The following is a 72,089-nucleotide window of genomic DNA, read 5'->3' on the forward strand; positions in this document are numbered from 1 at the left end:
TAAATTATCTGCCCCTAATAGTCGTCACTAAACCCGGTTCTGTTTTGTAAACATTTAGAGTGAACCACAGCTCACCAGACCATGTAGGGGTGGGGCTGGTAGGGAGCGCATTTACATCTTGTTTTTTTCTAACGTCTCCCAGAAGAGAATTATATATATATATATATATATATATATATATATATATATATATATATATATATATATATGTTTATAGTAAAATATCACTTCCGGTAATTGGAAATCAATCTAACGTTACACAAGTTATCAATATTTGTACCCTATTCATATAAGCACATACCCATCTTTTCCCCACAACCTAATGTAATGCTTTATGCAAATTGAAGTGGCTGTAATCCATCGCTACTACATCGAATGAAATGAGTAATAATTTAGTGTTGGGAAGCAATATCCCTTATTAGCGTCCCAATAATTGCTTAACGCTGGATGCGTATAGGCAAAACGTAATCAACAGTTATAGCATAGATGATAATTTACCAAATATCTGTAATATGTGTCATAAATATTGATTATATCTTGCCTAGCCAAGCGTTATATTTACTATCGATTGGTCAAACATTGGTTATTTTGACGTTGATATCTTTGTGGTGTCATTTTTAAATAGGGATTTTGTGGTGGATTTTAAAATTATTAAGACTAATTCTAACAACTAGCAATTAATGCTGAAAAGAAATGAACTTTTTAACAAAATGATCAAGTTATCAAAAATGTGAAAAAAATTGCCTTGTTTAAACCGATTGTGTAGCCAAGTGCTGCCAAATGTTGCGTTGATTCATCCCGAAGTTATGTCTCAAGGTCACATATGACTAAAACGTTATCTCTTCTTGGCTCGGTAGACCGATGTGCTTAACATAGGGGTAAGCTTTTCAAACAACAACCTTCAAAATATAGCCATTAAACTGTGAGAGGGTCTGCTATCATTAGCATCAGTGTTAACGTGTGGGTAGTATCGTTAACATCAGTGGTAACTGAGACAGTACATGGTGTTCACTGAGAGTACATGGTGTTCTCTGGTCACTGAGACAGTACATGGTGTTCTCTGGTCACTGAAACAGTACATGGTTTTCTCTGGTCACTGAGACAGTACATGGTGTTCTCTGGTCACTGAGACAGTACATGGTGTTCTCTAGTCTTTGAGACAGTACATGGTGTTCTCTGGTCACTGAGACAGTACATGGTGTTCTTTGGTCACTGAGACAGTACATGGTGTTCTCTGGTCACTGAGACAGTACATGGTGTTCTCTGGTCACTGAGACAGTACATGGTGTTCTATGGTCACTGAGACAGTACATGGTGTTCTCTGGTCACTGAGACAGTACATGGTGTTCACTGGCCACTGAGACAGTACATGATGTTCTATTCTCACTGAGACTTGCAGCTAGTGGTAAATGTAGCCCTACTTGTTTTATTGCTACAGCTAGTGGTAAAGGCAGACCAAAAAGTTCCACATGGTACATGTTGTGTGGGAGTTGCTTATATCGTTTCATTGTTGTTCAAAATATATCCTGCATACTAATGTTAAGTTCTAAAAGCCGACTCTTATCTGATTCATCCTTATAATTGTAAATTCTCATCCGTGAAGATACGCAGGATTCTAAACGAAAAACGTGCCTGTAGCCCATGCTGTTTCATTACTACATAAAGTGGTAAATGTAGCCCAAATTGTTTTATTGCTACAGAAAGTGGTAAATGTAGTCTATGCTGTTTAGATACTACATAAAGTGGTAAATGTAGCCCAAATCGTTCCACTTCTAAATAAATTGGTAAATGTCGTCTATGCTGTTTCATTACTACATAAAGTGGTAATGTAGCACAACTTGTTTCATCTAATATATAACGTTCAATTATTTTTAAAAAAAAATACTTTTATTTTCTATTAAAAAAATTACAACATATTTACAGTAACAAAATTTTCATACAAGTGATAGGTGAATAATAATAAATCAGTTAGATTAATCATAGTTAAATAAATAGTTAAATTTGGTATATACAACAACCAATGGAAAAACCCAGAGGGGGAATAAAAATAAAGTGTTGAATACAACGAATAACCATAAATTACAAAGCAGTAAGAAAAATGGTTTACTATACAACCAAAGTTCAAAAGATGTCAGATTACATCGGTGGAGTTTTCCTTTTAGAGGTCAAAATTTTGTTAGACGTGTTCTTATGAGAGAGTTCAAGTAAGGTCATTCATGTTATTAAAGGTAGCAAAAAAAAGGGGGGGAGGGTAGGTTATGAAGGGTGAGTATGGGGTCATGGGGTTATTTGTATGTTGTGGAGCAGTGTACCGTAAATGTAAGATGATAGTAAAAGTGTAGGATTGGACGCTGTACAATATTTGTCTATAGTCTGTGCAAATAAACAATACACAAAAATAACATCAATTGATAAGAGCTTTTTTTTCTTATTAATGTACATCTTCAATGCTTTGCATTTTAGTAGAGTGATACATATACAAACCACTGATGTATACAGTACAGGGTTAATTAACATAAAATAGAGTGGGTACAAAAGGGGTGTTGTCCTGAGGGATGGGGGTAAGGGGGTGGGGTCATGGGATAATTTTATATTTTTATAGATCAGGTCGCCGTACATGTGAGATAATCGTAAACGTGTAAAGTCATGTCTTTACAATGCTTGTTTATGTGAGCGGGTGAATGGGTGATTTATATCGTATTATTTTTGTGTGCGAATTTTTGCGTGAATGTTCTACAGCGGCTACGGTGTTTCCCCTTCCGGCCAGTCACAGGGTATTTAAAGCCGAGTGAACGCCAGCATTAGTCCTTTTTCACCTTATAACCAGAATATAGTTCTGGTCAGTTTCTTTGTGGGCACTTGGCGCACCTTGTGCGTGAAGGTATTAGTTTTTTTTTAATATTTTATTTGTATATGTGCGATTTCAAGGAAAGTGACTGCCCATGTTTCTGGTTTTCTTTCTTTTTCGTCTAAAACAAGATAGTGGGCATTGACAGGTCTGTTACACACGTAGTGTATTCTTTTTGTTGGTTTAAAATGTATTTTGGTATTTTCTAAACCTCTGGCGTGTGTTTTGGACCAAGTGGTTTAGGTCGATATGTTTACTAAACTGGTCTGAATGCGTGTGTGCATTTCACTGGTTTGTCATTTTACTTGATTATTTTAAAGTGTTGTTATTGTGGGTTCCCCCACGATGATTAAGTTGGGCTTAGTTACTAGTAATTTTGTTGTGGTTTTCTTAGACAGTACTTAGTATATTTTAGTTTGCCTCAAGTTTAAGGTTTGATTTAATTTTGGGGAATTTTGGGGCATTAAACCTAGTGTTTTGAACGGACACAAATCTTGAAAATTCATAAAAAATATGTTTGAAGATATGCATTTAAAATTTTTAGCTGAGTGCCCCAAAATATGGAAGAAGATTATGAATTGATTGTTTATAGGGCTTAAAATGTAATATTTTATGAATGGTGGAAAACCTACGAAGGGGTTAATTTTTCAAGATGGTCGCCGTTGTCATGGTTACCAAGATTTTTTCACCAATTTATTTTAGTGGAAATGCATATGCGGATGTATCTTAATAAAGCTGTAAAGAAATAACTGTTTTCCAACGAGTATTAAAAACGTTTTTTACCGGAGCCTTCCCCTTAAGGTTAGGGTTAAACCACAGTGAGTTTTACAACGGTTGCACTGATCGGACAGTTATTAGTTAAGGCTAGGGCTAGGGAAGGGTAGATAGTGTAGTCATACCCCCGGCAAGGTTTACATTTATAAGCTGTGTAATTAAACAATACACAAAATTTAACAACAATAGGGACATGGGGGTTGTAGGGGTTTGGTCGTGAGGGCGAGAACATCTGAGGGGGAGGGATTGGTGAGACAATTTGAGGCGGTGGTGCGTTTCTAAGGTGTTGTGGTGTTTTGTTTGACTTGTGTGTGTGTGTGTGTTTATGTAATTTGTTCGTCGTGTCGTCTTTTAAAAATTGGATTCAACGTCTGTGCGTGATGTGTCTGTTGTCGAAGTGGGTTCTGAGTCTGTTTGTCCAAATAGTTTGTCTATAGATCGCCACGATCTCTACTTTCTGCTCTAGTTCTCTTCTGCCTTTGTGTTTGGGCAGTTTGTTTAGTGTTATCTCTTCTGTCTTTGTGTTTAGGCAGTTTGTTTAGTGTTATCTCTTCTACCTTTGTGTTTGGGCAGTTTGTTTAGTGTTATCTCTTCTGTCTTTGTTTTTGGGCAGTTTGTTTAGTGTTATCTCTTCTGTCTTTGTGTTTGGGCAGTTAGTTTAGTGTTATCTCTTCTGTCTTTGTGTTTAAGCAGTTTGTTTAGTGTTATCTCTTCTGCCTTTGTGTTTGGGCAGTTTGTTTAGTGTTATCTCTTCTGTCTTTGTGTTTGAGCAGTTTGTTTAGTGTTATCGCCACGTCTACGTCAAAGGTCTCGTTTCTGGTCACTATTTGGGCTCTAGGGTCTTTTTTATTGTCTGAATGGCGGGGCAGTCTAGATAGATGTGGGATTCTGATTCTAAATAGTTTTGTCTGCATAATGTGCATTTCCTTTGTGGGTGGTGTCCTATGGGTGGCGAGTTGTAGATTTGTAGATAAGTCTATAGGCAATTTTCTTTGGCTTTGGGTGTGATTGTTTGTAGGTTGAGGTTTCTAAAGGTGTCTGTAGTGTCTATTAGTGCCTAAGTTTTACACCATTTTATTCTATCGTGTATTACCAAGTACAAACAACTGCCACTCTTGTTGATGTGTGTTGTGTTAAAATAAAGATTGACAGAACATAAACTCAAAATCAAATAAAATCATCTTAACAAAAACATACAAAAACAAAAACAGAACAATTATAAGTCATCAAAACTAAAATGAAACATCATCACGAACAGTTCTGGAAGCTTTATAATCAATGTTTAATTTGAACTTTTATTGATTGACACCAAGTCATATTTCATAGGTCAAACACATATTCCTACCTATCTACTTCACACAAGAACTTATAATTTCTGGTCGGTTCAAAAAACACATCATTCATTTGGTAGCCGAAATCTGAATGAATGGTTAGGTAATCTTCACGACCTTGGTAGTTGTCCGGTCCTCCACCATACCAGTCAAAAAATGTGACAGGTTGCTTACTGGTCTGAAACACCCAATAGCCCTCCATGTTCACGTCATTTCCAGATAGCAGCAGACCTTCGGTTTTTGCACTCCTGGCCAGGGTCTGCACAAACCTGAATTCAGCTTCGTTGTTGATTTCTGCCAGGTACCAGCCACAAGACGAACATACTTTTTCAGCTTGTTCCGCGTCTTTGTAGTAGAAGGAGGATTGATAATACCGGTGTTGGTTGTAATCAATAGGGGGGTCAAATATTTCACAGACATCATAAGCAACTGTGGAAAAATAATACAAATTATAGTAAAAACTATTACAACGAAAAATGAAGAAAAAAAAGAAGAAAAAACGGTAATGTTTTAACAGACTTAAACAAGTTAATTAAAAAGTCTAGTGACAATTTTAGCGCAAATTCATTATGTACGCGTCATCACGTTCAATAGATGCGTCATCACGTTCCATGGTTGCGCCATCACGTTCAGTAGGCGCGCAATGGTTTTTAGTCATATAACTCTATTGTTTTTTAAAAAATGTGAAAAAATGATTAGGCCTAGCGAAACAAATCCTTGTAATTGTAACTCCAGTATCACTCTCATATAAATTATAAATAAATTAATAGGGTACAAAAATAACGTTTGAATTAATAAGTAAATAAGTATAAAAAAATCCTTTCGAACTTCAGCGCTTTGCGCTAAAAACCTACAAGACGCTCAGTTTAAATTAAAACTAGGCCTACAAGACGCTCATTTTAAAATATATTTAAAAAAATTTTGTGACCGAACGAAAGGATATTTTTGAAAACTTTCTTCGGCAATATTGGTTTAAATTATGGCAGAAATCGATTGGTAAATGTTTCAATTCGCTAAGTGGTCTGGTTGCCGAGATGTGGAGCAAAAACTGCATTTGCTCGAGGTTTTTTGGCTTTTCCGGGAAATCCAGGAAGGAATTCCGGGGAATTTTTTCATCCACGGAACTTGCTTAACATATTTGCTTTTGGAACTAGTCCTCGATATTGCTTCGTTGAGGAGGAGATACGACTCAAAGCTGCGGACACACATCCATCCATCCAGAAATGACGGGTTAATAAACGCAATTCTCCAGAATGGAAATTGCGCTAAAAATTACGCCGGAGAAGGTCCTAAAACATTACGACATTTGGAACTTACCAACACCGGAGAAGACGTGAAGCAACAAAGCGATGAACAGCAACATGTTGGTAGAATCTCTTCAGGAACAGCCGAGAGGGTATATCCTATAGGCTGTGTGGGCCGAGTTTTATAGTATTGTCGTACAAATATGAGTTTTTATCGTGAGTTTTTTATGTTTCTGTGGTTCTGAAAATATTTTTTCTTATATAAAAATAGTAGCCGAAGTCAATGGCGTTGCCTATATGGAGTTATTAATATATGGGTGAAAAATGAAATATAAATGTTTTAGTTGGAGCCATCTAGACAAGACTAATTACATATAAAGTAAAAGATATAAATGGGATGACGGTTTTTCAGTTCTATACAAGGGCCAAAATAGTCCGTAACGCGTTTTCACCTATTATCAGTAGCGTAGCCAGGATCGTCTCATGGGGGGGGGGGGGGGGGTGGTTCAGTATATAACCCGTGGACAAACTTTCGATTTTTACCCCCCCCCCCCTTTAAACTTTTGATTTGCAACCCCCCTCAAACTTTATATATATACCGAGGGGTCTATGGGGGGGGGGTTATGGCCCCCTAAAGTCCTGTCTACGCCACTGCCTATTATATCGAGTTTTGCAAACCACTGTTGAAGGATTAAGCAAATACATGCGGGTACGGAAAATGTTCTTAAATTGCCCGCAGAAGATCAAAGTGATCTTAAAATTAAACTTTTTGTATAATACTGTTAAGCTACTATGCAAACACGAATTTTTTTTTATTATTGAAAAAAATTAATTGTTACGTGTAAAAGATTCTACGCGTGTTGAGATTTTGATAAACAAGTACGGGTTATTGTTAGGTGTATCCTAATGGCTGTGTTTGACATGTTGCTATATTTAACGCATTTTGCAGTTGCTTTCAAAATTAAATTAATTTAGAGACACTCACAAGCATACATTAATTCAGGGACCCCATAAGCATAAATTAATCAAGGACTCCCAAATATACATTAATTAAAAACCCAAAAAGCATACATTAATTCAAGACCCTATAAGCATATATCACATCTGAGACCCTACAAGGATACATTAATAAAGAGATCGTACAAGCATACATTAATTCAGGGACCCCCCAAACATACATTAATTCAGAACCCTCCAAGCATATATCAATTCAGGGACCCTACAAGCATACATTAATTCCGAATCCTAAAAGCATACATTAATTAAGGGATTGTACAAACATACATTCGTCAGGTACCCCCAAACATACATTAATTCAAAACCCTACAAGAATACATTAATTTAGGGACACTATAAGCATCCATTAATTCAGGGACCCTACAAGCACATAATACCATAACAACCACCATCGCTGTATTCTACTTTTAGGCCTACAACAATGACGTAATTAATCGTTTTCGCTTTTATGTAGCCTACACTCATAGGTTGATGTCGTGTTTACACAAGATTTAAAATAATGCTTTTGCTTGTGTTTAGTTCTTGTCAACATAGAATTTGAAAGCGATACACTTATTTGTAAAGGCAGCTTTTGTGTCATTTTATTACTTTTATTATCAAAACGAAAGTCCTAAAATAAGGGTTTGTATGCTGGCAACATTGGATCGAGTAATTCTCGATTTTGTGTTTCCTTCGGTCTGAATAATGAGCAATGCTTCTGTCAGTATAAGCGTATACAAGAGAGAGTAACCCATTCACACTATTCTCTAATATGGAGATAGGGTAAAAGTGATAAAATTGGGAGCGAGAGAGTAGCAGTAAGAAATTCTACATTCAACTCTGCACACCGTACTAAAATAAACGCGGACGGCGGAAAAAATGGTCAATATTGCTACGCAGAGTAGCCAGCCCTGACGCTAAGTGGCGACACGTACATACACACACACACACACAAGTCAAACAGAACACCACAACACCTTAGAAACGCACCAACGCCTCAAATTGTCTCACCAATCCCCCCCTCAGATGTTCTCACCCTCACGACCAAACCCCTACAACCCCCATGTCCCTATTGGTGTCAAATTTTGTGTATTGTTTAATTACACAGCTTATAAATGTAAGCCTTGCCGTGGGAAGGAATGACTACACTATCTACCGTTCCCTAGAGTACAGCGCAATATGCTGGTATTTTTCAGTCTTATACATTTTATTATATAATCACAAAATGCGAGTACAATCACTTGAAAAGCTATCCAGTAAATTGTACACCGCAATATGATGGCATTTTCAGATATTACGCAATTTATTTGATTTAAAATACACACACGATCTCTTAAACATACTACTTAATAAATATCAGCACACATGTTTGTTTACAAATAGATCTAGAAATACAGTTAAAGTTCTTGTAGGATGTACTCCAGGTGGACTCGTTTCCTACATCTCAGATGTCTATGGAGGCTCAGCATCATATAGACAATTAGTCGAGAGAAGTAGAATTATTGATCTGTGTGAATCAGGGGACTCTATAATGGCAGACAAAGGTTTCAATGTTCAGGATTTATTTGCTAGGAAAGATGTAACTTTAAATATTCCAAGATTCTTTAAAAAAAAAAAGGCTTCACCCACTAACTGTTATTCGAGATAGGTTCTTTTCAAGCAAAAGGGTTCATGTTGAAAGGATTATTGGCATGGCAAATGTTTACAAAATTTGTAAATAGCCTTTAAATTCAACAGAAAGTAGACTAGCTACTCAAATACTTAAGGTATGGTTTTTTTATGTAACTTCAGGAAGAATATTGTACTTTCCAATGCTTAAACTTAAATTTGTATTTTGTAAAGAACTGCTGTATTATATTAATGAACTACGGTCTCTAATTGCTAGTTTTTATGATTGCATCTGAAATTGTTAGGCGAAAATAGCCTGCATTCCAAATTTCAGATCTCTAGAGCAATCAGAAGTGGGCTAATTTTCGATGTCAATTTTAACAACAAACATCCAAACAACCAAACAAACAAACAAATAAACGCGAAGCTGAGTTAAGAAAAACGTGTTAAAAAAACAGGGGATGGGAACTCGGGATATAGACAGGAATTTTAATCCATTTTAAATACTTAAACTTTTTAAATAGAATAAAATCTCGCAGAAAAAAGAATTGCACACCAGTGAACGCCAAATAAAATGTGTATAATAGTGCGCAATATTATTATTACTTTATAAATTTATATGCGTTTTATGAGAAATTTGAAACAGCGTAAATTACTACTTCCGGTCAACGGAAATTACTCAAAATAAGATAGAAGGTAGAGAATTAGATTTTTTACTTACATGTGAAATTTTATTTATCTATCTGAAACAGTACTCAAGTTATAGGCTTTTGAAAAATTCAACATAAAAGAAGTACCACTTCTGGTTATCGGAAATCGCTCAAAAGTTGATACGGATCTACGATTTTGATAAAATACTTATATATGAAATTTAATCAACCTCGGTGTAACGGTACTCAAGTTATCATGTTGACAGACAGATACACAGAAATACGGACACAATTCCAAAACAATGTTTTTCGACTCAGGTATGTGTAAAATGTCGAAATTTGTAAAAATCTCGATTTCGATTTTTTGCACGATTACAAAACTTCTTCTTTACTCCGTAGACGAGATAGTAAAAAGAGGAGAACGCTTTTAATAATTACTTAATCCAAAACGATGATGGCTGACATAATTTATTTCACTTCCTTCAGCCAACAGAGCATAAATATAAATTTCTCCACAACCAGCACTTCTACTTCTAAAAACGACTATACATCCTAAACCTCACCACAACTTCAACCACATACATAAACAAAAATAAAAACATAAACCATACATTAGCATCGAGACGGAAAATGACGCTCTACATTGTAGGTCTTGATGTTGTCTTCTTGTGATGAAACAGATTGCAGATAGTGACGTAACACAACATGATTGAACATAAAAATGTACATCGATAATACAACAGAAAAAGAATATCAAGAAAAATTATAAAAACAAAAGCATGATCAGCTTAAAATGTTTAATCTACCATAGTGACAAGCTATTTCTCTAGGTCAGACAAATATTCAGACCAATTGCTCAGACACATTTTTCACACATGAACTTGTAACCACCACGGTTTTGATCAAACATGTCATTCATCCTGAAGCTGTAATCGCGGTGGAGTGTTAAGTAATCATTTCCACCATTCCAGTTGTCCGGGTTACTTCCCCACCAGTCAAAAAACTTGACCGGCTCTTTGCTGAACTGGTAGATCCACGTACCCTTAAGTGCTTGGTCAGTTCCAGAAATCAGCAGGCCTGGAGGGTTATCTTACTTGACCAGGTCCTGGACAAACTTGTATTCGGCTGCGTCGTTGACCTCCACCAAATACATGCCATACGACAAACACACCTTTTCAGCATGTTCGGGATCCAGGTATTGAAACTTGGAGAGATAATATTTGTGTCCGTTGTAGGTTTCAGGGGGAGAAAACAGGTCACCGATTGGTGTTGGGTATCCATAGTTACAACTTGTAACTGTAGAGAAATAGTAAAATTATGGTTAATAATTTTAAGATTTTTCCGGGATTTTATTCGTAAATCATTAATAAAACAGATGGTCTGTCTACTATAGTGCAAAACTTGTAATTCGTAAACTTTACGACATATGGAACATATCAAAGCCGGAGAAGACCCTAAAACATTACATTTATAACTTGCCAAAGCCTTAGAAGGCCCTAAAACGTTACATTTATAACTTACCAAAGCCGTAGAAGACCCTAAAACATTACATTTATAACTTACCAAAGCTGTAGAAGGCCCTAAAACATTATATTTATAACTTACCAAAGCCGGAGAAGGTCCTAAAACATTACATTTATAACTTGCCAAAGCCTTAGAAGGCTCTAAAATATTACGACATTTATAACTTACCAACGCCGGAGAAGGTCCTAAAACATTACGACATATGGAATTTACCAAAGCCGTAGAAGGCTCTAAAACATTACGACATATGGAATTTACCAAAGCCGGAGAAGGTCCTTAAACATTACGACATATAGAATTTACCAAAGCCGTAGAAGGTCCTAAAACATTACGACATTTATAACTTACCAAACCAGGAGAATGCCCTAAAACATTACGACATCTGGAACTTACTAAAGATGGAAAAGGCCCTAAAACATTACGACATGTGGAACTTACCAAAGCCGGAGAAGACGTGAAGCAACAGAGCGATGAACAGCAACATGTTGGTCGAATCTCTTCAGGAACAGCCGAGAGGGTGTATCCTAATGGCTGTAAGGGCCGTTTTTTATAGTAATGTAGCAAATTAGCTATGAATTATGCGTACAATTAACATGTGCACCCGGTGTTTATCACTTAGACTATCAATTGTGATAAACAAAATCCAAAAGGGAATGTACCAGACTAGTCTGATCAGAACAATTTTAACCATAGACAATTTAACATACGTGGCAAGCAACATTTTATCATTAGAGAGTAAACTATTTGAAATCACTTTTAACAACGCTAATATTACATATGTTTAAAGTAAAATATCACTTCAGGTAACTGGAAATCAATCAAACGTTACACAAGTTATCGATATTCGTACCCTATTTATATAAGCCCTTACCCATCTTTTCCCCACAACCCAATGCTTTATGCAAATGGAAGTGGCTGCAATTCATCGCTACTACATCAAAAGGAATGAGTAATAATTTAGTGTAGGGAAGCAAGTCCCTTATTAGCGTCCCAATAATTGCTTAACGCTGGATACGTATAGGCCAAACGTTATCAACAGTTATAGCATAGAGGATAATTTACCAAATATCTGTAATATGTTTCATAAATATTGATTATATCTTACCTAACCAAGCGTTATATTTACTACATATTGGTCAAACATTGGTTATTTTGACGTTGATATCTTTGTGGTGTTATTTTTAAATAGGGATTTTGTGGTAGATTTTAAAATTATTAAGACTAATTCTAACAACCAGCAAATAATGCTGAAAAGAAATGAAATTTTTAACAAAATGATCAAGTTATCAAAAATTTAAAACATTGCCTTGTTTGAACCGATTGTGTAGTCAGGTGCTACCAAATGTTGCGTTGACTCATCCCGAAGTTATGTCTCAAGGTCACATATGACTAACACGTTATCTCTTCTTGGCTCGGTAGACCGATGAGCTTAGCATAGGGGTAAGCTTTTCACACAACAACCTTCAAAACATAGCCATTAAACTGTGAGATGGTCTGCTATCTTTAGCATCAGAGTTAACGTGTGGGTAGTATCGTTAACATCAGTGGTAACTGAGACAGTACATGGTGTTCTCTGGTCACTGAGACAGTACATGGTGTTCTCTGGTCACTGAGACAGTACCTGGTGTTCTCTGGTCACTGAGACATGGTGTTCTCTGGTCACCGAGACAGTACATGGTGTTCTCTGGTCACTGAGACAGTACATGGTGTTCTCTGGTCACTGAGACAGTACATGGTGTTCTCTGGTCACTGAGACAGTACATGGTGTTCTATTCTCACTGAGACTTGCAGCTAGTGGTAAATGTAGCCCTACTTTTTTTATTGCTACAGCTAGTGGTAAAGGCAGACCAAAACGTTCCACATGGTACATGTTGTGTGGGAGTTGCTTATACCGTTTCATTGTTGTTCAAAATATATCCTGCATACTAATGTTAAGTTCTAAAAGGCGACTCTTATCTGATTCATCCTTACAATTGTAATTTCTCAACCGTGAAGATACGCGGGATTCTAAATGAAATACGTGCTTCACAAGGGATTCACTGTAATATTTTTGCTTAGCGAAAAACATGTAGCGTTTTCGTATATGTGATTTGAAGAATATGATATACAATCAGAAACCTTCGTATAAGATCAAATACTTATATACGAAATTTCACCCACCCAACTGAAATGCTTCTCATGTTATACAGAAAAAGAGTAAAATACCACTTCCGGTAACTGGAAGTCAATCAAAAGTCACTCAAGTTATCGGATATTTGTGCTACTTTTCTATAAGCCCACACTCATCTCCTCCAGACAAACCAAACCGTCAAATTTCTTTTTTTTTTAAATTGCAGGCTCGATTTTTCGCGAGTTTCTAAGGCCCCTCTCAAATCTCTACAGAACAACAAATCACAAAATAATTAAGTATTTAAATTATCTTGTTTAAAAACATTATTTTAAAAACATTTAAAATAATTAAAACACAGACCAGTTCTAACCAACAATTAATTTTTTAGTGAAATACTGAAAAGACATTAAAGTTTCAACAAAATATTTATGTCATCTCTAGACTACTAAAACTTAGGTTTGTTTACATGTTTGAATATTTATTTGTTTTTTGTTTGTCTGATTGACTACTGGAGAAAATCTGATCTATGTGTAAGGCTGTAAAATAGTATGCAGGTAGAGAACAAGTTTTGTTTTCAGACAGACTGTTAATCACAAATTTATTTTAAGATGTTAATTAATTTATTGATTTATTAATTGGTAGATTAACCACATTAAATTTAATTTTTTTCAAATAATGGCTTTACCTTGACTGAATAGTGACGTCACATGTTTTGTTTACTTTTTAGTACAATAAAAATGGCGACTTCTATCATAGACTTTGTGGTCCATTCAAAAGTTTAACGCGTTCTAAAGCTAATTTTCTGTCGGCCATAACTTTAACATCAGCGTTCAACTGTGGATATTATCTTTAACATCAGTGTTAAAATGTGGATAGTATTTTTAACATCAGTCTTAAATTGAGGATAGTATCTTTAACATCAGTGTTAAATTGTGGATAGTATCTTTAATATCATTGTTAAAATGTTGATAGTATCTTTAACATCAGTGTTAAAATGTAGATATCATCTATAACATCAGTGTTAAATTGTGGATAGTATCTTTAACATCAGTGTTAAACTGTGGGTAGTATCTCTAAAATAGTGGCATTTTTATGCTTGTAATATTCTATGATAGAACTATTAATGAATTTTTTTTATTGTTTTAGTTTTGGTAGGTTTCAAGATAAATGTTCTTAAGCTTTTAATATTAACAAAATATACTTTTTAAATTTAATATTTCAGATTAACGAAAAACACAACTTCTCCGTTAAATATTTTGTACAATATACTGCAAAATGATTATTGTTTGTCAAGTACTACAGTGTCCAAATGCTATTTTATCTTTACAGCAATAATATAGTTTACAATTAACTTGAATGTGTAAGTGAAAACATTTTGGAATTCGTTGATCAAGCCTTTATACTAAATACTTTAAGAAACCGCTTCTTGGCCATTCTGTTAGATTTTATATGGTTAAAGTATTTTCCTTGGCCATCATGTTAATTTTGTTCGATTAAACCTTTTTCTCTTGGCCAAGCAATCTGTTACCTATACGGTAGACTGATTTTTAAAGTGTTTCAGTTTTAGTTTAGACACAATGAGAAACCAGCGGTTGCACACGTTAATTGTATGAATAATTCATACTTAATATGCTACAACGCTATAAAACCCAGCCCTCACAGCCTTTAGGATACACCCTCTCGGCTGTTCCTGAAGAGATTCGACCAACATGTTGCTGTTCACCGCTCTGTTGCTTCGCACCATCTCCGGCTTCGGTAAGTTCCACATGTCGAAATGTTTAAGGGCTTTCTCCAGCTTTGGTAAGTTTCACATGTCGTAATGTTTTAGCGCCTTCTCCGTACTACTACTAGATCACGGAGTCAATTATATCAGCCCTTAATTACTCCAAAGTAAAATTTTGCTTTTAATTTTTCAAAATTAAAATACATTTTTGTAATTACAAATTATATTTTAATGTGTCCTTATACGCCTCTATGTTTCTTGTATTATTTTATATGCTATTCAATATGTGATCCCCTACTTTTACAGTTTCTGGTTGTGACTATGGATACTCAACTCCAATCGGTGATCTGTTTGACCCCCCTGCAACTTACAACGGACACACGTATTACCTCTCCAAGTCTTTCTACTTAAACGCTGACCAAGCTCAAAGTGTTTGTTTGTCCTACGGCATGTTCTTGGTGGAGGTCAACGACGCAGGCGAATACAAGTTTGTCCAGGACCTTGCCAGAAAAGCTAACCCTGAAGGTCTGCTGATTTCTGGAACTGACATGGCCCAGGAAGGTAAATGGACCTTCCAGTTCAGTAAGGAACCAGTCAAGTTTTTCGACTGGTATAAAGGAAACCCTGACAACTATGGCGGTGGAGAAGATTATCTAACCCTGTATCGGCCCTACAACTACCAAATGAATGATGTCTTTTATGGTAATCGCGGTGGTTATAAGTTCTTGTGTGAAAAATGTGGTTGATCAAAACACATGTTGGTCAAAGGACGTGATGGATCAAGATAGATGAAATAAAACATGTTATCCATCATAGGCTCTGATTAATAAATGATTTTAAAACATATCTCCGATTTTTATTTGACGTTTTTTTTTTAAATTTAAAATGTTTACGTTGACGATTTTTAAAATAGTTTTCTTAATGTTTATGATGAAGAGTTTTAAAGTTTTATTGAACACGTGTTACTGTAGATAAAATATTCTTGAGACACAATCTTAAAAATAAACGTTACTCTACTGTCTAATCGGTATAGTAAGTATGGTTAGTAACGGTTTGGCTGAAAATATCGGCAGTTTTTTTTTGTCAATTAAAATTATAGGAATTAAAACACTATATAGTGAAATATGTAGGGATTTCTCTCATCGGCTTTTTTAAGGAGTCGAAAAATTACTATCATGAAAATTGTGATTGAGATTTACTTTCTCGGTGACCATTAAGTCTTGATACATTAATCCTCGCTATATTAAGTCTCGCTGTATCTTTTCTCGCCATATTAACCCTTTATATACGGAATTAAGTTACGAATGAATTTTTTTTAAACAATTTGTTATTAAGTTGCTTTTGACACACTTATTTGGCACAATTTATTTTATAAATTTTTAATGGTCCAAATATATATTGGTACTTATAAGTACCGTCAACAATGTAGGACATTTTTCCAAAAAAATAAAAAGTGTATAAAACATGAATAAACTGTAAAATTTATTAACTAATAACATCGCAATAATTATAAAATCATATTTGCAGTTTTCAAACATAAACACAAGACAAAAGTATATTTTTAGTATGATTATTGACTGGATTTTCTATGAATACTCTAAGTAGAACTATTTGGTAATGAATTGAAAGGGAACAATTTTTGTATTTTACTACTATTTGTCGTACTACTACTATCCCGCACTATTATACGCGCATTATCATGATCATTTGGTGCGCAATAGTTTTTAATCATGCAACTATATTGTAAAGAAAAAAAATAAACCGGGAGTGATCTCCCCTAAACTTTCTCGAATATTCTTATATGAAACAACAGGGGATGGCAACTCGGGATATAGACATGATTTTTAATCCATTTTAAATACTAAGACTTAAACTTTTTAAAATTGAATAAAATCTCGTAGAAAAAAAGAATTGCACACCAAGTGAACGCCAAATAAAATGTGCACAATAGTGAGGAATATTATTAGTACCTTATAAATTCGCATGCGTTTTTTTCGAGAAATCGGAAATAGCGCAAATCACTACTTCCAGTCGACGGAAATACTCAAAATTTGATAGAAGGCAGAGAATTAGATTTTTAATTTACATGTGAAATTTCATTCCTCTATCTGAAATAGTACTCAAGTTATAGGCTTTTGAATAGTTGAAAGTAGAAAAAGTTCCACTTCCGGTTATCGGAAATCGATCAAACGTTGATACGGATCTACGATTTCGAAAAAAATACTTATATATAAAATTTCATCAACATAGCTGTAACGGTACTCAAGTTATCGTGTTTACACACACACACAGACACACGGACAGAATTGGATAATCCAGTTTTTCCAACTCCATTACGCATAAAACGCCAAAATGTTGATAAATCTGGATTTATAATTTTTGCCCGGTCAAAATAAGCCCTCTATATCCCGGATGTGATGAAGGACTGAGGAGTAAAACGGTGAAAACTGTCAAAATTTCATGTGATTTTTTTGCACTATTTCAAGACTTTCTCTATACTCTGTATACGAGAAAGTAATTAAAGTACTGAAAACAAAATGCATAAAAAAGTTTTAATAACAAGCATTTATGTAATTTTCGGATATAAACCACGAGAAGCGGCCATTTCGCACAATGGCAAGTCAATGCAAGCATTGGTATATATATATATATATATATATATATATATATATATATATATATATATATATATATATATATATATATATATATATATATATATATATATATATATATATATATATGCTAAAACTCAAGTTTGTTTACATGTTTGAATATTTATGTTTTTTTTTTGTTTGTCTGATTGACTACTGCGCTATGTGCAGAGCTGTAAAATAGTATGTAGGTAGAGAACATTTTTTTTTCGTGACGTCACATGATGTGTTTACTTTTTAGTACAATTTAATGGCGACTTCAATGCAAGATTTAATTGCCGATTCAGATGTTTAACTCGTTCTTAAACTAATTTTCTGTCGGCTATAGTTTTAATGTTACGTCCGTTTGCTGTTTTTATTACGTTCCAACATTTATATAAATTTTCAACTGTCTTTTTCATTTAGTTTTACAATAAATTTCTCTAGCTCTACAATCTGTCCAAGAAAGTTATTTATAGATCTAGATCTAGAATCTAGGTCAAACCAAAGATTTATTAGTTAAAAATACAATCCAAAAAAAAAAAAAAAAACTAGACTTAAGCAAACCAGTCGTAGATCTAGAATATAGATAATTCTTTCTAAATTTAGATAATAATGAGTTTCTATATACTAAACTATTTTAGACCTTTATTATTTTATATAAATCTTTGTTTGTTTTGCTATGGAATATGTTAATTTGGAAATGCTGAATCTAGGTCCTATTTGCGTAACTTAAGATTCATACGCGGATTCTATACCGCTAATTTTGCAAAAATAGACTTAAATAGACGTAAATTCTAGATCTAGCTCGATGTAAACTATTTCAGGCCTTAATATTTTACTCCATATAAATCTTTGTTTGTTTAGCTATGGAATAGGCTAATTTGGGATAATATTAAATTTGAAATGCACGATCTTGGGCCTATTTGCATAACTAAAGTTTCATACAAGGATTCTATACCGCTAAATTTGCTTAAAATTTATTTATAGATCTAAATTTCAGGTGGCCTAGAAAGTTATTTATAGATCTAGACCTAGAATCTAGGTCAAACCAAAGATTAATTATATACAAACCAAAGATTAATTAGATAAAAATACAATCCATTTTATAATCATAATACATTTTTTAGTCCTTAAATACCTGATATAAATCTTTGTGATTTATCTATCTAGATCTGGATCTATCTAGCTAGAATAGGTCTAATGATTAGATCTAGATCTAGCAAGAGTCACGCAAAAACTAGACTTAAGAGACTTAAGCAAACAGTCGTAGAATCTAGATATAGATAATTCTATCTAGATCTAGATAATTTCAGACCTTCGTTAATTTATATAAATCTTTGTTTGTTTAGCTATGTAATTGGCTAATATAAGATAAAATTTAATTTAAAAGTTATTACTACTAGACTTAGATCTAGATCTATGCGCGTAAATCAAGTTGCATAAGGAGACTCAAAGTATTAAACTATACTATAAAAACAAGAAATGACGTCACGAGTTAAATAGCTAAGTTGTTAGTGTAATCGGCTTTCATGCGGGTAGCACGGGTTCTAGACACGTCAATGTTAATTTTTTTTTCACTTTTTTTTTTTTGAGATGTGAATGATAAAGTTGCCTATCTGAACCTTGGCGGGATACCGGGCAGGTGAAGCAGAGTTGATCTGTTTCTTTGTCCTAAGCATATGAAGGGTAAGAGACATGCTCGGCTGGAATAGTTTTTTTAAACGATAAAAACATGTTGTCTGAGAATTGGCGGGACACTGGGCAGGTGAAGTAGAGTTGAGTAGGTCACCTGTGACGTCAGTATATGAAGGGATAGTCCGAAATCGGTGTTTTCGGTGTTTTTAAAAGATAAAAACATCTTTTTGAATGTGGGGTCTAGTTTTTTGTGACGATAAGTGACAGACGTGATTTTTTTTATGGATGACCCCTGAAACCCACAGTTATCCAAGGGATGACGGGTAGTCTAGTATATATATATATATATATATATATATATATATATATATATATATATATATATATATATATATATATATATATATATAACAGGCATACTGCCTAGCTTCGCTTAGGTTTTCAAAGGCATTTGAGAATTTGAATACTTAATTATTTAGTGATTGCTGATGTGAGGAGTGCTTAAACTTAAACATTAATGCTAATTTCATAGAAATTGTTGTTGTTGTTTGTTGTTTATAGTCCGTTAGTCCGTTAAGACTATATATATATATATATTATATGGATATATGCGTGCAAGTCCAAGCGCTTTGCCGCTGGTGTAGAAGAAAGTCTAATGAAATATATTAGGACTGTTTCATCGATGCGTAACCTATCGTATATTCTTATACGCGCGCGTGACTTTGTTTTCTAAAACTGAGTTATTTAAGTGTATGTAATGCCTGAGCTTGGATCAGATTCATCAAGGCATGTGTATTCACGTGTAACAGTGCGGTAGAGCACACTTCGGCGACCGGACAGATGCTAGAGACGTAGTGCGGTGCTCACAGAGCCCCCGATTACACTACCGCAGGGGCCGGCCATTGTGCCTACTATATTAAAACTCATAAACAGCATTTGCGAGACGATATTGTATAAAGCACAAAAAAGAATATGGATAATTCCTAGCAATAGCCCGTACTTGTTTACCCAAATCTCAACCCGCGTAGAATCTTTTTGTTCACGGAACAATTTACGTTTTTGAACAAACAAAAATTGCGTGTTGCGTAGAAGCTTAACAGTATCATACACACAGTTTAATTTTAGAATCAACTTGATCTTCTGCGGGCCATTTAACAACAGAGATGTTCCGTACCCGCATGTATTTGCTTAAAGGGTTGGAGTCTTATTTTAGAGTAAAATAAGTGGCATAAGCGGAGCAGTGGCAGATTCAGAAGGTGCTATATATGTGAGCGGCTGGAGTGTATTTTTATTATTTGTAACTTAGAAGGCGAATGTATCGTTTCGTTTCATGTCGTAAATGGTTCGTCGTTTTTAGTTGTGTAGTCCCGTATTATGGCGCCGCTGTCTCACTGTTTATGTCCCTGGTTATAGCTAGTTTATATATATTTCGTTTATATTGTTGTCATTGTTTATATTAAGTGTCTTTTTATAATATTCTGTTGCATGTTTCGTCGTGTTTGGTTTGTTATCCGTGAATTAGGGACTATTTGTTTACGTGTAGTGTGTGAGGTGTGTGGAAGTCGGTTTCCGGCTTGTTCAACTCTGTCTTTGTGTGGAAAGCAGCGGTGAAGAGAGCAGGCAGTCTCTCTGGTCATCGAGTGAAAAGAATAGCAAATTCGCACCATCCAGCCATATTTATTTTGTGTTTGTGTTCGTCATAGTCCTGGACGAAGTCCGAAATTGGGTGTTTTGTTTGATGTAAAAAGTTTGTTTCGTTTGGTTCTGTTTTGTGTCAGTTTTATCTATTTCTTTTTTTATAACATTTTGGTTCCATGCAATAAATTTTATTAACTGTAAAAGTTTTTGTTTTATTTTAGTAGCTTATTATTTAGACTAAGGTTAGGGTTTAACCACCGTGGGTTCTACCACGGTTGCACTGACCGGACAGATTAGTTAGTTAAGCCTAGAAGGGTAGATTTTAGGTGTGCTACCAATTTGCAAGCCCTGCTATGGGGGGGGGATACCTAAAATCTACCCCTAAAATTAGCCTGGAGTAGCCGGCGGTATCACTTTGACCGGCCTTGGGGAGGGTGGTTGAGCCCGGGGAGGCACATATCTCCTGATCTGGGTGCTGGCCACCCGGCGGGTGCCAGAAGGGCCATCTTTCTTTTTAATGGCGTAACACCCGCCGGTGATCGGAGGTACTTCGACCACGACGTAAACTGTCGGGTCGTCCAGGTCTGCCATTTTGCGTCTGCCTAGTGGGGGTTGTCTCAGAAGGACCAGATCGCCTATGGCCAGTTCAGCTACAGGTGCCTTTTTGACCTGCTTGTCCTTCTTGCTCGACTCTGTCTGGGGGCATCCCCCAGCACCACCACCCGGTGCCTTAATTAAGGATGGGTTAGGTGGAACCATTGCCTCTAGTTCCTCAGATTGGTCCACCTTTATACTGGTTATGCTGGCGCGTAGGCAGGATGTTGGGCCTGATACCACTGACGGATCTGGGTGAAAAGGTTGGTCTAATGGCTGTACCACCTTGTCGTCCTTCATTCCGGGGTCTCGTTTCGTCGCCTGAATGGTTGGTACACTCTTGGCAGACACCAGAGTCCTTTCGCGGGGGCGGAGGACCTTGTCCCCTCGCCATACCTTCGGTGTCACCCCTGGGGGCTTGATCAGGTGGGCCAATGTGGTCAGGTCCTGGAGAACGTTCATGCCCAACAAACAGGGTGGAGCTGATGAGCCCCCCACTGGATCCTTTATCACAAGGAACCCCTTGTCGCGTATTTCTTCCTTGTTGATCTCCAGGTCAGTAATAAAATAGCCATTGTATGGGATGGCCAACCCATTTGCTGCCCTCAAGGACAGGGGTGTGTCTGTTCTTAGGATAATGTTCTTGAGGCTCCTGTTACAAAATGTTTCAGTGACCGTGCTGACTTGTGAACCACTGTCTATAACGGCAGTCACCGGTACACCTTGTAAATACACAGTCAGGGTGGGGCACTGTCCAGCCAGCTTGTGAATGGTGGAGCTTGGGCTCTGCCCACCAGCAGTAGTAAGACTCTGAATCACTGCGGCCTCCTGCTTCTTTGAGTTTCGACAATTGCGGGCGAGGTGACCTTGCTGGTTACAATTGTAACACATTCTTGTTTCCGCCTCTGGACGTCGGCGGGGTACCCTTCGGCTAGATGACACTTGAGGGTTCTGTGCCAACTGAGTCAACAGAGCCGATAGCTGCTCTGCGAGCTTGTCCACCCTGTCTTCCAGCTTAGACCTGGGCAGGGTGGGTTCTTCCTTGGGGCGGGCATGTAGAGCTGCCACATAGGCAGGTTCTGTCCCTGGGTCCTCGTCTCCAGACCATCGAATGGCCGCATCCCGTATAGCCAGGAAGGGGATCTTAGGGTCCCTGAAAACTAGTTCTTGCAACTGACGTCTGACTGAGGACTGGCTCAGCTTTTCCATAAACTGGTCCCTTAGGAACTCAGCATTCGTCTGAGGGACCTGCAGGGTGCCCTGTCTGGCAACAAGGGCCTTGAAGGCCCTGTGCAGGCGGTGCGAGTAGGCCCTCACCGACTCGTGTTGGCCCTGCACAACCATTTGGAGTTGCGCCATCAGCTGGGAGACGCTCCTCTTCTCCCCATAGACTTCTCGGAGGAGCCTGATGGAGGCCTCTGGGTCACATTGCAGGTCATCTCCCCTGCAGCTCAGTTCTTCTCTCACAGCTTCCCCCAGGTACTGCCAGAGAAGGTCCTTCCTCTCTTCCACTGAGACGTCTCTTCTGGCCCTCCAGAGAGACTGGACCTCGTCAATGAATCGTTCCACCTCATAGCCGTGGCTGTCCCCATGAAACTTCCGGATGAGGATCTCCCTGGGTGGAACGATGCTGATGGTTTGTGCCACCTCCGCCATCTCGTCCGAATTGGGTGTTAAGACTACAAACAATTCCTACGCTAAACAAAAACTAAACACAGATGGTTCCAACAAGGGCCTATCAAAACAAAAAAATTTAACTATGCTACACCTAGCCCTAGCAAAAAAACAAAAATTTAACTAGACTAAAGCACTGACCCCACTCGTGCTACCAATTTGCAAGCCCTGCTAGGGGGGGATACCTAAAATCTACCCTTCTAGGCTTAACTAACTAATCTGTCCGGTCAGTGCAACCGTGGTAGAACCCACGGTGGTTAAACCCTAACCTTAGTCTAAATAATAAGCTACTAAAATAAAACAAAAACTTTTACAGTTAATAAAATTTATTGCATGGAACCAAAATGTTATAAAAAAAGAAATAGATAAAACTGACACAAAACAGAACCAAACGAAACAAACTTTTTACATCAAACAAAACACCCAATTTCGGACTTCGTCCAGGACTATGACGAACACAAACACAAAATAAATATGGCTGGATGGTGCGAATTTGCTATTCTTTTCACTCGATGACCAGAGAGACTGCCTGCTCTCTTCACCGCTGCTTTCCACACAAAGACAGAGTTGAACAAGCCGGAAACCGACTTCCACACACCTCACACACTACACGTAAACAAATAGTCCCTAATTCAGGGATAACAAACCAAACACGACGAAACATGCAACAGAATATTATAAAAAGACACTTAATATAAACAATGACAACAATATAAACGAAATATATATAAACTAGCTATAACCAGGGACATAAACAGTGAGACAGCGGCGCCATAATACGGGACTACACAACTAAAAACGACGAACCATTTACGACATGAAACGAAACGATACATTCGCCTTCTAAGTTACAAATAATAAAAATACACTCCAGCCGCTCACATATAGAGATATACATATACACATACGCTAACTCGTATACACATGCTTGGGTTTTTTTATCGTGTGTATACTGGATGATATCTTTGATTAGGTGATATATATATATATATATATGATCTCAGGACAAATGATCTCAGTACAAATGATTTCAAGGACATATGATCTCACGGACAAAAGATACCTGGACAAAATATACCATGACAAATAATAACATGGAAAAATGATCTCAGACAAAATATCTCAGACAAAATATCTCACAGCAAAATTGTAATAGTGGATGATTTGAGTGGATATATATATATATATATATATATATATATATATATATATATATATATATATATATATATATATATATATATATATATATATATATGGTTCCATGACAAATGATCTCAGGACAAATGATATCAGACAAAATATCTCAGACAAAATATCTCACGGACAAATGATCTCAGGACAAATGATCTCAGGACAAATGATCTCAAGGACAAATGATCTCAAGGACAAAAGATACCAGGACAAAATATATCAGGACAAATGATATCATGGACAATTGATCTCAGACAAAATATCTCAGACAAAATATCTCACAGCAAAATGTTGATAGTATGTACAGTGATTTTAGTTCATTTGAACTTTTTTTTAAATTGACTGTCAATATGGTTTTGTTTAATTTCTTTACGCATCATAATTGTGAATAAAATGAATTAGTTAAACTTAACAAACCATCAAAAGATTTATTTAACTTAACCTTTTAATGGCCTTTGATTTGAAAAAATAAAAATTAAAACAAATTTTCTCCTTTAGCCTGAAAGGTATGATAAATGATAATGTATAAAACAAAGTAACGGTAGCTATACAACAATAATGTTTAAAACATGCGAAATATCTTTCAAAAATGTTAATGGGTCTCTAGGTTCGTAACGTAAAATTATTGTTTTTATTGCATGATCAACACAAACATAACGTTTACGTTTCTTTGCTGACAGTACATCGTTATGATCACACCTCTCCAATACTATGTGATCATGTATTGTGTGAACTCTTGCTCGACATGTTCTAACTTCACATTTACATATCCCTGTCGTTAAAATAAGCATTAGTCACCTGATCACTAAGGTGTGACCGACGCATAACTATTGAATTTAGCTATTAGTTGTATTGTTCATGGAGGGCGGATGTCTGTCCCTTAAAAAATGTCTCTACCATCAAAGCGGGCGGCCACCTTGATACGAAGGTGTTTCTCTATTGTTATTTCATCCTCTTTGATCTAGTTTCGTCCACCTGACATGGTTGGATTGTCTCATGTTTGGCAAGCCCACATTCGCTGTCTATCGAACAATTTCTTTAATCTTCTATAATAATAATCCAAATTTTAAAATGCAATATAAAATTTTAAAAGTGCAATATGATAAATTTATACGGCAAACATTTCTTACAATTATCATATGGGCCTATAAACAATATTAAACATATTAAACAAACATACGACAGTTAATAAAAATTGTTCAGATCAACTAAAGTCACCAAATACACTATTAAAATTTAGGTGTGAGATATTTTGTCTGAGATATTTTGTCTGAGATCAATTGTCCGTGGTATCATTTGTCCTGATATATTTTGTCCTGGTATCTTTTGTCCGTGAGATCATTTGTCCTTGAGATCATTTGTCCTGGTATCTTTTGTCCTGAGATCATTTGTCCGTGAGATATTTTGTCTGAGATATTTTGTCTGAGATCATTTGTCCTGGGATCATTTGTCCTGTCACCATATATATATATATGTATATATGTATTTTCTTAAGCGTATGTGTAGGCATATATGTTTGCACAAACTTTTACAACACCTTTAATTTCTCATTATCACACTTTGCTACATCAAATATGCCACGTTTATAACAACGCCATTACATCCCCGCATACTTTTTCAATATGCTTTGTGGAGTATTTAGGTGCTTATCTTTAGGATGAGACTCCAATTCTATTTGCACATACATGAGGGCATCAATGAATCATTTCAGTTCTTTTATTGCCAGCGGGAGATACAAATAAAATTTTTCCACACTGAAACGTATTTGTCTAGAAGGTCAAATATACGTTAAAAAACAAGATATCATACAGGTGGAGATTTGTACAAACAACAATAAAAAGGATTATCGCTAAGAATACAATCAGATGCTTAATCTTTTGGTTTTAAACAAATTACTGTCAGGATAATCCTTCAAAAGTTGTTTGCGAAGCGCGATAAAATAGGTGCAAAGGCGTTACGGACTATTTCGGCCCTCGTTTAGATTTGTAAAAATGTCATCCCAATTATATCTTTTACTTTCTATGTAATGTATAGTCTTGTCTAGATGGCTCCAGCTAAGACATTTATGTTTAATTTTGTTATTATTTTGTAATCGTTTCACGCCCCGTTTTAATAACTCGACAGTGGCTTTGCCATTGGTTTCGCCTACTATCTGAATCACAGAAACACCACATATATTTGTACAAAAATACTTTTAAATTGTATGTAATTTTTAGTCTTGTTTAGATGGCTTAAACAAAGACATTTATATTTGATGTTCTAATCATTTTTCGCCCCATTCGCCTTGTTATAATTCCATATAGGATACGCCATTGACTTTGACTACTATTTGTGCAAAACATTGCCAGGAATTCCAAAACTGAAAATCTTCTGCTGTCTGGGTCTGACGCGATTAAGGACGGCAATTGGGTCTTCCCAGACAATAAACCGGTCAAGTTTTATGAATGGGGGAGTGGTGAACCGAACAACTATGGAGGTACAGAAAAGCGCATAGCTATTCATCGGCCTAGCGGCTATAAAGTGAATGACATTTTGTCTCCACCAAGTACAATTTTCAACTTTCTTTGTGAAAGGGAGATTGACTCTGATGATCCGCTTGACCAGGTTAAATAAAATTGTAACTTGGGGTCAATCAACAGAGTTCTAAATTAAACATTGATTTCAAAGCTTTCTGAACATTGTTTGATGTGTTATTATTAGTCTCAATGAACAATTTTTGTTGTGTGTTTGTATGTTTTTGTAATGTTTTTTTGTGTTGATATTTTGTGTCAGTGTGTTTATTGTTGCTTTGGTGATTATTATACAAACTTTTATTTATTTCAAGAGAAAAAATGGCAAACAAGATTTGAAGCACCTATAGCAAACCCGTTATTTTTCAAACTTGAAATTTTGTGAGAGGGTGATAGCATGGTGGCTTAGTATTAGATTCCGGAGATAACATGCATTATCTTCATACCAATATGCTAACGAAAAACCGCAACCAGGACCTAGAACTAATTCTTTTTAAACGAACGTTTCAATTGTTTGAAAGGTTTAAAAAAATAACTTGAATTATTTTTGAAAATTGTCGCGGTAACTGCCTCCTCCTTTCCCGCATTTTTGTTTTCGGTTTTGCATTTGCGTTTATTTTTATGTTTGTATTTGTATTTGCGAGATTGTTTGGTTCTGATTGTGGTTTTTGTGTGGTTAGGGTTAATAAATTTAATTGGAAAAGTAATATATTTCCTTAACCCGGGCAATGTTTTACGGCCTGCTTCGGTAAGTTCCACATGTCGTAAAACATTACGACATGTGTCATACAGTGTCATACAGACTATGTGAGGAAACCAACTCTTGTGTTATGTTCATGTCTTCATCCACACCTCTAATAAACACAAGAAGTTCAGAGGTGGAACAGCTGTCCAGCGACTGACTGATCCATTGTAATTGAAAAATTGCGAAACTTGCTAGCATTTTTCGATATTTGAGTCTTATTGTTTTCATCCAAAGTCTGCAACACTTTTTGTAACGGTAATTGCAACCAACGCTACAATTTTCAAATTGTTTTAAATTTTCTGGACAAAGTTCCTCAGCCACCTCCAGCAAACATTTTTTTCTGTGGACAAAACGATCTCAGCGGGCCGGATGAAAGAACCTCGTGGGCCGCATCCGGCCGCATCCGGCCCGCGGGCCGTAGACTGGAGACCCCTGATGTAGAACAAGGAGGCAAACTACAAAAAAAAAAACTACAGAGGATACAGAAAAAGGATAATGTCAGACATTGCACTTAAACTTCCTTGTGCCAGTTGGAATGCTAGATATGGATGTTGGCAAAATAAGGGTAGGAAAAGCGTAAGAAAGATAGTCAAATGAAACAGACGAAGAAGGCGACGAACTGGACGTCAAGGTGGTCCCAACCCGACTACTCCGACCAGAGGCAACGCCTTTGGTGCCAAAAGTGGTCGCCCGGGAAGTGCAGGAACAGGTGGGTGTCAGACCAGTCCCACACCTGTCCATGTGATTGTCAGGTCAGCCCCACACCTGGACCCTGTGATTGTCAGGTCAGCCCGACGTCTGACCAGGTGATTGTCAGGTCAGCCCCACACCTGGACCATGTGATTGTCAGGCCAGCCCCACACCTGGACCCTGTGATTGTCAGGCCAGCCCCACACCTGCACCAGGTGATTGTCAGGCCAGCCCCACACCTGGCCAGGTGATTGTCAGGCCAGCCCCACACCTGGACCTTCGACATCAGAATCAACTACACCAATCACACCTAGCAAAGAACCGCCTAAAACGACATCAATACCATCTGCACCTATCACACCTACCAAAGAACCTTCTATAACTTTAGCAGTTCCAAAGGCACCAATTGCACCTACAAAAGAACCTCCTAAAACGATTTCTGTTCCAACTAAGAATCCTACAGATCTAAAAAGGAAAAAGGACAGCCCCACAGAGGTAAAGCCAAAAACGAAGAGTAAAAAAAAACGGAAAATTGGTACAAGGGGAAGCAACAATTGCACAAGAATTCACGAAACAAAAACATGATAGTCGAACCTGCCTTTTCTGCCCTAAGTACCAAACAAGAATGGAAGCTAGAGAGCATGAAAATGCCGAACACGTTAAGTTCAAACAGTGCAAAACCTGTAAGGATACAATTGTGCACAATAACATAGCAAGACACTGTCAGGAAATACATAATGAAATTTTAACAAGTTGTTGCTTTTGTGATGTAATCCTGCCACCAGTAAGCGCTATTAAGCATCTGGGAGCACTCCATTTTGATGTCTTGACTCAGGAGCAGAAAGAAGATATAAGAAGCATGTCACACTATTTTGAAGAGTAGTTTCTTTAAAATATAGAACTCTGTTAACTCTATAGACGTTTTGTATTAGAAATGTAACAACATGTATTATATGTATATACTTTTATGCAAACCTACTCTTGCTGCCAACCCTTGGGAAGGTAAAGCAGCAAGAGAGGAACAATATTAAAACGGGAAAAAAAATTAAAGCAAATATATATATATATATATATATATATATATATATATATATATATATATATATATATATATATATATATATATATATATAATTTGATATAAATTATCAAAATGTAGTCAATAAATGATATTTATATATTTAGAAGAAGCTTAGCATATGTTTTACACAGAGTTTCTTCCAGGCATCTCTTCGGGGGTGGGGGGGAGGGGCAAACCCCCCCGAAATTTTTTTACCGCCCCCCCCCCCCCGAACGAAATGAAATTTATATAATTTATATAGAAAATATATACTTTTAACAGTGTCCGCCCCCCCCCCCCCCCGAAGAAAGTCTACCGCCCCCCCCCCTAAATTTCAAGTGCCCCCCCCCCCGGAGAAAAAAGTCTGGAAGAAACACTGGTTTTACATAATGCAATATATTAGTACTGTTTGTCAATGCGTAACCTCTCGTATATTCTTATACGCGTGACTTTGTTTTCTAAACCTGAGTTATTTAAGTGTATGTAATGCCTGCGCTTGGATCAGATTCATCAAGGCACGTGTACTCACCGTAATACTTTCGGTAGAGCAAACTTTGGCGACCTGACAGATGTTAGTTTATATGATTTTAGTTTATATATATATATATAAGGGTATATGAAGGCATATATGTGTGCACAAAGTTTTACAACACGTTTAAATTCTTATTTTTACACTTTTCTACAACAAATATGCCACGTATTACTCCTTAACAACGCCATTACATCGCCACATACTCTTTCAATATGCTCTGTAGGGTATCTGCTTATCTCTAGGATGAGAATCCAATTCTATCTTCAAATACATGAGGGAATCAATGAGTTATTTCAGTTCTTAAACTGTCAGCGGCAGATCGATGCAGCGATCCTAAAATTGAACTTTTTTGAATTTTAAAGCTTACATACTGAAACTTTCGGGTTGAGAAGCTCGAATGTCCTTTAAAAACAAGATATCATACGGGTGGAGATTTGTTACAAAAAACGGTAAAACGGATTATAGCTAGGAATACCATCAGATTCATAATCCTTTGGTTTTAAAGAAATTACTGTCAGGATAATCCTTTAAAAGTTATTTGCGAAACTCGATAAAATAGGTGCAAAGGCGTTACGGACTATTTCTTCACTCGTTTAGATTTGTAAAACTGTCATCCTATTTATATCTTTTACTTTCTATATAATTTATAGTCTTGTCTAGATTGCTCCAACTAAGACATTTATATTTAATTTTGTAATCATTTTTCGCACCCTTCATGTTTTTAATAACTTCGCCTTTGACTTCGCCTATTATTTTTATATACATATTTTTAAAAAAAAACGTTTTCTGAATCACAGAAAGACTACACATATTTGTACAACAATACTTTAAAACCCGGGCCACACAGACATTAGGATACACCCTCTCGGCTGTTCCTGAAGAGATTCGACCAACATGTTGCTGTTCATCGCTCTGTTGCTTCACGTCTTCTCCGGCTTTGGTAAGTTCTACATGTCGTAATGTGATAGGGCCTTCTCCGGCCAGTCGCGTAGCGAGGGGGGGCGGGGGGGGGGGGGAACATATGTCCCCGGTCGTCGTCCTTAGGGGACGCCAAAATGGGTTGGAAAAATAAATTGAAAGGTTGAGGGAGGTGCAAATCGAAAGTGAGGGGGGGGGGGTGCAAATGGAAATCTCGAGGAGGGGGGGTGCAAATCGAAAACTTTGTCCCCGGGCGCCGGGAAGGGTCGCTACGCCTCTGTCTCCGGATATGGTAAGTTCCACATGTCGTAATGCTTTAGTCATTCTTCTGGCTTTGGTAAGTTCCCGAACGGGACAAATGTCACAAAGCCACATGCAAGTGTCCGTTCGGGAAACTACCTTAGGACACCCGGCGTTCTTGCAAGTATCGGGAAAACGCCCTGTTCCTCTGGTATCACTTAGGTTTACAACAGAATTTCACTTTCTCCCCCATAGGCAAAACAAGCATCACAGTATACGGAGGTTTTTCTGTTCTGAGACAACTTAAGGTCTTGCGTGCATGTTTCATTATTGGAGGGGTTGGATGGGGGGATCACTCTCGTACACAGTCGCTCAAGCAATGGTCACCAAAAATAGACTTGGAAAAAAATGAAGAATCGGCTAATGCATGTTGCCAGCAGCCAGAAACAGACATTTGTTTCCTCCCCTTGATTGTAGTGCACCATCTGGAAATGGGGAAGGTGGGGGGGGGGGGGGGGGGCTCGAGTAGGCGACATCCTACAGTAAAGAGTTACTTTACTCGTGACTTTCCGTTAGAAAGCTCGAGTTTTACCCCTAGAATAAACCGTCGACAGACATTGACGGTATTTCTCTGAACATACTTGTTCGATATTTTAATCAATTTTAATTTCTTTAAAGTCTATAAATTGGAAATGATGGTATAATTCTAAATTTTGCAAACGAATACGACTGAGTACTTTTAGTCATGTGACATTTTAACAGTGTTTTCTATAATATCTATATTCTTACACAGCTGCTATTAGTGATTCCGGAGAGCCATCTCTGTGTTCAATGTTGGAATATATGGGGCCTCACAATGAAAGCAAGTATTTTCTCTCCAAGTTTTACTACATAAACGCACAACAAGCTCTAAATATATGTTCAATATGCGGCATGTACCTAGTAGAGGTCAATGACGAAAGTGATTTCAAGTTTGTGCAAGACATTGCCAGGAATTCCAAAACTGAATATCTTCTGCTTTCTGGATCTGACGCGATTACGGAAAACAATTGGGTCTTCCCAAACAATGAATCGGTCAAGTATAAAGCTTGGTCAAGCGAAAATCCAGACAACCATCTAGGTGTTGAAGATTATCTATCCATTGCTAAGGTGTTCGGCTATAGAATGAATGACATGCCAGATCCACCAAATAATAATTACAAGTTCCTTTGTGAAAGAGGTATTAACTCTGATGATCCGCTTGACCAGGTTAAATAAAATTGTAACTTGGGGTCAATCAACAGAGTTTTAAATTAAACATTGATTTCAAAGCTTTCAGATTGTTTTTTTTTGTATATTATTATTAGTCCCGTTGAACTTTTTATTTATTTTAAGCCTTTTTAGTAGCTTTAAACTTCTTTATATCATTGGAGAAAACTTGCGAAATGCACAAATCTTGTAAGAAAGTTTCCTTTACTGAGCCAACGTATTTCAGTATGCAGAATAAGATCATGTTCTTTATCTTCAGTACCTTCTAACAGGGCCTTGAAAAGTCGGGTTGGTATTGCAAAGGAGCTGCTCGAATAGAATTGATTATTTTTGTAACTATTTTCATGACGTGTTCAAATGGCAAAATTTTACAACACAGAGCTTCCTGGTGAATAACACAATGGTAGGACATGAAGTTTGAAATTGAATCATCCTTCATGCAGAGGGCTATAAATCCTTTGTTTTTACCCATCATTACTGGCGCCCCATCAGTGGTTATTGCAGACAGCTTGTGCAAAGGCATATTTATTGACTTGGCGTATGTTTTAATGTATTATAAATATCCTCACCCATTGTCTGTCTTTTCATAGGTAATATTTGTAACATATCCTCTTTTACTGTGAAGTTATTAAACACCATTCTCACCATAACTGCTAACTGTGCGGTGTCTAATATATCTGTTGACTCATCAAATTGTAGCGAGAACTAATCACATATTTCAAAGTCAGTTTTTAACTGAGTTTGTATGTCTGTTGAATTTGCATGTATTTTTCTTGTGACTGTGTTATTTGACAACTGTAAGTCTTGTATTGCTGAGACAATCTCACGTTTGTCAGAAAATCCATCAATCAAACAATCGGCACCAGTCAAAAATAGTTCCTTAAACAACTCACCATCAATGAAAGGTTTCTTCTTTTTTGCGAGCATGTGAGATATTTTGAAAGAAGCAATAGTGGCCTTTTTAGAATTTTCCACATGTCTAGTAAAAACAGTCTGTTGTGCTGTTAGACTTAATTTTAGATTACAATTGTTTTTCTTTCTTACTTCAGATTTAAGAGGATAATTCACATTAAAAGTGCCATGATTTGTCTGAAAGTGTCGTTCACCGTTACTTTTTTTTCAGCACTGCAATGCTACTACCACACAACAAACAAACGCATTTATTTTTCAAATTAACGAAACAATATGATTCCTCCCAGTCAGTGTTAAAAGTTCCTATGTAACTGTCGCGACCCGAACAGGGCAGCAATCACAATGACAACGACGCGGTTCCAGGCGGGGAATGCTTTTTGCACATCACTCCATGTACACGCGGAAAACCCGAAGTGAGCCGATGATCGCCGAAGCAATCAGAGTCATGTGCCTTGTGATTTGGCGCCTTCGGCGTTTATCGGATCAGTTCGTTCCATTCGTTCACTTCGGAAACTGTAGCTAGGACACTGTGTCATGAATTTTTCAGGACGTGCCAGTGTACACCGTGCAGGAGGATACAGGAAAAGGGCAATGGCGGACATTGCATAGAACCTCCCTTGTGCAAATTGGAATGCCAGTGAAGGGGGAGAAGACAAGAAAAGGCAATGTCGGAAATTGCACTGAAACTTCATTGTGCCAGCTGGAATTCTGGCAAAATATTGATAGGAACAACGGAGGAAAGATAGGTCAAATGAACCAGACGGAGAAGGCGACTGGACGTCAAGGTGGTCCCAACCTGACTACTCCTTTCGTGCCAGAAGTGGTCGCCTGGCAAGTGCAGCAACAGGTGATTTTCAGGCCAGCCCTATACCTGGACCAGGTGATTGTCAGGCCAGTCCCACACCTGGACCCTGTGATTGTCAGGCCAGCCCCACATCTGGACGAGATGGATGCGGAGGACGACGCATCAGACGCGGATGACTCATTCATGAACCCAGAACCACCAGAGCAGCTGCGGAGGTCAACCCGTCTGCTACGACCAGTGGAGCGACTCAACCTGGCGCATCAAGTGGTGACCAGTGCCAACACAAGAGCTTCTACCATTTTATATGGAGAAATATTTGAGTGTTCAGAACTATAATGTATGTACTACTGTACTGTAATTGTTAAAGTACTACTATTTATGATTATTGTGAGTTGTAAATGTAAATGTTTAAGTATACCCATTTTACATTTATTTGTGAGGAGGGCTATAGGCCTATAACATATACCATGGGTTACCAGTCAGAAGGTATGATTTGTAATTTATTTGGTTGCGGCTCATGTGGGACCGCAAATGTTGATGTATTTTTTGTGCTCTTCTGTGAGCAATGTCTCCGTGTTCCCATGTCATGTGACCTCTGGGACCCTGGGTAGTTGTACCTGTATCCGCGACATTCAAACCCCAGACTGCTGATGGCCAGGACCATTAAGTTGTTTAACTTGGTTATGTAGACCTAATGAAATATTTATGTTTTATTATCAGACTAGTGCCGCATGTTGCGGACTAGTTAGTATATATATTTATAGTACTTGTTGACTGTATTGAATACTGGCCGAAAACATTCTATTGTATGACACCCGTATATTTAAGCTATAGCCCACATGTGGTGGTGTATTCAGAAATGAAACCTATTGTTTGTTTACATTTGTTTTAGGGTTATATACTGTACATTACTGTACAACTAATGTAAATGGATTTGCCGTATACGGATTTGCCGTATATGCAGTAAAGTCAGGATCTATCAACAAAAGCGTCATTGATCGTTTGTGTATTATCTCTTAGGGTAATCCCTTAAAAACACTACACCTAAGTGGGTGACATCACACCACATCCCCGCTGAGCCGGTGTTACACTACGATTTATTTTTTAATTTGTTGCGTAAATTTCAATGAAGCTGAGGATAAATATTAGGTTTTTAAAATGTCCAGGTCCTCTTGGACAGAGCTAGACCAGCCCTGCTTAGATGTTTTATAGATATACATTCAATGAACGTGTGCGACTGTTGTTTGTCTGGTTTGGTATCAAACAAAAACAAACACTTGAAAATTATTTCAAACAAAAGTTTAACACGCTGAGCAAGATAAAAGTTTCAAGTTGATAAAACTTCACAAACATTCCAAAATAAAAGTTTCAACCTTAAAAATCTTCACAAACATTCGAAAATAATAACCTCACTATTAGGGCAAAATATTTTAACAATGGAAAATTTCTCATTAAGGCTCAGAGAAATATTTTAGATTTAGAAAGTAACATTACTTGATTCCTCCCACTTAGAGTACGAAAAGTCTTCTTCACTTCACTTCAGAACTTTATTCATCACACTAGACGACACGTCTTGTCTCCAGTTACATTCTAAGTTACCTTGATACTCACTTGGCACACACACACTAAGAGACTGAACATTCAAGGGACATTACTACGATATATAATATACAACGGATGTAACAATAACTAACAAGACATAACGTAACATAATGCACTTGAGAGCCTTGTCTACAAAATATTTTAAATATAAAAAATTCAAAAGCTTTCACACACATTTTTAAAATATAAATTATTTAAAATAATTTTACACAAAATACCTTAAATAATAAACACTTTGAAGACTGTCAAACATAACAATATAGAGACTCAGCAGTCTGCAAAAATGCTTAAACCAATATAATATTAAACCTTTTTAACCTGGTTAAAACAAATTTCCTAGAAAACTCATTTAGTCTCGGCCGTATTTTTCAACGTTCACCAAATTTTAAAATTGGGAAAAAAATTACTGTAGTATTTTAACATTATTTTCAGCCTTTTTAAGGCTTTGTACACAAGACATTTTAAATTAAACAGGAAAAAAGTTGACTCATGTCATGTAAACCTCATTCAGGACTATTCTCATCAGCTCACCAAAGTTGGCGTTTGGATGAACGGTGTCTAACCACATCCGACTATTATTTTTTATATACTGTAAATAGAGAACAATCGAACCGCGAGCTGTCGGGATGCCAACCTTCTATTCGCACAAACTTCCCCAGGAGTATTCTCAACAATTTCCCAAAGTTTCATTACGGTCGGATGAAAGATGTAGTAATGATTGAAAGACAAACAGAAAAACATAATATATTGCTTTATTATTTATGGTATATATATATATATATATATATATATATATATATATATATATATATATATATATATATATATATATATATATTCAAATATATTTTTAAAATAAAATTAAAATATTAAGCTGATGGACAAAATTGACAGCCCCACATTGGCGCCGAAAGAAACTCTTACAAACATCATTTACGTGACCTTATCTTGTGTCAGTGGCGTAGCGAGGTCGGGTGTCACGTTGCCACCCCCCAGTAAGAAATATATATATATGTATATATATATATATATATATATATATATATATATATATATATATATATATATATATATATATATATATATATATATATATATATATAAAATTCCATGTACATTTGTATGTGTATATGTATTCAAATATTTTTCTCCTAGCTGTATTTAATTTTTACCTCTCCCCCACCCCATACACCGATTTTCATAGGTTATTACGATTCTTAACCAAACCGTTTTTCTCAGGCATATATATTGCAACGTTGAGTTGATGTAATTCCCTCCCCCCTCCCCCGTCACGCCCCCCACCCCCCCCCCCCCCCTGGATTGCTTTAAACTGTGCTCAGACAATACTAACGATATGTATCTATATTCGGTTATAAATTCAGCTGGATGTTGCACGTTTTCTTTATCATTAGCAGGTTTAGCTCATGGGGTCACCCCCTCCACTTGTCCATTTTGCTCTTAAAAGACTATTTAATTCACTCTAATTGATCATTTAATTAAGCGGAATTATCATTCTTCTGTATATATTTTGCTATTTTTTTGCCTTGGTGTCACCCTCCCCATATATAGTGTCACCCGGTGCGGTCCGCCCCCCCCCCAACCAGAGTTTCTTCCAGGTATCTCTTCGGGGGGGGGGGGGGGGGTCGAAGCCCCCCCGAATCCTTTTAACCGGCCCCCCCCCCGAACGAAATGAAATTTATTTAACTTATATAGAAAATAAATACTTTTAACAGTGTCCGCCCCGTCCCCCCCCCCCCAAAGAAAGTCGCCCCCCCCCCCCCGAAAATTTCAAGTGCCCCCCCCCCCCCCCCCCCGCGGAGAAAATAGTCTGGAAGAAACACTGCCACTAACTCTTGCTACGCCTCTGTCTTGTGTAAAACATAAAAAAGATATAATCCGTACTTGTTTATCCTAATCTCAAACGGGTAGAATCTTTTTGTATACACAAAAATATAGTTTTTAAACAACAAAAAATTACATGTTTGCGTAGAAGCTTAACAGTAGCATACAAAAAGTTTAATTTTAGATTCATCTTGATCTTCTACGGGCCATTTAACAACATGGATGTTCCGTACCCGCATGTATTTGCTTAAAGGATTGAAGTCTTATTCTAGAGATAATCACAGCCTTGACAATGTACTGAACATAGTTCACTTGTATGAGGGTGAAGCGACGGCGACGGCATAAGCGAAGCAATAGCAGATTAGAAGGTGCTATATAGAGATATACATATACACACACTCTTACTCGTATACGTATGCTTGGTTTTTTTTATCGCTTGTATACTGGATGATATCTTTGATTAGGTTATGAATATATATATATATATATATATATATATATATATATATATATATATATATATATATATATATATATATATATATATATATATATATATATACTTTTACAAAACCTCTAAAATCTCATTCTCACACTTTGCTACATCAAATATGCCACGTATCACTACTTAACAACGCCATTACATCACCGCATACTTTTTCAATATGCTCTGTGGAGTATTTAGGTGCTTATCTCTAGGATGAGACTCCAATTCTATTTGCAAATACACGAGGGCATCAATGAGTCATTTCAGTTCTTAAATTGCCAGTGGCAGATCGATGAAGCGACCCTAAAATTGAATTTGTCTGAAATTTTAAAGCTTCCGCACTGGAACTTACAGGTTAAGAAGCTCGAATGTCCGTTAAAAACAATATATCATATGGGTGGGGATTTGTAAAGAAAACAATAAAACAGATTATCGCTAGCAATACCATCAGATTCATAAACTTTTTGTTTTAAACAAATTACTGTCAGGATAATCCTTCAATAGGGGTTTGCGAAATCCGATAAAATTGGTGCAAAGGCGTAACGGATCATTTCGGCCCTTGTATAGAGCTGTAAAACTGTCATCCAATTTTTTATCTTTTATATTATTTATTTGTATTTTATAGTCTTGTCTAGATGGTTCCAACTAAGACATTCATATTTAATCTTGTTATCATTTTGAAATAATTTTTCGCCCCATTCACTTTTTAATAACTCCATATCGGCTACGCCATTGTCTGCGACTTTTATTTTTATATTAAAAAAAAATTTTTTTTGGAATCACAGAAACACACATGACCCCCGCACCACATAAATTTGTACAACAATACTATAAAACTTGGCTCATGTAGCTATTAGGATACATCCTCTCGGCTGTTCCTGAAGAGATTCGACCAACATGTTGCTGTTCATCGCTCTGTTGCTTCACGTCTTCTCCGGCGTTGGTAAGATCTACATGTTTTAATGTATTAGTGCCTTGTCCGGCATTCCTAAGTTCCCAAACTGGACAAATTTCCCAACGCCACAAGCAAGTGTCCGTTCAGGAAACTACCTTGGGACACCCGGCGTTCTTGCAAGTATCGGGAAAACCTCCTGTTCCTCTGCTAGACACGTAGGTTTACAACAGACTTTCACTTCCCCCCTCCCAATAGGCAAAGCAAGCATCACAGTATAGTTCTGTTCTTAGACAACCTAAGGTCTTGAGTGCATGTTTCATTATTGGAGGGGTTGAATGTGGGGGGAGTATGTAATTATCTTAAGCACGTTGCCAGCAGCCAGAAACAGACATTTGTTTCCTTCCCTCGGTTGTAGTACACAGCTTGGAAATGGGGAGGGTTAGAGAAGGCCACAACCTACAGTACAGAGCCCGATTACTTTACTCGTAACTGCCCGTTAGAAAGCGCGAGTTTTACTCCTAAGTAAACACCGGCCACCGACATCAGAAAAATGGCATTTTTCTGAACATGCTTGTTTAATATTTTAATCTCTTTTCATTTCTTTCAAGTCTATACATTTTTCAAGCGACAACGAATGTTAATTTTTCGTCATGTGTCATTTTAACAGTGATTTCTATAATGTCTATATTCTTCCACAGCTTCTAGTAATGATTCTGGAGAGCCATCTATCTGTTCAATTTTGAATTATTCGGGAGCTCACAATGGAAGCAAGTATTTTCTCTCCAACTTTTACTACATGTACATACAACAAGCTCTAGATGTATGTTCATCATGCGGCATGTACCTGGTAGAGGTCAATGACGAAAGTGAGTTCAGGTTTGTGCAAAAAATTGCCAGGGATTCCAAAACCGAAAGTCTTCTGCTTTCTGGTTCTGACAAGATTAAAGAAGGGAAATGGGTCTTCCCAAACAATGAACCGGTCAATTTTAAAGAGTGGACAAACGGTGCCCCAGACGACGCTGGCACTGTAGAAGATTATTTAGCCATTAATCGGCCTAACGGCTATAGAATGAATGACGTGAAAGATGAACCAGCTTATATTTACAGGTTCCTTTGTGAAAGAGCGATTAACTCTGAAGATGTGCTTGACCAGGTTAAATAAAATTGTAACTTTTTGTCAATCAACAGAGATTTAAATTAAACATTGATTTTAAAGTTTTCTGGACGTTTTTTTATGTTATTATTAGTCCCGATGAACTTTTTTGTTGTGTGTTTGTCTTGTTTTTGTATTTTTTGTGTGTTAATTTTTTTTGCTTTGATGTTTGTTGATATTTTGTCAGTGTGTTTGTTGTTGCTTTGCTGGTGAGTTTACAAAACTTTTTTATTTCAAGTCTTTTTATAAGCTTTATGTTATTAAAGAAAGATTGCAAACAAGATTTGAAGCACCAATACCAAACCGATTATTTTTCAAACTTGAAAATGAGTGAGTGCGTGATGGCGTGGTGGCTTAGTATTAGCTTCCGGAGACTACATGCATCATTTTCATACCAATATGAAAACAATATGCAATCCAGAATTAGCTGATAGCAAAGACCGTGCTGATATTTAAACCGCAGCTCCCAAAGAAGTTAGATTTGAATCCGGTCTTAGTAAACTACTTGAAAACATTAGAGCGTAGAACAGTTTCATTTCCTTTCTTCATTATTCATTACATAAAACACATTTCAAAATCCTGATTCTAATTTCAACTCTAGACCTATATATTACCTTAGTCCTAATCAAAAGACAAAGACGAAAAACCCAGGAAATCACCTCACCCTAAAATTAACCCAAAACCAAAAACAACACTACACATTCATTTAAGCCTAACCCTGATCCTAACAATAGTCCTAGCCCTAGCCTTTACCCTAGCCCTAGTCCTAGTCCTAGCGCTAGTCCTAGCCCTTGCCCTATACATATATATATATATATATATATATATATATATATATATATATATATATATATATATATATATTACAGATAGATTTTGTATTTAAACAAAAAGCTTTTTAATTAATCGTGGGATCTTACATTTTAGAAGACACTACTTTCTTGTAGGTTAAGAAAATTTAAATGACTAGTTATGTTTGCAGCAGAGGCCAATTTCTATACTTTTCATCAGACACTGGGGTCGGCGTGGTCGAGTCGGTAAAGCTCATGGTTGCTAAACCGAAAAGTCTCGAGTTCGAACCCCCGGGTAGATGCGGCTCGTTAGCTGGGGACAGCCACTCTTCTAGGAGAGACAACTCCAAAATTAAACAACTGCTGCCTTGTAATTTGTTCTTGGTTGGACAAAGGCTATGGAAGCAAATCCAAAAAGGAAAAGCAGGCTGAAATCGGAGTCAATGGCCTCAATGGCGCATAACCAGTTGACACGTAACGCTTAATTGTGTTGGAGGCGTGGTCGAGTCGGCAAAAAGCTCATGGTTGATAAATTCGAACAAAGTCTCGAGTTAAAACACACTGGCAGATAAATCTCGATCACCTTCAACACTAATAATTAAGAACGAAGAAGAAGATCAGACATTAATGGCAGTGGCTTGCGTTATTTTACAGGAAGTAACCTATTTCCTTTCGTAACTTAAATACTCTGCTCAGAACTTTCTCACAACTTAGTCATCTTACTGGTAAATCTTGCGCTTCTGTGTTTGTAACTTTCAACATGTCTCTTAACTATATACCAGGGTTGGAACTACAGGACGGCCTGAGGTGTTCTAAAAACCATTTTTTCTTTATGTCGCATTTCATATAGAATGCTATACAACCACAAGCTGAGTAATACTCACAATAAAACCGCAGCAGGAATTCATAAAACTCCATCTTACCGTAGACTAAATCTTACATTAGTCAGGGCGTCCAGGCCTATGCGCGCATTAGCCGGCCAATGTACAAAAAAGTCCTTTCAGGTAAAAGTTCTTTGTACATTACCCACGAGAAGCGGCCAACTCGCACAAAGGCCAGTCAATGCACGCATGGATCGCACTTCGGGCTTTATTTGTAACACACACACACACACACACACACACACACACACACATATATATATATATATATATATATATATATATATATATATATATATATATATATATATATATATAATACTAAAACTCAAGTTTGTTTGCATGTTTGAATATTTTTTTTTTTTTTTTTTTTTTTTTTTTGTTTGTCTGATTGAATACTGGAGAGAATCGGCGCTAGGTCGAGAGCTGTAAAATAGTATGTAGGTAGAGAACAAATTTTCTTTTCAGACAGACTGTTAATCACAAATTTATTTAAAGACGTTAATTAATTTATTAATTTATTCAATGTCTGATGTGGCAAATATGCTCTAGCGAGTCATACCGCACATAAATAGTTATAGCCGCAGCTACAGAATGACCTGTTTAGTCTAGGGTTTGTCTCGTTGGACAAGAGGTCCCTTAATAATTAGTGTTGTGCGTTTATTAATGTTGTGTTATTATTATTGACGGACTGCCGATATTGGGTGCAGTGCAAAGGTTTAAAATTATAACTAAGTAATTAACTCAGTTTCACAATCATTTAACTTTTAATACATGAATTATTGGCATAGGAATAATGATACAACTTAGAGTAGCCTGGAATGGGCGACTGGTCTTCAGGGCGGCGTGGTCAAACTTGCTCACACAGACCTCTGTACTGTATAAGTTGTTTTAGCCCCAAGCTGGCCGGCTGTAAAATACATGTGACAAACTTCCTAACATCTGTGTGATATACACATTCATTCAGACGCATACAAGTTTACAATTGTTACAAAGATAATACATTTACATAAGGCCTACAATAAACATTACTAGAAAATATGCTTTTCATTCATACATTGTTTTATACTCATTCCATACTTATTAATTAATATTATAACAGTACAGCTAATAAAAGTAAGAGTAAATTACCTTCCAATGAGGCCACACAATCCTCTACACACGTTGCCAAACGTACGTTTAATTTCTCCGAGGAGAACAAGTGCCGTAGCACCAAAATAAGTATGATATGTTATGTTGGCTAGTGCCTTAGCACCAAAAACAAACGTGTACCTCCGAAGAGGGGAGAAGGTAGAGTGACCGGACTGTAGCGTCCCTACCCTACAGGTCACATGACTCAGGCCCCGCCCCCATGACCGCCCGGTCAGCCTTACGATACCGCTGGACTCAGGTCCAGGTGTGTACCGTTACCTGTGGGGTAGCAAGAAGGGGGGAGAGGTGGAGACACCATGATAGATATTTATAATCTATCATAACATCTGAGATAATTTGTCCTGAGATCATTTGTCATGGAACCGTTTCTAAGCATATGAAGGGATAGCGTGGTCAGAGACATGCTCGGCTGGAATCGTTTTCTTAAACGATAAAAACATGTTGTCTGAGACTTGGTGGGACACTGGGCAGGTGAAGTAGAGTTGAGTAGGTCACCTGTGACGTCAGTATATGAAGGTCCGATGTTTTCGGTGTTTTTAAAAGATAAAAAAACATCTTTTTGAATGTGGGGTCTTTTTTTGTGAAGATAAGTGACAGACGTTATGTTTTATATGGATGACCCCCGAAACCCACAGTTATCCAAGGGATGACGGGTAGTCTAGTATACTACTAAAACTCTAGTTTACATGTTTAATAACTCATTTTTTTTTTTTTTTTGTTTGTCTGATTTGTTATTGGGGAGAATCTTCATTATGTGTAGAGCTGTAAAAATAGGATTTTAGGTGGAGAACATTGTCCTTTCTTAAACACACTGTTAATTACAAACTAATTTAAAGACGTTTTTTTTAAATTATTGATATATTCATTGGTAGATTAACCACATTAATTATAAAAGTTTAGAACAATAATTTTACTAATAGTAAATAAGATTTATTTTCTTAATACAACAACGTTTTCAATAATTTTTTCTTAGGGCCTAGATGTGAATTATAAAGTTGCCTATAGAACTTGGCGGGATATATATATATATATTATATTCCATATACACTTGTATGTGTATTCGTATTTTTCTTCTAGATGTATTTAATTTTTACTCCAACCCCCCCCCCCCCCACCACATACACGGATTTTCATAGGTTATTACGATTCTCAACCAAACCGTTTTTCTCAGGCATATATATTGCAACGTTGAGTTGATGTAACTCCCCCCCCCCCCGGGTCACCCCTCTCCCCGGTTATTGCTTTAAACTGTGCTCAGTTAATACTAACGATTTGTATCTATATTCGGTTATAAATTCAGCTGGATGTTGCACGTTTTCTTTATAATTAGCATGTTTAGGTCATGGTGTCACCCACCTCCACTTGTCCACTTTTAAAAGACTATTTAATTCACTCTAAGTAATCATTTAATTAAGTGATATCATTTTTCAGTATATATTTCGCTATGTTTTTTTTGTCACCCGGTGCGGTTCGCACCCCCTCCCCCCCCAATCTCTTGCTACGCCTCTGTCTTGTGTAAAACATAAGATTATAATAGATATTATAATATATATAACCCGTACTTGTTTATCCTAATCTCAAACGGGTAGAAGCTTTAAAGTATCAAACAAAAAGTTTAATTTTAGCTTCTGCGGGCAATTTAATAACAGAGATGTTCCGTACCCGCATGTATTTGCTTAAAGGATTGAAGTCTTATTCTAGAGATAATCGCAGCTTTGACAATGTACTGAACATAGTTCACTTGTATGAGGGTGAAGCGATGGCGACGGCATAAGCGAAGCAATAGCAGATTAGAAGGTGCTATATAGAAATATCAAATTACATACACTCTTACTCGTATAAGCACGCTTGTTTATTTATCGTTTGTATACTGGATATCTTTGATTAGGTTATATATATATATATATATATATATATATATATATATATATATATATATATATATATATATATATATATATATACTTGTAATCGCAGTGAGAACTAGTTGCTTATCGAAGCTAAAACTAAAAAGTAAAATTGTGGTCATTATCTAGGTTTGCATATTATTCAAACGCTTTTTATGCATTTTTACGTTTAAATAAGCTTTATTTGCCTGTAATACACATTCAGTGTTGGTCATCACATTCACGTAGTGTATGACTCAGATTACATAATACAATATGCCTTTGTACTAGTTTATGTGTTGATACCATATTGTCACTTCGTGCTGTATATTCTTGAATCGAAAATAAATAGTCAATAATCGTGTATATCGTAATCATTTTGAAATATATACGCTTCTGTTTACTATATTGAATATATTCTATTATATTAAAACTTATTAATTTATGGAAATTAATATATATATATATATATATATATATATATATATATATATATATATATATATATATATATGTATATATATATATATATATATATATATATATATATATATATATATATATATACATATATATATATATATATACATATATATATAATCCGTATTTTCCTAAGTATATGTATAGGCATATATGCGTGCACAAGCTTTTACACCTTTAAATTCTCATTTTCACACTTTGCTACATAAAATATGCCACGAATCACTCCTTAACAACGCTATTACATCAACGCATACTTTTTCAATATACTCAGTGGAGTATTTAGGTGCTTATCTCTAGGATGAGACTCCAATTCTATTTGCAAATACATGAGGGAATCAATGAGTCATTTCAGTTCTTAAACTGTCAGTGACATATCAATGCAGCGATCCTAAAATTGAATTTGTATGAAATTTTAAAGCTTACATACCGAAACTTTCTGGTTAAGAAGCTCGAATGTCCGTTAAAAACAAAATAGCGTACGGGTGGAGATTGAAACAAACAACAATAAAACGGATTATCGACAGGAATACCATCAGATTCATATTTCATTTATATAAACATATAACTGTCTGGATAATCCTTCAATAACGGTTTTCGAAACCCGATATAATAGGTGCAAAGGCGTAACGGAACATTTCGGCCCTCGTTTAGATTTGTAAGATTGTCATCCCATTTATATCTTTTACTTTCTATGTAATTTATAGTCTTATCTAGAAGTCTTATCTTAAGACATGTATATTTAAATTTTTTATGATTTTGTAATCGTTGTACACCTCGTTTTAATAATTCCACATTGGCTTTGCCATTGGTTTCGCCTACTATCTGAATCACAGAACACCACATATATTTGTACAACAATACTTTTACATTGTGTGTAATTTTAAGTCTTGTTTAGATGGCTTAAACAAAGACATTTATATTTAATATTCTAATCATTTTCGCCCCATTCACCTTGTTATAACTCCATATAGGATACGCCATTGACTTCGACTACTATTTTTGTATCAAAATGTTTTTTTTTCGGAATAGCAGAAACAGCACGTGTCCCAGCTTACACTCATATTTGTACAACAATACTATAAAACCCGGCCCTCACAGCCTTTAGGATACATCCTCTCGGCTGTTCCTGAAGAGATTCGACCAACATGTTGCTGTTCATCGCTCTGTTGCTTCACGTCTTCTCCGGCTTTGGTAAGTTCCACTTGTCGTAATGTTTTAGGACCTTCTCCGGCTTTGGTAAGCTCCACATGTAATGTTTTAGGACCTTCTCCGGCTTTGGTAAGTTCCACATGTGGTAATGATTTAGGACCTTCTCCGGCTTTGGTAAGTTCCATATGTCGTAATGTTTTAGGACCTTCTCCGGCTTTGGTAAGTTCCACATGTTGTAATGTTTTAGGACCTTCTCCGGCTTTGGTAAGTTCCACATGTAATGTTTTAGCGCCTTCTCCGGCTTTGGTAAGTTCCCGAACGGTACAAATGTCCCAAAGCCACATGCAAGTGTCCGTTAGGGAAACTACCTTGGGACACCCGGCGTTCTTGCAAGTATCGGGAAAACCTCCTGTTCCTCTGGTAGAAACGTAGGTTTACAACAGAATTTCACTTCCCACCCCCCCCCCCCCCCCCCCCATAGGCAAAACAAGCTTCATGGGATAAAGAGGTAGTTTTTCCTGGGACAACCTAAGATCTAACGAGCATGCTTTATTGTTGGAGGGTTCGAATGGGGGGGGGGGGTCGCTCAAGCAATGGTCATCACCCTGGTAGACAGGAAAACAATAAAGAATCGGCAAAACAGACATTTTTTTCCTCCCCTTGATTGAAGTGCACCATCTGGAAATGGGGAACTGGGGGGGGGTGGGAGTTCGAGTAGGACACAACCTACAGTATAGAACCCGATTACTTTACTCGTATTAAAAAGCGCGGGTTTTACCACTAGACTACACCGCCCACGGACATCCGAAGAAAAAGTATTTTCGTCTCTTCTCATTTCTTTAGCCTATAAATTGGAAATGATGACATAATTCTAAATTTTTGAAACAAATACGAATGTTTTTTTTTCGTCCTCTGTCATTTTAAAAGTGTTTCCTATAATATCTGTGTTCTTCCACAGCTTCTAGTAGCTATTCGGAAGAACCATCTATGTGTTCAATGTTGACTTATACGGGAGCTTACAATGGACACAAGTATTTTATCTCCAACTTTTACTACATAAATGCACAACAAGCTCTCGATGTATGTTCATCATGCGGCATGTACCTGGTAGAGGTCAATGATAAATTTGAGTACAATTTTGTGGTAAACGTTTCCAAGTCTTACAAAATTTATGATCTTCTGCTTTCTGGATCTGACGCGATTAAACAGAAGACTTGGGTCTTCCCAAACAATGCACCGGTCATATTTTTCGAATGGGGGTCGGGTGACCCGAGCAACGGCGGAGGTGAAGATTATCTGGCCATTAGTAATCGTAATGGCTATAAAATGCATGACATGAGAGATCCACCAACTACAATTTGCAGATTTCTTTGTGAAAGGGCGACTAACCCTGATGATCCGCTTGACTTGGTTAAATAAAATTGTAACTTGTTGTCAATCAACAGAGTTCTAAATTAAACACTGATTTCAAAGCTTTTAGGTCGATTTTTTATGTTATTATTAGTCCGGATGAACTATTTGTTGTGTGTTTGTATGTTTTTGTAATGCTTTTCTTAATTACTTGAAAACTCACTAGGCACACTCACTAAGAGATTGAACATTTAAGGGACATTACTACGATGTATAAAATATAAGGGACATAACAATAACTAACAAGACATAAAGTAAAATAATGCACTTGAGAGCTTTGTGTACAAAATATTTAAAATATAAAACAATCAAAGGTTTTCACACACATCTTTAAAATATAAAACATTCAAAACAATTTCACTTTAAATATTTTAAATATAACACACTTTAAAGACTTCCACATCATTATATTTTGTGCATAAAAAAACCATCAATTTTTTTTATTCCAACAGTCAATAATTAAATCAACAACTTACATTAGACAATTAGCAACTTTTTATAGTAGTAAACTCCAACCAATAAAAGTATCTAAATACTTTATGACAATGGAACATTCGACATTTAGGCTCAGAGACATATTTTAGATTTAGAATGTTACATTACTTGATTCCTCCCGCTTAGATTAAGAATAGTCTTCGGTTCGTTCATAAATGACGTCACACTCGTAGGGGGGAGGAGGGTGCGTAATTTTGTAACGGAGTGTTGGTAGGGGGCACTTGGTGTGACGTCATACATTTGCATTATAAAAAAGCAATATTAGAAAACGAATTTTAGCCGATATTTCGCGTTTTAGAATACTGTTTTAATAAACTGTAATAAGGCATGTTTAAAATACTCAATGTTGGCAGAGTTTAGAGAAGATTTGGAAAAAAAATCGTATTTTAAGAAAAAGTCGAATGCGATTTTGAGGGGGGATTTTAGGCTGTGGTGAAAATATCGCTATATCTCCTGGAACAGTGCAGTTCTAGGCTACTTTGTGCTATGATTTTTTTTTTAATTTGTCGCGTGAATTTCAATTAAGCTGAGGATAATCATTAGGTTTTGATTGGGGGTGGAAATCCTCGGATTGGGGTTGTTTTTTAAATTTCCCGGACCCGTTAGACAGAGCTAGACCAGCCCTGCTTAGAGCTATTATAGAAGTACATTCAATTAAAGTGTACGACTGTTGTTTGTCTGGTTGGGAATCAAACAAACACAAACACTTGAAAATGGTTTCATACAAAAGTTTCAGAACTTTTGTCATCACACTAGACAGCCTAGACTACACGTCTTGTCTCCAGTTACATTCTAAGTTACCTTGATACTCACTTGGCACACACACACTAAGAGACTGAACATTCAAGGGACATTACTACGATATATAATATACAATGGATCTAGCAATAACTAACAAGACATAACGTAATATAATGCACTTGAGAGCCTTGTCTACAAAATATTTTAAATATAAATAATTCAAAGGCTTTCACACACACACAGCTGGAGAAGGTCCTAAAACATTACGACATGTGGAACTTACCAAATCCGGAGAAGGCTTGAAGTAACAGAGCGGTGAATAGCAACATGTTGGTCGAATCTCTTCAGGAACAGCCGAGAGGGTGTATCCTAATGGCTTTTCTCGGGGAGGGGGGAATAGAATTTTTTATTTGAGGGGGGGGGGGGGTATTGAATTTTACTAAAATTTCCAAAGGATGAGGGCGGGCACTAATAAAATTATATTTTTTCAATATAAATTATATTTCGTTCCGAAGGTAAGGGGGGGGGGGGGCGTACCGCGTTAAGTTTGCTACCCCCCTGCCTCTAACAAGGGATGCTTGGAAGTAACTCTTCTCACTGTGCACACTTTAGAGCTATCACTCGGTGGTGGTGGGACACCAACTGCATAATTTACTGGGGAGAAAAGGTTTTGATGAATATTTTTAATAAGTTAATCAATAATCGAGTGTGGGGGTGACACCATCTGTAATAATTTACTCTGAAACTAGTGCTTGTTTCCGCTTAAATTAAAAGGTGAATTAATATAATGTGTACAATAATTAACGACATTCGGCACAATGGGGAGGGGTGACACCAACTGTAACCGTATATAGAGGGCTATGTACGCCAAAATCGCATCCTTCCGGGAATCGCCAGTGTGAAATAAAAAATTTTCACTCAGAAACCTTCTCGGTAGTATTTTCATCAACTCCCCAAAGTTTTATAGCACTCGGATATACGGTGTCGAACCAAATCCGACTTTCGTTTTTTTTAGAATACCTTATATAAATAAGAATCGAACCATCCCGGGGCACTACCCTTACGAATTTTTAATTATTTTTTCGTAGGAACGTCCCTTAGAGTAGTAACGCATAAATTCCTAAAAGATAGACAAACACACACACACATACATTGCTTTATATGTATATATATATATATATATATATATATATATATATATATATATATATATATATATATATATATATATATATATATATATATATATATATATATATATATATATTCAAATAAAATTTTAAAATAAAATTAAAATATAAAACAAATGGATAAAATTGACAGCCCACATTGAGGCCGAAAGAGCAAGCCTTTGTGCTTATTGAAACTCACTAACAGCATTTGCGAGACTGTATCTATATATATATAATCCTCTTCTTGGAGACGCTAGAAAACAAGCTGTAAGCGCGCTCCCTATCACCCCACCCCTACATGGTCTGGTGAGCTTTGGTTCACGCTAAATGTTTACATTCGTGGAGCCGGGTTTAGTGACGGCTACTAGGGGCAGATAATTTAGTTTGAAACGATTTTAAACTTAGGGGAGGTAACTAAGAGGAGGCTGCTTTCACGGGGGGGAGGGGTGTAGGGTAGGGGTTGGGGGATAGGAGTGTGGGGGTAGTATCGTCCTTAACGACCTACTGATAGTGTTTTAAAGCAAATATTTTCAGTGGCAGCATTGGTACTGTCGAATTCACAAACTATGAATTACTGAAAAGTAGAAAATAAAACAACTAAAAAGCGGCATATGATATGCCGCGGATCGGCTCGTCTTGTATAAAACACAAAAAAAGATTATCGATAATTTCATAAACAATAACCCGTACTTGTTTATCCAAATCTCAACCCACGTAGAATCTTTTTGTTCACGGAACAATTTACCTTTTTGAACAACAAAAAATTACGTGTTTGCGTAGAAGCTTAACAGTATCATACAAAAAGTTCAATTTTAGAATCACTTGATCTTCTGCGGGCCATTTAAGAACAGAGATGTTCCGTACCCGCATGTATTTGCTTAAAGGATTGAAGTCTTATTCTAGAGATAATCGCAGCTTTGACAATGTACTGAACGTAGTTCACCTGTATGAGGGCGATATGGTGGGAACAGGTAAATAAGTGGCATAAGTGTCAGATTCAGAAGGCGCTATATAGAAATATATAGAGATATACAGAGATATACTTGTACACATACTCTTACTCGTATACACATGCTTTGGTTTTGTTTATCGTGTGTATACTGGATATTTTTGATAACGTGATATATATATATATATATATATATATATATATATATATATATATATATATATATATATATATATATATATATATATATGTATATATATATATATATATATATATATATATATATATATATATATATATATATATATATATATATATATATATATATATATATATATATATATATATATATATATATATATATATATATATATATATATATATATATATATATATATATATAAACTTTTACAACGCCTTTAAAAGCTCATTCTCACACTTTGCAAATATGCCACGTATTAACAAAGCCATTACATCGCCGCATACTTTTTTAACTTTCTCGTATATACGAAGTATAGAGAAAGTCTTGAAATCGTAAAAAAAATCGCGATTTTTTTTTCAAATCTAGACCTTTTACATCTCCCTGAGTCGGAAAAACATAATTTTGCAATCTTGTCCGCATGTATGTGTATGCAGGGGCTTAGCGAGGGGGGGGGGGCGGGGGTGCGGACCGCACCGGGTGACACCATTAAGGGGGTGACACCAAGGCAAAAAAAAAGCAAAATATATAGAGAAAAACTTGAGGGGGTGCAAATCGAAAGTTTGAGGGGGGGGGGTTGCAAATCGAAAACTTTAAAGTTTGTCCCCGGGAAGGGTCGCTACGCCTCTGGGGGGTGACACCATTAAGTGCCGCACCGGGTGACACCCGACCTCGCTACGCCACTGTGTGTATAAGTATGTGTGTGTGTGTGTGTCTGTGTGTGTAAGTGTGTGTAAGTGGGTGTGTATAAATACGATAACTTGAGTACTGTTACAGCTAGGTTGATGAAATTTCATATGTAAGTATTATATCAAAATCGTAGATCCATATCAACTTCTGAGCTTTTTCCGATAACCGGAAATGGAACCTTTTCTTCTCTGAATTTTTCAAAAGCCTGTAACTTGAGTACAATTTCAGATAGATTAATGAAATTTCACATGTTCACATGTTAGTGAAAGATCTAATTCTCTGCCTTCTGTCAAATTTTGAGTAATTTTCGTTGACCGGAAGTAGTAATTTTCGCTATTTCCAATTTCTCAAAAAAACCCATGTGAACTTATAAAGTTCTAATAATATTCCGCACTATTATATACATTTTATTTGGCGTTCACTTGGTTTTCAACTATTTTTTCTACGAGATTTTATTCTATTTAAAGTATTTAGTATTTAAAATGGATTTAAAATCATGTCTTTATCCCGAGTTGCCATCCCCTGTTGTTTTATATAAGAATATTCGAGATAGTTTAGGGGAGATCACTTCCTGTTTATTCAATATGCTCTAAAAAGTATCTAATCTTATCTCTAGGATGAGACTCCAATTTTATCTGCAAATACATGAGGGAATCAATGAGACATTTCAGTTCTTAAACTGTCAGCGGCAGATGGATGCAGCGATCCTAAAATTGAATTTGTGTGAAATTTTAAAGCGTCCATACTGAAACGTACTGGTTAAGAAACTGGAATGTCCGATAAAAAAAACGTGAGGGGGGGGGGAGATGTGTACAATCAACAATAAAACGGAATATCGCTAGGAATACCCATCAGATGCTTAATCTTTTTGTTTTAAACAAATAACTGTCAGGATAATCCTTCAACAGTGGTTTGCGGAACCCGATAAAAGAGGTGCAAACGCGTTACGGACTATTTCGGCCCTCGTATAGAACTGAAAAACTGTCATCCCATTTATATCTTTTACTTTGTATGTAATTGATACTCTTGTCTAGATAGCTCCAACTAAGACAATTATATTTAATTTCGTTATTAATTTGTAATCATTTTCGCCCATATAATAATAACTCCATATAGGCTACGCCATTGACTTCGACTACTATTTTTATATTTAAAAAATATTTTCGGAATCACAGAAACAGCACGTGTCCCCGATAAAAACTCATATTTGTACAACAATACTATAAAACTTGGCTCAGGTAGCTATTAGGATACATCCTCTCGGCTGTTCCTGAAGAGATTCGACCAACATGTTGCTGTTCATCGCTCTGTTGCTTCACGCCTTATCCGGCTTTGGTAAGTTCCACATGTAATGTTTTAGGACCTTCTCCGGCTTTGGTAAGTTCCAGATGTAATGTTTAGGGCATTCTCCTGGTTTGGTAAGCTATATATGTCGTATTGTTGGTCCTAGTTGGTTTGACCAGAGGAGTAGCGAGGGGGGGGGGGTGCGGACCGCACCGGGTGACAACATTTAGGGGGGGGACGACGACACCAAAACAAAAAATACCAAAATATATAGAGAAAAACTTGAGGGGGGTGCAAATCGAAAGTTTGAAAGTTTGTCCCCGGGAAGAGTCGCTACGCCTCTGGGGGGTGACACCATTAAGTGCTGCACCGGGTGACACCCGACCTCGCTACGCCACTGGGTTTGACCACAGGTGCTTTGACCATAAGGGGTTTGACCATATGGGGTTTGATCATAGGGGGTTTGACCATAGCGGGCCTTTGACCATAGGGGGTTTGACCATAGGGGGTTTGAACATAGGGGGTTTGACCATATGGCTTTGTTTAAGGAGCTTATCCGGCTTTAGTAAGTTCCCGAACAGGACAAATGTCCCAAAGCCACATGCAAGTGTCCGTTCGGGAAACTACCTTTGGGACACCCGGCGTTCTTGCAAGTATCGGGAAAACCTTTTACTTCCACCCTCCCAATAGCCAAAGCAAGCATCACAGTATACGGAGGTTGTTCTGTTCTGAGACAACTTAAGGTCTTGCGTGCATGTTTCATTATTGGAGGGGTTGGATGGGGGGATCACTCTCGTACACAGTTGCTCAAGCAATGGTTATCATAAATAGACTGGAAAAAAGGGAAGAAACTTATGGATGTTGCAAGCAGTCAGAAACAGACATTTGTTTCCTCCCCTTGATTGTAGTGCACCACATGGAAATAGGGAGGGGGGCTCGAGAAAGCCACAACCCACAGTACATAGACCGAATACTTTACTCGTGACTTCCTTTTAGAAAGCGCGAGTTTTACTCCTAGACTACACCGTCGACAGACATGAGAAAAAAAACGGTATTTCTTTTAACATGCTTGTTTGATATTTTAATCTATTTTCATTTCATAAAAGTATATAAATTGGAAATGACGGTATATGATTCTAAATTTTTCAAACGAATACGGCTGAGTATTTTTCGTCATGTGCCATTTTATCAGTGTTTTCTTTAATATCCATATTCTTCTACAGCTTATACTAGTGACTCTGGAGAGCAATCTATGTGTTCAATGTTTGAATATATGGGACATCACAATGGTAGCAAATATTTTCTCTCCGACTTTTACTACATGAATGTTGAAAAAGCTTTAAAAGCATGTTCATCAAACGGCATGTACCTGGTAGAGGTCAATGACGAAAGTGAGTTCAGGTTTGTGCAAGACATTGCCAGGAATTCCAAAACTGAACATCTTCTGCTTTCTGGATCTGACGCGATAAAGGAAAACAGTTGGGTCTTCCCAAACAACGAACCGGTCAAGTTTAAAGAGTGGAAAAGTGGTAACCCGGACAACTATGACGGTAAAGAACATTATATAATCATTAGTCAGGGTAACGAATACAAAATGAATGACATGCCAGATCCACCAACTAAATTTACCAGATTTCTTTGTGAAAGAGCGACTAACCCTGATGATGCGCTTGACCAGGTTAAATAAAATTGTAACTTGTTGTCAATAAACAGAGTTTTAAATTAAACATTGATTTCAAATCTTTTAAAAGGTCGTTTCAATGTTCGTTTTTTTGTGTTATTATTAGTCCAGATGAACTATTTTTATTTTGTTTGTATGCTGTTATGTTTTTTTTTTTTCGATTTTTTGTTATTTTGTGTATTTTTTTTTTGATAGTTTGTCAGTGTGTTTGTTGTTGCTTTGCTGGTGAGTTTACAACGATTTATTTATTGCAAGCCTTTTTGTTAGTGTAACCCTCACTCAGTGGGGATGCTTTTACCCACTGAGGTGTTGTGGTTAAGACGGGCTGACCCTGAGATTAAGTACACACCGACACCGACAGTTGTTGTCCAGTACTCGCTTTATTTACAGCATCGAGCCATGACGGCGATGCAACACAGTAGTACAAAACGAACTAGCCAAGATAAACCAAAAGATCCAAAACCAAAAGAAAAGCTGTAGCCCTAAAACAAATGTAAATAAAAAAAGTTACATTCCTGACAACACCATGTGTAGGCTACAATATACACGGGTAACAATAAAATATGTTTTGGCCAGTACACAGTACTGCCAACAAGTACCAATACGTAGTACTTCAAATAAATACTTATATTAATACTCACCCTAACTAGTGTGCACATGCAGCACTAGCAGGAATACACAAATAAGTATTTTAACAAACATAATCTATATAACTACCTTCATTAGGTCTACATCTTGGTCCACAGACAGCAGCCTTGCGTGTGCGACACGGCTAGGCATGAAACTACCCACAATCCCATATCACATGACATGGAACACAGGTAATTTCGCTCATAAAAGCATATTTTTATCCCCCTTTGGCTGGTAACCATATGTGTTACATTAGCTGTAAACCTCGTTATGCCATTTGAGAAAACTTGAAAACAAGATAGACGCAGCAATAACAAACTTGAAAATTTGTGAGTGGGTAAAAGTGAGGTGGCTTAGTATTAGCTTCCTGACACTACATGCATCATCTTTATACCAATATGAAAACAAAAAACCTCAACCAGATCCTAAACTAATTGTTTTTGAACTTATGTAACAATTGTTTGAAAGATTTAAAAAATACCGTGAATTATTTTAGTAAATTGCCGCTGTCACTGATCAATCCTCCTTCGTGTTTCGGTTTTCGTTTGCGTTTATTTTTGTGTTTGCGATTCTGTTTATGTTTGCATTTGTATTTGCGTGAGGGTTAGGGTTATGTGTATTTTCTCAAACGACAATACTTGCACATAGACATTTTATTGGAAAAAGTAATATATTTCCTTAACCTTGTCATGCCGGGTATATACTGCTTTATACAAAACGCGCTTAAATTACTAATGGGAGCTTACACTTTACAAGAAACTAATTTTATACTCAATATAAGTAACCAGAGAACACCAAAGACTGTCTCAGTCACCAGAGAACACCATGTACTGTCTCAGTGACCAGAGAACACCATGTACTGTCTCAGTGATCAGAGAACACAATGTCTCAGTGACCAGAGAACACCATGTACTGTCTCAGTGACCAGAGAACACCATGTACTGTCGCAGTGACCAGACAACACCATGTACTGTCTCAGTGACCAGAGAACACCATGTACTGTCTCAGTGACCAGAGAACACAATGTCTCAGAGACCAGAGAACACCATGTACTGTCTCAGTGACCAGAGAACACCATGTACTGTCTCAGTGACCAAAGAACACCATGTACTGTCTCAGTGACCAAAGAACACCATGTACTGTCTCAGTGACCAGAGAACACCATGTACTGCCTCAGTGACCAAAGAACACCATGTACTGTCTCAGTGACCAAAGAACACCATGTACTGTCTCAGTGACCAGAGAACACCATGTACTGTCTCAGTGACCAGAGAACACCATGTACTGTCTCAGTGACCAGAGAACACCATGTACTGTCTCAGTGACCAAAGAACACCATGTACTGTCTCAGTGACCAGAGAACACCATGTACTGTCTTAGTAACCAGAAAAAAGACTGTCTCAGGGCCTTCATCTGTTTTGGTAATTTTCAAAAGTCGTAATGTTTTAGGATCTTCTCCTTCTTGTATGTTCCACCAATAATATTTAAGAAATTATCTTGTTTTGTTAATTTCTATATTTAAGATTGAAGGGTAGGCGTCAGTTGCGGTAAATAATTTGTGTATGGCTTTGTCATTCTCTCCACAAATCTTTATTTCGGGATCTTCGTGTGGTAAATTATATATATATATATATATGTATATATATATATATATATATATATATATATATATATATATATATATATATATATATATATATATATATATGTATATATATATATATATATATATATATATATATATATATATATATATATATATATATATATATATGGTGACAGGACAAATGATCTCAGACAAAATATCTCAGACAAAATATCTCACGGATAAATTATCTCAGGACAAATTATCTCAAGGACAAATGATCTCACGGACAAAAGATACTGTGACAAAATATATCAGGACAAATGATACCATGGACAATATATATATATATATATATATATATATATATATATATATATATATATATATATATATATATATATATATATATATATATATATATATATATATTTCTTTAATCACTCTAAAAGCATTGTTTAATCAAAAACAATCATGATTGACAAGTTTTACTCAAATAACTTGAACAACCAAATTTTCAGACCAAATCTGATTTATCAGCCACTTTTTTCACACAGGAACTTATAAGTTCCGGGCTGCAGATAAGAATAATCATTCATTTTGAAGAATCTATTTAGGGTTAGATAATCTTCTCCACCCTGATAGTTGTCGGGATTCGACTCAAACCAATCAAGAAACTTGACGGGTTCCTTACTGAACTGGAAGATCCATGTACCTTCCTGGGCCTTGTCAGTTCCAGAAATCAGCAGACCGTCAGTCCTGGCTCTCCTGGCAATGTCCTGGACAAACTTGTATTCGCCTGCGTCGTTGATTTCTACCAAGTACATGCCGTAGGACAAACATACACTTTCAGCTTGGTCCACGTTTGAGTAGTAAAACTTGGAGAGATAATACTTGTTTCCCTTGTACTTTTCAGCTGATTCAAACAGATTACCGATGGGTGTTGGGTACCCATAATCACAACTGAAAACTTGAAAAGTGAGAAAAAATATGACAAAGTTATTTAAGAGGTATGAATAGAAATAGAAATAAATTTTAAGAATTTGAACTGTTTTTATTTATAAAAGTAAATTTAAACAGAGAAAATAAATGTGAGAGAAACTGTGAGTGCTGGACAGTAATTGTCCAGCGATCTAAATATAGCTCCCTACCTCTTAAACAATACGATTTGATTAGATGTAGAGAGGGAAGGAAAGAGTGCTAAGCCTGTGGTTTTTGTCAGAGAACATTACCACATGTGGAACTTGCCAAAGCCGGAGAAGGCCCTAAAACATTACGACCTTTGGAACTTACCAAAGCCAGAGAAGGCGTGAAGCAACAGAGCGATGAACAGCAGCATGTTGGTCGAATCTCTTCAGGAACAGCCGAGAGGATGTATCCTAATGGCTGTGTGGGCCTGGTTTTTATAGTAAAACTGTTAATTAAATATGCAGTTTGCGTGTCTGCAACCGATGTTTATCTGATAATTTCAAATTAAAATAAAACCAATTAAATATCGTTTATATGCAGAACATTAAAACTATTTACTTGGCCAAGGAAAATGTGTTAACCAAACAGAATTAAATAGTCTAGTTGGCCAAGCGAGCGTTTGGCTAAAACAATATTGCAAAGACTAATTGGCCACGAAAATAATTGAGAAAATAAAACTGACAGAGGTCTGTTATGCTTTATTATCCCTATAACTATTGGGCTTAATTTCTTCTGACCAGCATATTTTTATATAAGATTACAACGTGTGATCTTAGATCATTGAACAGACATAGTAGCCAATCAATAAAGTTAAACAAACAGAATTTTAAAATGTGTATGGTCGTAAAATACAGTTACTAGATTATAATAAACCGGTAGTGATCTCCCCTAAACTTTCTCGAATATTCTTATATAAAACAACAAGGGGATGGTAACTGGGGATATAGTTATGATTTTTAATCCATTTTAAATACTAAAACTTTTAAAAATAGAATAGAATCTCAGTAAAAAACAATTGCGCACCAAGCGAACGCCTAATAAAGGTGTGTATAATAGTGCGCAATATTATTAGTACTTTTAAAATTTACATTAGTTTTTTGAGAAATCGGAAGTAGCGTAAATTACTACTTCCTGTCAACGGAAATTACTCAAAATTTAACAGAAAGTAGAGAATTAGATCTTTTACTTACATGTGAAATTTCATTTATCTATCTGAAATAGTACTCAAGTTATAGGCTTTTAAAAAATTCAAAGTAGGAAAAGTACCACTTCCGGTTATCGGAAATCGCTCAAAAGTTGATACGGATCTACGATTTTGATAAAATACTTATATATGAAATTTCATCAACCTAGCTGTAACGGTACTCAAGTTATCGTGTTTACACACGGACAGACAGACAGACAGACAGACACACACACACACAGACATACGGACAAGATTGCAAAATTATGTTTTTCCGTATCAGTGAGGTGTAAAACGTCGAGATTTGTAAAAATCTCGATTTTTTTTTTTTGCACGATTACAATACTTTCTCTATACTACGTATATACGAGAAAGTAAAAAGTTTTAATTTGAAAGAAAGCGTTTGGGGAGGCCAAGTGTTATTGAGAGATGGGGAATATTTTCTTATCTTGTGTTGATGTACTTAGCACAGTGATCAAACCCAAAATGGTGTATCAATTCGCCCATTCTTCTCACCACCTCCCCCCCTCCCCCGCCGTCAATACACCAACCTCTAAATCCGTTAGTCTGGTTTGAACGATTAACCTGAAGACTAGAACTTACTGAACCATGCAGAGATAACGCATGGGTAAAGCGGCATTTCGATATATCTCTACCAGATGACTGCACACAAATGAAACATTTGCTGACATGTGCTTGAAAAAGAGACACATGGTGTTCACTGATTACTGAGATAGAATTTTGTGTTCTCTGGTTACTTATACTGGGCTATTGAAAAAACCTCTGTGATGTAGTTTCATGTACTGTAAACTATTGACAAAATTTACCTTAATTATCAGTATAAAATTAATTTATTTTAAAATGTAAGAGGTTTTTGTTTAAAAAATAAAAAATAAAAGCTTTTTTGCATACAATAAATATCCCCTATTCTATTCACCGGCCGTGATAAACTAAGCTTATACTTCACTCTATGCGATTGTCTTATTTACACTTTACATTTTTCCAAGAAGTTCCATCTTGTCATCAATCAGTCCATTTAAATCTTTTTCCGGGTGTGTTTTGACGATGTTATTTGTCATGTTCCTTTTTCTCGTATAAGATGAACATCTGCCGGGGCTCTAAATATCTAATTTAGACCGCGACTAAATTTTCGTAGAATACATTAAATCTTTATTCCGATAGTTTTTGCATAGTTACACTTTTATTTGAGAAAAATCATTAACAAAAAAATCATAGTAAAATTATTATTTTAGTAAATTTTACAAAATATCATTTTGTAAATATAAAATGTTAAAAAATATTTTTTTTGCATATAAAAACTAATAGATAAAAACAGCCTATTATTTTTCAGTGATAAAGGTTTACAAGCTTAAAAGGTCGTCCATTTTGTGAAACCTAATTTATTATAAGTTTATATTTTTGGGTTCATTTTTATTCGAAATCTTCACTTTTATTTGAATTATATTAAAATCAATTGAAGGTTACTAGATTTAGTTTATATTTAAGTTACTTTCTAACTCAGTTAATTAGTTTTTAAAATAAATACTATCCAGTCCACGCCTCCCACACCCAACATCCCATTTTAGAAATGAAAACACAATTTTGACACTAAAATGACAGTAACAAAGTAAAAAAAAGATACTGGCTTCCTTAAATAAAAGCTTTGATCTTTGAAATTGGTGAGAAATGCAAAATTATAATTTTTTTAAAAGTATCCGTATTTTTTAAAACATAAATTATTATTTGTGTTATATATTCTCCTCAGTGTATTGGGCCGGACAATAAACTACAAACAGAAAGAAAAATATATTTGAAAGAATCACACATTTTGCTGAGGACTTCTGTCCATGTTGTCCTTTAAACAAAGTAGGCCTATATCCATGACACTTTATTCTAAGGTAAATTAAATTTTTGTGTCTTTATTAACTGAGCGCTTTTAGCACGTGCAACCTTATTTGCATTTTGTTTGACCCATCATGTAGACAGGCTTCAACTTCCTGCATTGCTCCCCCACAACTTCTACATGGATTGCTGCGTGCGCCTCGGAGCGTTAAATTTGCAATTCCACACCAGTAGCTACATCACACATAAGCTCGCTGGTGAAATGGGCAGTGAAAATATTAGAACAGACCCGCACACTGACGCCATGTAGGGTTTGATGAATTTTGTCTAAAGTAACATTTTAAAATTCTTCTTCTCTTGTTGTTTACTTTGGCTCCTTATAGAACATTGTGCCTTCACAACACTTTGACACAGTTTGACTTCTTATAGGGATCGAACATTTTCGTTAATTTCAGTCAGACATTCGGTTCCTCTATCAGCGAATCAGATATATTTAGAGACGAAAGCTTTTATTAAAGAAGTCACTTTTAAAAAAAAAAAACTGTTTCAGTGTTTTTAAAAACGTATTAGTGCGAAGATTTTTTAATTCAGTTGTTACCAATACATTGTAAATGAAGTTTAGCACCAAAGGTCTACGGCGAAAATATTTGCTTTAAAACCCGATCAGTAGCTGCAAGTACTACAAGCGATTTTTTTTGTTTGTTCTTTCTTGGCCCACTGTGAGACTATCGTGCGAGAAATGAACCAGCCATCAAAAACAGGTCACTGTCGTCAGTTTGTTAATTGAGCTATAGCTATTGTTTACTATTTTTATCTCTCATTTTATTATTGAATCTAATAAATTTCAAATGTATTTTTATTGACTAACGAAATTGATAATACGATTAAAACCATATAAATTCTTGCAATGTTACTGGAGATGAATGGAGGGTTTATTTTCTTACTTCAGTGCATTTTGAAGCTTGCTATTATAAAGATTTTTATATTTATTTTATTATGAATCCAGAAGGATATTATTATACATTCTACACCCGTTAATGTTGAAGTGGGAATGTGCCAGACGGCGAAAACGTCAGAATATCTTTGAAATATTGAGCACGATGACAAAAAACACCATGTATTTACTTAGTAAACTAATAACACCATGTACTTTCTCCGTACCCAGAAAAACACCACGTACTTTCACAGGGGCCAGAGAACACCCTGCACTGTCTCATTAGTTAAAGAACACCATCTGTTGTATGCATGCTTCAGCATATTTTTTATCTGTTTAGTCATACTGTTTTGATGTAACAAAATAGCGAATTACCCAAGCGTTAACTCTGCATGGTTCCTTAAGTTCCAGTCTTAAGGTTAACCATCCACACCTTATTAACGACTTTAGAGGTTGGTAGATCAAAGGGGAGACGAGGGGAAAAACAATAATTACTCTCAGACTACATGTTGGGATTGGAGCCCTCTAATAAATATATCAAATCGAATGTTTTCCCGAAAGACACTTGCCCGAAGGCCGTTTGCCCGAAGGCAGTTTTCCGGAATAGACTTGCCCGAATGCGAAAAATGCCCAAACTTGTTGGAAAGCGAAATAAATCCGAATGATACAAATGCACGAATGGACACTTGCCCGAATGAGACAAATGCACGAATGGACACTTGCCCGAATGAGACGAATGCACGAATGCACAATTGCCCGAATGAGACAAATGCACGAATGGACACTTGCCCGAATTAGACAAATGCACGAATGGACACTTGCCCGAATGAGACAAATGCACGAATGGACACTTGCCCGAATGAGACAAATGCACGAATGGACACTTGCCCGAATGAGACAAATGCACGAATGGACACTTGCCCGAATGAGACAAATGCACGAATGGACACTTGCCCGAATGAGACAAATGCACGAAAGATACTTGCCGAAGGCATACCGTTTTCCAACCAGAAACTGGGTCGTCTAGTACACACATAAAATTAAGTGACAGTGTCTTATTTGAATTGGAGCGTTGGTCTGTAAATGGGTTAGAAATTTCACAAAATATTTTTTTTAAGGGATCAGTTTTTTTAAATAAAATTTGAACGATCGCATGTATTAAGCTGTTTTTTTTTCTGAATAAATCTAGTGTATCCGATAACAAATTACGAACATGAAGCAAAAAATAACACCTTTATTAAAAGTACCAGAAACTTAAGTCGACAAAAATAAAACCTGATATTTTCTGAGAACATCTGCCCCATATTGTCCTTCAAAACAAACTAGATCGAGCTACACTTTTGTCTAAGGTTAACTTAATTCTATTGCCTATATTTAACGTTTTAATCACGTGCAACTTTATTGTTTGACTAATCGTGTAGACAGGCATCAAAATCCCGCATTACTCGCAATTATCGCTACATGTTTCACTGCGTGCTCATTCTAATGTAAAACATTAGAATGGTCCGCTTGTTTAAAAACTTTTATTTATAGTGATATAAATAGGAGTGCATTAATATATTTAAAGAAAGTAATTTTTATATATTTAAAGTAACCGCAGATTTATTATATTTTTAAAAATTATTTATATTTAATTAAAATTGTATTATTTTCTTCTTTTTAGTGCATTTATAAAAGCTTGTAATTATAAACTGTGTTCAGGGTTACAACTACATGAAAGGTTTAACTGCAGAGGGGCGTCCAACAGCCTACAGCTGCTGTCCGTCACGGCTCACCATGCACTATGGCGCCTATATTTATTTTAAAGAGCGTCATACATATTGGCTGACTATATCGAACTAGTAGTGCGCGGTTGGGCTCCTTGAATTCCCGCACGACTAAGTTAGCACTCAGAGTGTGTCTATTGGGCGAACTTCATTGGGTGTCAGTGGCTCGACTAAATTCAACGGTCAACCTAAGCAACCGGACTCGTGTGGTGCAATGGAGAACGTGCGACTCGGTACACCTCCCACTACTCCTCTCACCAAAGAACACTATGTTGTCTATATTCGTTTTAAGGAGCGCCCTACACTAGGGATGCAGGAGACTACTACTATTGACAACTAAGCACACGGATCCACAGCTTCAGCGTAACTGGTAGCTCCATAACGTGCCCCCAAACGCCCCTGACACTTGGCCGGCGACCGTGTAATGTTGTACATGACCCTAGAAGAGGAAAATCAACGTGCACTCAGTGTTTTCATCCAGCACGCCCCTGGAACATATCGGCAATAGTGAGGACAAACCAGCATCTGCCAAATTTTAGCTTCCACAATAAATTATTCCTGTAACACTTTAGCTGTTCTTTAAGCTCCTGCCTATAGACTTTACAAACATGTAACTATTATATTCAACGTTAGTTTAAAACTAGTGTACCTTATGCGCCTCTCTCAATTACATGTTACATTTCATGCCCCAATGAATCTGGAGTCATTATAATATTGGTAAAATAAATAAGGAGTTGGTTGGTTTTTGTTGGTTCCTTACATAAAAACCATCCTTTTAAAAAATCAACAAAAACATCAACAAAAACATCGACAAAAATGTCAACAAAAACATCAACAAAAACAGTTACCAAACGCCAACAAAATGCAATAAAGTCTTTTAAAAAAAGAAAACATAATAACCTAAGCATAAACAATTCATGAACAACCATTCAAACTAACGTCGAAAAAGTCAAAACAATCTTTCGGAAATCTTTTAAAGCATTGTTTAATCAAAAACAATCATGATTGACAAGTTTTACTCAAATAACTTGAACAACCAAATTTTCAGACCAAATCTTATTTATCAGCCACTTTTTTCACACAGGAACTTATAAGTTCCGGGCTGCAGATAAGAATAATCATTCATTTTGAAGAATCTATTTAGGGTTAGATAATCTTCTCCACCCTGATAGTTGTCGGGATTCGACTCAAACCAATCAAGAAACTTTACGGGTTCCTTACTGAACTGGAAGATCCATGTACCTTCCTGGGCCTTGTCAGTTCCAGAAATCAGCAGACCGTCAGTCTTGGCTTTCCTGGCAATGTCCTGGACAAACTTGTATTCGCCTGCGTCGTTGATTTCTACCAAGTACATGCCGTAGGACAAACATACACTTTCAGCTTGGTCCACGTTTGAGTAGTAAAACTTGGAGAGATAATACTTGTTTCCATTGTACTTTTCAGCTGATTCAAACAGATTACCGATGGGTGTTGGGTACCCATAATCACAGCTGAAAACTGGAAAAGTGAGAAAAAATATGACAACGTTATTTAAGAGGCATGGAATGAAATAAAAATAAATTTTAAGAATTTGAACTGTTTTTATTTATAAAAGTGAATTTAAACAGAAAATAAATAAGAGAGAAAATGTGAGTGCTGGATACTTATTATAACCCGACTGTCCAGCGATCTAAATATAGCTGCCTACCTCTTAAACAATTCGATTTAATTAGATGTAGAGAGGGAAGGAAAGAGTGCTAAGCTTGTGGTTTTTGTGAGAGAACATTACGACATCTGGAACTAACCAAAGCCAGAGATGGCCCTAAGAATTACATCTGGAACTTACCAAAGCGGAAAAGGCCCTAAAAAATTACGACATGTGGAACTTACCAAAGCCGGAGAAGGCGTGAAGCAACAGAGCGGTGAACAGCAACATGTTGGTCGAATCTCTTCAGGAACAGCCAAGAGGGTGTATCCTAATGGCTGTGAGCGCTGTGTTTTATAGTATACTGTAAATTAATTATGCAGTTTGAGTGCCTGCAACCGATGTTTATCTGGTAATTTCCAATTAAAATAAAACCAATTAAAATTCGTTTATATGCAGAACATTAAAACTATTTGGTTGGCCAAGAAAAATGTGTTAACCAAACAGAATTAAACAGTCTAGTGGGTCAAGCGAGCGTTTGGCCAAAACAATATTGCAAAGACTAATTGGCCAGGAAAATAAATGAGAAAATAACTGGCCCCATATCTATTGGGCTTAATTTCTTCTGACCACCATATTTTTATATAAGATTGTAACATGTGATCTTGGATCATTGAACAGAAACAGTAGCCAATCAATAAAGTTAAACAAACAGAATTTTAAAATGTGTATGGTCGCAAAATACAGTCACCAGATTCAAAAAGGTTTAATTTGAGAGAAAGCGGTTGGGGAGGCCAAGTATTATTGAGAGATGGGGAATATTTTCTTATCTTGTTTTGATGTACTTAACACAGGGATCAAGTCCAAATGGTGTCTCGATTCGCTCATTCTTCTCACCACCCCCCCCCCCCCCAACCCCTCGTCAATACACCAACCTTTAAATCCGTTAGTCTGGTTTGAACTATTAAACTTAAAACAAGAACCTACTGAACCATGCAGAGATAACGCATGGCTAAAGCGGCATTTCGATACAACTCTACAGGATGAGAACACAAAAATGTAAAATTTGCTGACACGTGCCTGAAATAGAGACAGATGGTGTTCACTGATCACTGAGACAGATTTTCGTTTTCTCTGGTTACTTATACTGGGCTATTGAAAAAACTCTATGCGTTTGTCTTATTTACACTTTACAATTTTACTTTCTCGTATATACGAAGTATAGAGAAAGTCTTGTAATCGTGCAAAAAAAAATCGAGATTTTTGCAAATCTCGACGTTTTAGAGGGTCCTGAGTCGGAAAAACATAGTTTTGCAATCTTGTCCGTATGTCTGTGTGTCAGTGTGTTTGTGTGTGTAAACACGATAACTTGAGTACCGTTACAGCGAGGTTAATGAAATTTCATATATAAGTATTATATCAAAATCGTAGATACGTATCAACTTTTGAGCGATTTTTGATAACCGGAAGTGGAACTTTTTCTACTTTCCATTTTTCAAAAGCCTATAACTTGAGTACTATTTCAGATAGATAAATGAAATTTCACATGTAAGTAAAAGTTCTAATTATCTGCCTTCTTTCAAATTTTGAGTAATTTCCGTCGACCGGAAGTAGTAATTTACGCTATTCCGACTACTCATAAAAACGCTTGTGAATTTGTAAAGTACTAATAATATCCCGCACTATTATGCACATTTTATTTGGCGTTCACTTGGCGTGCAATTATTTTTTTAATCTTGTCATCGATCAGTCCATTTAATTATTTTTCCGGGTGTGTTTTGACGATGTTATTTGTCAAGTTCCTTGTCATTGTCCTTTTTCTCGTATAAGATGAAAATCTTCCGGGCCTCTAAATATCTAATTTAGACCGAGTCTAAATTTGCGTAGAATACATTCAATCTTTAGACCCATAGTTGTTGTATAGCTACACTTTTGTTTGAAAAATTCATTACCCGAAAAATCGTAGTAAAAATCATTATTTTAATAAATGTTACAAAATATTATTTTGTTGATATAAAATGTTAAAACATATTTTTTGCATATAAAAACTTATCGATAAAAACAGATAAAAACAACCTAGTATATTTCAGTGAGAGAGGTTTACAAGCCTAAAAGGTCGTCCATTTTATGAAACCTAATTGATTATGAGTTTATATTTTTGGGTTCAATTTTATTCGAAATTTTCACTTTTATTTGAATTATATTAAAATCAATTGAAGGTTATTCGATTTAGTTTATCTTTAAGTTACTTTCTAACCCAGTTAATTAGTTTTTAACATAAATGCTATTCACTCCACCCCTACCACCCCCAACATCCCATTTTAGAAATGAAAACACAATTTCGATACTAAAATGAAAGTAAAACAAAATACTAGCTTTATTTAATAAAAGCATTGATCTTTGAAATTGTTGAGAAATGCAAAATATTTTTTTTTAAAGTATCAGTATTTTATAAAACAAGAATGGATATTTGTATTATATTGTTCTTCCCAGTGTATTGGACAATAAACTACAAACAGAAAGAAAAAAAATTATTTGAAAGGATCACACATTTTTCTGAGGACTTCTGTCCATGTAGTCCTTTAAACAAAGTAGGCCTATATCCATGACACTTTTTTCTAAGGTAATTTAAATTTTTGTGTCTTTATTATCTGAGCGCTTTGAGCACGTGCAAGCTTATTTGCATTTTGTTTGACTCATCATGTAGACAGGCTTCAACTTCCTGCATTGCTCCCCCACAACTGCTACATGGATTGCTGCGTGCGCCTCGGAGCGTTAAATTTGCAATTCCACACCAGTAGCTACATCACACATGAGCTCGCTGGTGAAATGGGCAGTGAAAATATTAGAACAGACCCGCACACCGATGCCATGTAGGGTTTGATGAATTTTGTCTAAAGTAACATTTTAAAACCCACCTTCTCTGGTTGTTTACTTTTGCTCCCCATAGAACATTGTGCCTTCACAACACTTTGAAACAGTTTCACTCCTTATAGGGATCGAACATTTTTCACCCTTCTAGCCCGTAGACCCGTTAATTTCCTCTATCAGCGAATCAGATATATTTTAGTGAAAAAAGCTTTTATTAAAGAAGTCACGATTAAAAAAAAAATTGTTTCAGTGTTTTCAAAAACGTATTATTGAGAAGATTTGTATCCAGTTGTTACCAATACGTTGTAAATGAAGTTTAGCACCAAACGGACTACGGCGAAAAATATTTACTTTAAAACCCGATCAGTAGCTGCAAAAACTACAAGAGATTTTTTTGTTCATTCTTGGCCCACTGTGAGACTATCGTGCAAGAGATTAACCAGCGATGAAAAACAAGTCACTGTCGTCAGTTTGCTAATTGTGCTATAGCTGTTGTTATTATTTTTATCTCTCATTTTATTATTGAATCTTATAATTTTCAAATGTATTTTTTATTGACTAACATAATTGATAATAAGATTAAAATCATAGAAATTCTTGCATTGTTATTGGAAAAATAACAAAAGCGCATCATTTGAAGTGGGTTGAAATTATTTTATAAAACTTGCCACAACTAAAAACAAAAAAAAAAATAAAAAAAAAAATTAAAAAAAAAACCACCGCTATTCTGAACTAAATAACAGGTTATAAAATAAAGCGGGAGTGATCTCCCCAAACTTTCTGATTCACGCTGAATGTTTCTTTAGTCACGGTAGGTTGCCCAAGTGTTGACCACATAGGAAGGGCAGACAACAGTTTTTAGAGATCTACTGGTCGGGTTTTAACTAGATTCAACAATAAAAGAGGAGATAACAAGATTAAAATTCTAGCGATCGCGCAAATCAGCTCGCCGTAAAGAGTGAACTGTTGCTACTACTGTTGTGACTACGAAGAAGACAATTGTCTTTTAGAAACTAGTAATTGGGTTTTAATACAAATTGTTTTTAGTCCAAGCCTGTATGATTCTAGTGGCAACTTCATTTAGAACGAATTACTAAAAAGTTGAAAATAAAACACACGAAAACCTTTATAATAACAAGCTTTTAAAAGCACTGAAAAAAACTAGTCGCTAAAAATGTAAGAGATCTCATGCGCGACCAAAGCTTCTACTTCTATTTTTTTAAAATAGCAAATTTGCTTTATTTTCTTACTTCAGTGCAATTTAAAGCTTGATATTATAAAGATTTTTATGTTTGTTTTATTATAAATCCAGAAGGATATAAAAACGTCAAATTTCTTCAAATTCTTGATATTGACTTTTCGCACGATCTCAATATACATTCTACACCCGTTACTCTTGAAGTGGGAATGTGCCAAACGGCGAAAAACGTCATAATATCTGTGAAATATTAAGCATGATGACAAAAAACATCATTTATTTTCTTAGTAAACTAATAACACCATGTACTTTCTCCGTAACCAGAAAACACCATGTACTGTCTCAGGGGCCAGAGAACACGATGCACTGTCTCATTAATTATAGAACACCATTTGTCTCTGTTGTATGCATGCTTCAGCATATTTTTTTCTTTTTAGTCAATCTATTTTGATGTAACAAAATAGCGAATTACCCATGCGTTATCTCTGCATGGTTCAGTACGTTCTAGTCTTAAGGTTAATCATTCACACCCGATTAACGAATTTAGGGGTTGGTAGATCAAAGGGGAGTCGCGGGGAAAAAAACAAGAATTACTCTCAGACTCCATGTTGTGTTTGGACCCCTCTAATATATATATCAAATCGAATGTTTTCACGAAAAACACTTGCCCTAAGACTGTTTTCACGAATGCAGTTTTCCAGAATAGACTCTTGCTCTAATGCGAAAAATGCCCAAACTTGATGGAAAGCGAAATAAATCCAAATGGACACTTGCCCGAATGCGACAAATGCTCGAAAGCCACTTTCCCAAAGGCATACCGTTTTCCAACCAGAAATTGGGTGGTCTAGTACACACATAAAATTAAGTGACAGTGTCTTATTTGAGTATTAGCATTGGTCTCTAAATGTGTTAGAAGTTTCACAAAATTTGATCTTTAAGGGATCATTTTTTTAAAAATAAAATTTGAACCATCGCATGTATTAAGCTGTTCTTTCTGCATAAATCCAGCGCATGGGATGATAAACATGAAGCGAAAAATATACCTTTATTAAAAAGACCAAAAACTTTAGTCGACAAAAATAAAACCTGATATTTTCTGAAGACATCTGCTCCATGTTGTCCTTCAAAACAAACTAGATCGAGCTACACTTTTGTCTAAGGTTAACTTAATTCTATTACCTTTATTTAACTGAGCGTTTATTATTAGCATTTTCGTTTGACTCATCATGTAGACAGTCATCAACATCCCGTATAACTCCCACTTGTCTCTACATGGTTCATTGCGTGCTCATTCTAGTGTTAAACCATTTACACTACAACAGAAGTTACATCACACATGAGCTTGTGGAGAAGGGGAGAGGGAAGTGGCATGGTAGAGGTAGGACGCCATTTTGGGTGTTTATTTTGGCTCATCTTTGAACACATTGCCGATACAACACGTCGCAACATTTCGACTGCTTTTAAGAATCCAACATTTCTAACGCCGTATGACGACCAATGGTCTCGAGTCTGAGTTTCGAATTCGAAACTTTCGGGTTAGCGAGACCATGCTGTCCCATCTCTGAACCTATCATGTGACCCTGTGGACATGTTTTTCTCAATTGGGAAATAAAAAGATTTTTTTAAAATTTCAAGTTAAATTTTAAAATGTATATACATTCAGTACATTTTAAATTCTTCAATAGATTCTAATGGTGACAATGGATAATCAACACCCAATTTTGACTGCTGGGGATGATATCCCGACAACTATGGAGTCCACGACTACTAGATGAATGCTGGCTTTTATTGAAATTGCTGTGGTTTTAAGTTTTTATGTGATACGTGGTTGATAAAAAAATTAAACATTACTTCTTTTGTACCTTCATGTTGAATAAAGCAGATGAAGTAGATTTTAGAAGTTTTTCTGATCACAGCATACAGAGATAGTGTGGTCAGTTCTATGCTTAGCCGTCTTTACTTTCACAAACTTGATTCAGGCACCCATAGTTCGTACGGAACCTACCTTGGGTTACCAGTACTGTCCGGCTACCAAGATTGGTTGGAGAAATGGTCTATTCATTGTAACTCTGCTGTAACTGTTTAGTTATTTTTGCTCGAAAGGTAAAGATACAGATGACACGAGGACAACACATGAAAGGTACACAAAGCTGGAGAAAACCCTAAAACATTATTTAGTGATCGACATACCAAAGCCGAAGAATTACAAACAATGCATTGTTGAAAACATTGTTAAACAGAGTTTCTTCCAGGCATCTCTTCGGGGGGGGCAAAGCCCCCCCGAAAATTTTTTACCGCCCCCCCCCCCCCCCCGAACGAAATGAAATTTATATAATTTATATAGAAAATATATACTTTTAGCAGTGTCCGCCCCCCCCCCCCCCGAAGAAAGTCTACCGCCCCCCCCGAAAATTTCAAGTGCCCCCCCCGGAGAAAAAAGTCTGGAAGAAACACTGTTGTTAAAATCAACGGATAAAGAGGAAAGCAGGGTGGAAAAACATGTCATGGAGGAAATCCTTTGTGTAAGTGATGTGGGAGGTTGGATTGTATGTCTGGATGTCTTGTCTCGACCCTGTACGTCACTGAGAGCCAGAAAGAATTGAAACTGAGATGGGGAATGCTGTATTATTTGCTTAAAATGGTGTCCCAATACAGCCTACTTTTATGGTACAACGTATACAGGTTTTCAGGTTAAGGGGAGAAGCT

The 72,089-nt window shown here is 36.3% G+C and overlaps 7 protein-coding genes across 7 annotated transcripts; 4 read left to right on the plus strand and 3 right to left on the minus strand.

The window, feature by feature from the left end:
* Positions 1-4,875: 4,875 nt before the first annotated feature.
* LOC131952410 (alpha-N-acetylgalactosamine-specific lectin-like) lies at positions 4,876-6,377 on the minus strand. Its single transcript, XM_059315039.1, has 2 exons — positions 6,271-6,377; positions 4,876-5,382 (listed from the first exon to the last, which is right to left on the minus strand). Exons 1-2 carry the CDS (start codon positions 6,314-6,316, stop codon positions 4,964-4,966), a joined length of 465 nt encoding a protein of 154 aa, XP_059171022.1. The 5' UTR covers positions 6,317-6,377; the 3' UTR covers positions 4,876-4,963.
* A 24,184-nt stretch (positions 6,378-30,561) lies between these two features.
* LOC131952418 (uncharacterized) lies at positions 30,562-32,191 on the plus strand. Its single transcript, XM_059315052.1, has 2 exons — positions 30,562-30,656; positions 31,668-32,191. Exons 1-2 carry the CDS (start codon positions 30,611-30,613, stop codon positions 32,129-32,131), a joined length of 510 nt encoding a protein of 169 aa, XP_059171035.1. The 5' UTR covers positions 30,562-30,610; the 3' UTR covers positions 32,132-32,191.
* Positions 32,192-34,050: 1,859 nt separating this feature from the next.
* Positions 34,051-39,877, plus strand: LOC131952419 (perlucin). Its single transcript, XM_059315053.1, has 3 exons — positions 34,051-34,176; positions 38,556-38,713; positions 39,364-39,877. Exons 2-3 carry the CDS (start codon positions 38,668-38,670, stop codon positions 39,825-39,827), a joined length of 510 nt encoding a protein of 169 aa, XP_059171036.1. The 5' UTR covers positions 34,051-34,176; positions 38,556-38,667; the 3' UTR covers positions 39,828-39,877.
* A 6,182-nt stretch (positions 39,878-46,059) lies between these two features.
* LOC131952420 (macrophage mannose receptor 1-like) lies at positions 46,060-47,634 on the plus strand. The gene is made up of 2 exons (XM_059315054.1): positions 46,060-46,202; positions 47,119-47,634. Exons 1-2 carry the CDS (start codon positions 46,157-46,159, stop codon positions 47,577-47,579), a joined length of 507 nt encoding a protein of 168 aa, XP_059171037.1. The 5' UTR covers positions 46,060-46,156; the 3' UTR covers positions 47,580-47,634.
* Positions 47,635-53,060: 5,426 nt separating this feature from the next.
* On the plus strand, positions 53,061-54,821 carry LOC131952421 (ladderlectin-like). Its single transcript, XM_059315055.1, has 2 exons — positions 53,061-53,151; positions 54,324-54,821. The coding sequence occupies exons 1-2, from the start codon at positions 53,106-53,108 to the stop codon at positions 54,785-54,787; spliced, it is 510 nt and encodes a 169-aa protein (XP_059171038.1). The 5' UTR covers positions 53,061-53,105; the 3' UTR covers positions 54,788-54,821.
* Positions 54,822-57,447: 2,626 nt separating this feature from the next.
* LOC131952407 (uncharacterized) lies at positions 57,448-58,376 on the minus strand. The gene is made up of 2 exons (XM_059315035.1): positions 58,290-58,376; positions 57,448-57,966 (listed from the first exon to the last, which is right to left on the minus strand). Exons 1-2 carry the CDS (start codon positions 58,333-58,335, stop codon positions 57,533-57,535), a joined length of 480 nt encoding a protein of 159 aa, XP_059171018.1. The 5' UTR covers positions 58,336-58,376; the 3' UTR covers positions 57,448-57,532.
* Positions 58,377-64,661: 6,285 nt separating this feature from the next.
* Positions 64,662-65,605, minus strand: LOC131952408 (uncharacterized). The gene is made up of 2 exons (XM_059315036.1): positions 65,560-65,605; positions 64,662-65,187 (listed from the first exon to the last, which is right to left on the minus strand). The coding sequence occupies exons 1-2, from the start codon at positions 65,603-65,605 to the stop codon at positions 64,754-64,756; spliced, it is 480 nt and encodes a 159-aa protein (XP_059171019.1). The 3' UTR covers positions 64,662-64,753.
* Between the last annotated feature and the right edge of the window lie 6,484 nt (positions 65,606-72,089).

Source organism: Physella acuta, unplaced genomic scaffold, assembly GCF_028476545.2.
Source record: "Physella acuta isolate Inbredline_101_S28 unplaced genomic scaffold, ASM2847654v3 ptg000872l, whole genome shotgun sequence".
NCBI classification, from domain to species: Eukaryota; Metazoa; Mollusca; class Gastropoda; family Physidae; genus Physella; species Physella acuta.

Bases quoted from the DNA above. Each gene is read 5' to 3' on its own strand.
- LOC131952419 (XM_059315053.1), top strand. From the start codon at position 38,668: ATGTTGCTGTTCATCGCTCTGTTGCTTCACGTCTTCTCCGGCGTTG. The intron at 38,714-39,363 runs GTAAGATCTACA...ATTCTTCCACAG, and splicing joins TCACGTCTTCTCCGGCGTTG to CTTCTAGTAATGATTCTGGA.
- LOC131952418 (XM_059315052.1), top strand. From the start codon at position 30,611: ATGTTGCTGTTCATCGCTCTGTTGCTTCACGTCTTCTCCGGCTTTG. The intron at 30,657-31,667 runs GTAAGTTCTACA...ATTCTTACACAG, and splicing joins TCACGTCTTCTCCGGCTTTG to CTGCTATTAGTGATTCCGGA.
- LOC131952407 (XM_059315035.1), bottom strand. From the start codon at position 58,335: ATGCTGCTGTTCATCGCTCTGTTGCTTCACGCCTTCTCTGGCTTTG. The intron at 57,967-58,289 runs GTAAGTTCCAAA...TCACTTTTCAAG, and splicing joins TCACGCCTTCTCTGGCTTTG to TTTTCAGTTGTGATTATGGG.
- LOC131952408 (XM_059315036.1), bottom strand. From the start codon at position 65,605: ATGTTGCTGTTCACCGCTCTGTTGCTTCACGCCTTCTCCGGCTTTG. The intron at 65,188-65,559 runs GTAAGTTCCACA...TCACTTTTCCAG, and splicing joins TCACGCCTTCTCCGGCTTTG to TTTTCAGCTGTGATTATGGG.
- LOC131952421 (XM_059315055.1), top strand. From the start codon at position 53,106: ATGTTGCTGTTCATCGCTCTGTTGCTTCACGCCTTATCCGGCTTTG. The intron at 53,152-54,323 runs GTAAGTTCCACA...ATTCTTCTACAG, and splicing joins TCACGCCTTATCCGGCTTTG to CTTATACTAGTGACTCTGGA.
- LOC131952410 (XM_059315039.1), bottom strand. From the start codon at position 6,316: ATGTTGCTGTTCATCGCTTTGTTGCTTCACGTCTTCTCCGGTGTTG. The intron at 5,383-6,270 runs GTAAGTTCCAAA...ATTTTTCCACAG, and splicing joins TCACGTCTTCTCCGGTGTTG to TTGCTTATGATGTCTGTGAA.
- LOC131952420 (XM_059315054.1), top strand. From the start codon at position 46,157: ATGTTGCTGTTCATCGCTCTGTTGCTTCACGTCTTCTCCGGCTTTG. The intron at 46,203-47,118 runs GTAAGTTCCACT...GTTCTTCCACAG, and splicing joins TCACGTCTTCTCCGGCTTTG to CTTCTAGTAGCTATTCGGAA.